This window comes from Bubalus bubalis, chromosome 17 (assembly GCF_019923935.1).
Source record: "Bubalus bubalis isolate 160015118507 breed Murrah chromosome 17, NDDB_SH_1, whole genome shotgun sequence".
In the NCBI taxonomy this organism is placed as follows: Eukaryota; Metazoa; Chordata; class Mammalia; order Artiodactyla; family Bovidae; genus Bubalus; species Bubalus bubalis.
Window position 1 is genome coordinate 29,819,371 of NC_059173.1, and position 72,089 is coordinate 29,891,459.

Genomic DNA, 72,089 nt, shown 5'->3' on the forward strand with positions numbered 1-72,089 from the left:
CACTGACTTGATGGACGTGAGTCTGAGTGAACTCCGGAAGCTGGTGATGGACAGGGAGGCCTGGCACGCTGCAATTCATGGGGTCGCCAAGAGTTGGACACGACTGAGCGACTGAACTGAACTGAACTGAAGAACTTCCCTCAGGGGATCTTCCCAACCCAGAGATCAAACCCGCATCTCTTATGTCTCTCACATTGGCAGATGGGTTCTCTACCACTAGCGCCACCCAGAAAGCCTCATCATTAACAAGAATAATAGCAAAAACATCCCTTGTGTCTTGCTTGAAAACAAATTCTCAAAGCACATATTGAGAGATTCTCTTTCAACACGTGGGAGTCTATTGAATCCTCATTACCTGTGTCTAAATCAATGGGTTATCCTGTCAGCTAATGACAAGAAATAATATGACAGAACATGTATTGTGACATTTCACCTCCCTGTGTAATTATTTCAAGTTAGTGGAGGACAAACACAAATACGCAATGGCACTGTTATGCACAGTAACCCATTGTGTTAAAGTGGCAGGAACCTCCACCTGTGTGTAAACATGGTGCTGTCCTTTAGAAATCACAGGAAGAATAGAGTGAGAAGAGGGGGTTCTGACTCTTTAAAATCCAGAAATATGGGGAAAAGAGAGAGGAAGAGAGAAGAGGAGAAAGGAGGGAGAGAGAGAGAAAAGCATTTGACAAAAGCAGAGAATTTGAAGAGGCTCATTTTCATAATGTGAAATGCAGCATTTATTTTTCTCTAGTGGGCAATAAAAAAACACTGAATGTAAGGATTAACTCAAATTGATTTGAAAGCACCGATCTCTTTATGAAAGAGCTTTCAAAGGAAAAACATGACATGTTCTGGCACTAGGAAGGTGGTGCCAGGAAGCATATTCAGCAAATTCACATTCCAAGTAGGAAATATTCATTAGATCTAAATATCAAGTTGTTTGCAGAACACGTTCCTGCACAAACTTGTTCCTAAAGCTGCCGAATATTATTTCCGTTTGGTCTTACAGATTGCTTAGACTATTGTCTTCCAGGTTTCGTTCCTCAGTATGTGAAAATACACAGTGCAATGAAACTTGATAAATTGTCCTTTATGAATAAGACATACAGGAATAATATGAACAGGAAAAACTTAACAATTTATCTAATCACGAACTCCAGTGTACTGTGAGAAAAATGAATAAGACTTCTGTTGGTGTAACCAAAAAGAGACATTGAAATATTATATTAAAGTTGCATTTTATGAAAGAAGAGGAATGAAAAACTTATTTTTGGAAAATGTCTACCATAGTGAAAATTTAATCTGATTACTTGTTTGAAGAAAGAGAAAAAATTTTCTAAATAGTCAATGAGTCAATCTTGTAGAGGAAATATTTATGAATCTCACTATTATAAAATGTGAGGAAATGTCATCTATACTTTGGCTAAATGGTTTATAAATAGTTATGTCTTACAATAAAAGTAAATTGCTAAAGAGTCAAAAATATTTGCTACCCTCATAACCACATCTTTCTAAAGTGTTATGCATGGAAAAACACATACCTCAAAATCAAGATATCAGAATTATGCCTCCTACTTTGTCATACCCAAAGGCATGATTATCTAATACCATAGAAACCACACCTTGTTTATGCATTGCTGCTACTCCCTGGAGACAGATTTCTACTCTGGTTCCTCCTCCTATGGTTATAAGATAAGAACCAGATGTTATGATTCCTAAGGAAAGAAAAGTGACAGATTTGAGCAGTGTGTGAATTAGATGACCTGCCTTACAGGCAAATAAGTATCAAATTACATAAAATAATAAATAATTATTTAATAATGAAATAAATCAAGAGTAGCACATCATACGTAAGTAACTGAGAGGCCCACTGATAGTGCTATAATGCTAAATTAAAAGCATACTTAACATGGTTAAAAAGTGGTTCTTTCTCCTAGTCTTGGAAGAGACCCCAAACTACAGGGTGGACAATTCATGTAGGTTTACACACGTTAACAACCTCACCATCAAGTGGGCCTCAGGGTTGGTGAGTGAGTCAATAATCTGAGGGCCTAGAGTCTCACATGGTCCAAAATGTGCCCTAAACTTGGCCTTCTCAATATGTTGTAATCACAGTTACCCTCACTCCATCCCTCACTTTCTTTTCTTCCAACTGGGAGCAGTATAAATGGTAGAGCAGTGATTCAGTAACTGATGCACATAAAGGAAAAAAAAAAAAAAAAGTACTTCTTGACTACCTACTATGTGCCAGATTCTATTCTGAGTGCATTGTACTAATCAGTGGGAAAAGCAAAGGCCTCTGCCTTGATGGAGTTTATAATTTGGAGGAAGCCTACAATGATCAATGAATAAATGAGTCAATGATAACTGTTACAGGGAAAAAAGCAAAAGGAGTCAGCAGTAAGGACAGGAGTGCTTGGGATGTGGCACTGTTTGTAATTCCAATAGTATATTTGGGATAATCCTCTCTAAGCGATCGTCTAGAAGTAGGTGACACTTAGGGTCTGTGATTGTTCACATGGATTAACTGGTGGGCAAGCATTTCAGGCAGGGAAACAGCCAGCAGCAAAGCCCTAAGAAGTCATGCTATAGCATTTGGCTTTTACTGTGAGGGAAAAAGGAAATTGTTGCAGGGTTTTGAGCAACAGAAGGGCAGGGTTTGATCTGCATGTTTAAATTATCACTCTGGCTTCTGTAATGAGACTCCAAGGAGCAAAAGCAGAAACAAAGTCACAAACAGAAAACTGCTAAGTGAATTAAATGAAAACTGATGTCTTCAACCCTGGTGGTAGACATGGAGAGAGTGAGAAATGGCTAGGTTCCAAGAAAGGGGGAGTCATGGGACCAAACTATAAGCATTGTGTTCTTTGGGTACCATAGAGAGGACTCATATATAATGTGGACTCTTGAGTCACTGGGCAATTCCATTTTCTTGGTTTATTCCATGAATAAAGTTGGAAAAATCAGCGCTGACTTAATGTGTGTCTGTCCTAACTTTAACCATTAAACTTTCTGAATCAGATCAAAATTATTTTTCATCAGAATATGGAATAGTTCTTCATTTCAACAACTGTCCCAGGAGCCACTGTGTGGCAAGATAGTGCTACCCACAGCATAGAAGGACACATAAAAAGTAGTCCCTGTATGTTTCAGCAGAGAAAAAGAAACTTAAACAATCAAGGACAAGAGAGAGAGGTCATGATAATGCTAGAAGTAGAGGAGGGTCAAAAAAGGGTGGTTAGTGTTGCAGGGTAGAGGCAGAAGGTAGTTTAACAGAGATATTTGTTTAGGACACCCTTGAAAAGAATATTGAAAGATGAATAATATTCATCACAATTATCAGTGTATTTTGAACAGGAGGGAAATATGAATAAAATAGACACAAAATCCACAAAAGTACTTTAGGACATGTATAAGAGGTGTGGTATGAAAGAAGTGTGGAGTCTCTCACGTCTCAGCCCTCTAACTGCCCTTTTGCTTCAAATTACCTTTGCAAGGATGGTAAAGAATCCACCTGCAATGTGGGGTACCTGAGTTTGATCCCTGGGTTGGGAAGATGCCCTGGAGGAGGACATGGCAACCCACTCTAGTATTGTAGCCTGGAGAATTCCATGTACAGAAGAGTCTGGCAGGGTACACACAGTCCACGGGGTTGCAGAGCCAGACACGACTGACTGATTTTCACTTCACTTCAAATCACTTCTCTTCTATAGCAAATAAACTTGGGAAAGACAGGTAGGACTCCTTCCAGAGCAAAAGGCAGGTTTGTGTTCAGGCATGAGAGATTAGAGTTTTCTGGGCAAGCATGTTTATTTTCCAATATAGAAGGTGAAAGTTCACAAGTTCAGGTTCTTAAGCTGTGCTTCAAGGCCATTGTGTGTAGCATCCACTGAGACCCCTCCAAGTGCCCCCATGATGGAGGGGGGATGCGGGGGAAAGGGCAGGGGTCCCAGATGCAGAGCTTCCAGCTATCTTCTCCCAGTGAGCCAGAGGTGTCCTTGCTACTGTCAATAATGACACATGATAATAGGCACTGAGTGTCCCTAACTAGAGAATCTCACCCGAGCCCCAATGCGTAGAATCTGTCATGTATACATGACAGCAAAAGAAGGTACAAGGAATTGTTATGTAAAACTGGCAGAGTGGAGGGTTGGGAGATAAGGAAGGAAGGAAGGAGGGTTCACATAAGCTACTTTAGTTCTCAGTTCCTCTAGGAGACTAGCTGATACAACAAGACCCAAACCCCTATCATAAATCACACCACCCAGCATGGCTTGGGGCTCACGGGTAAGCAAACATATTTTTTTTAAGTAGTGCATTCCAAGAGCTTAGAGATTACCTCCCAGAAACTGAGAACAGAAGCCAGACCTCTGGACAAGGTTAAATTCTTCACTATACACCCTAAGCCAGTGGTCTCATGTTTTCTGCCAACATCTGTGAAAGTGTGGCAGGCTAACCTATTAGCTTGCAATTAAGGGAAAATCTGACTTTCTGGTTCTTGACAGGAAAATGAAGAGGGATTTACTGAACAATGTATCTAGAAAAGGAGGAAAGCAGGGGTCACAGCACGGACTCCTTTTATGTTTGGTTAAGAGGCTGAACTTTATTCTTTAGCGGGTTCAGTTTATACATCTGTAGAGACAGCAGTCCACATCACAATTTTTTTTTTCCTTAAGCATCATTCAACATCCCCTTTATAGAGATAAAAACTGCAAGTTGTTAGAATAATTCAAATTTGGGAGTTTTCAGAAAGTGTTCTGGAAATCTAGAGGGTGAAGGCATTGAAGATGTTGGCAATAAGCAGACTGAATTAGTTATCCAGACTCAATCAACTGGATCAGTGAGTCTTGAGGGAAAGCTAGTGGCAGGGACAAAAGACAGGTCCAGAAGAATAGTAAATAAAGAACAGATGTCTGAGGTGTAGAGGAGGAAGATTGGGAATGACAGAACAATATGGTGAAAGATCGGAATACTAGAGTTTAACACTTCATAATTTGAAAAATGAACTAATAGCAATATCCAGGATCCACTATAAGTGCGGGTCAGTCATGTCATAGTCATGAATGACTATGACAACATTTTAGACCATAAAAGTATTGTATAGGTGTACCTCCATGTTATTTGTGCTTCACAGATACTGCACTGTTCATGAATTGAAGGTGTGTAGTGACCCTGCCTTGAGCAAGTCTACCAGGGCCATGTTTCCAACAGCAATTGCTCGCTTTATATCTCTGTGGCACATTTTGATAATTCCCACAATATTTCAAACCTTCCAGCAGCAAAAGATTACACCTTGCTAAGGCCTCTGGTGATGGTTAGCATTTCTTTAGCAATAAGGTATTTTTAAAATTAAGGTGTGTATGTTGTTTTTTATTTTTTTATTTAAATTTATTTATTTTAATTGGAGGACATAATACTATTGCACACTTAATAGACTATAGTGTATTGTAAATAGATACTTTTTTTAAATTTTATTTTATTTTTAAACTTTACATAATTGTATTAGTTTTGCAAAATATCAAAATGAATCCGCCACAGGTATACATGTGTTCCCCATCCTGAACCCTCCTCCCTCCTCCCTCCCCATACCCTCCCTCTGGGTCGTCCCAGTGCACCAGCCCCAAGCATCCAGTATCGTGCATCGAACCTGGACTGGCAACTCGTTTCATACATGATATTTTACATGTTTCAATGCCATTCTCCCAAATCTTCCCACCCTCTCCCTCTCCCACAGAGTCCATAAAACTGTTTTATACATCAGCGTCTCTTTTGCTGTCTCGTATTCAGGGTTATTGTTACCATCTTTCTAAATTCCATATATATGCGTTAGTATACTGTATTGGTGTTTTTCTTTCTGGCTTACTTCACTCTGTATAATAGGCTCCAGTTTCATCCACCTCATTAGAACTGATTCAAATGTATTCTTTTTAATGGCTAAGTAATACTCCATTGTGTATATGTACCACGGCTTTCTTATCCATTCATCTGCTGATGGACATCTAGGTTGCTTCCATGTCCTGGCTATTATAAACAGTGCTGCGATGAACATTGGGGTACACATGTCTCTTTCCCTTCTGGTTTCCTCAGTGTGTATGCCCAGCAGTGGGATTGCTGGATCATAAGGCAGGTCTATTTCCAGTTTTTTAAGGAATCTCCACACTGTTCTCCATAGTGGCTGTACTAGTTTGCATTCCCACCAACACTGTAAGAGGGTTCCCTTTTCTCCACACCCTCTCCAGCATTTATTACTTGTAGACTTTTGGATCGCAGCCATTCTGACTGGTGTGAAATGGTACCTCATAGTGGTTTTGATTTGTATTTCTCTGATAATGAGTGATGTTGAGCATCTTTTCATGTGTTTGTTAGTCATCTGTATGTCTTCTTTGGAGAAATGTCTATTTAGTTCTTTGGCCCATTTTTTGATTGGGTCATTTATTTTTCCGGAGTTGAGCTGTAGGAGTTGCTTGTATATTCTCGAGATTAGTTGTTTGTCAGTTGCTTCATTTGCTATTATCTTCTCCCATTCTGAAGGCTGTCTTTTCACCTTGCTAATAGTTTCCTTTGATGTGCAGAAGCTTTTAAGGTTAATTAGGTCCCATTTGTTTATTTTTGCTTTTATTTCCAATATGCTGGGAGGTGGGTCATAGAGGATCCTGCTGTGATGTATGTCAGAGAGTGTTTTGCCTATGTTCTCCTCTAGGAGTTTTATAGTTACTGGTCTTACGTTGAGATCTTTAATCCATTTTGAGTTTAGTTTTGTGTATGGTGTTAGAAAGTGTTCTAGTTTCATTCTTTTACAAGTGGTTGACCAGATTTCCCAGCACCACTTGTTAAAGAAATTGTCTTTAATCCATTGTATATTCTTGCCTCCTTTGTCAAAGATAAGGTGTCCATAGGTGCGTGGATTTATCTCTGGGCTTTCTATTTTGTTCCATTGATCTATATTTCTGTCTTTGTGCCAGTACCATACTGTCTTGATGACTGTGGCTTTGTAGTAGAGCCTGAAGTAAGGTAGGTTGATTCCTCCAGTTCCATTCTTCTTTCTCAAGATCACTTTGGCTATTCGAGGTTTTTTGTATTTCCATACAAATTGTGAAATTATTTGTTCTAGCTTTGTGAAGAATACCGTTGGTAGCTTGATAGGGATTGCATTGAATCTATAGATTGCTTTGGGTAGTATACTCATTTTCACTATATTGATTCTTCCAATCCATGAACATGGTATATTTCTCCATCTGTTGGTGTCCTCTTTGATTTCTTTCACCAGTGTTTTATAATTTTCTGTATATAGGTCTTTAGTTTCTTTAGGTAGATATATTCCTAAGTATTTTATTCTTTCCATTGCAATGGTGAATGGAATTGTTTCCTTAATTTCTCTTTCTGTTTTCTCATTATTAGTGTATAGGAATGCAAGGGATTTCTGTGTGTTGATTTTATATCCTGCAACTTTACTATAGTCATTGATTAGTTCTAGTAATTTTCTGGTGGAGTCTTTAGGGTTTTCTATGTAGAGGATCATGTCATCTGCAAATAGTGAGAGCTTTACTTCTTCTTTTCCAATTTGGATTCCTTTTATTTCTTTTTCTGCTCTGATTGCTGTGGCCAAAACTTCGAAAACTATGTTGAATAGTAATGGTGAAAGTGGGCACCCTTGTCTTGTTCCTGACTTTAGAGGAAATGCTTTCAATTTTTCACCATTGAGGATAATGTTTGCTGTGGGTTTGTCATACATAGCTTTTATTATGTTGAGGTATGTTCCTTCTATTCCTGCTTTCTGGAGAGTTTTGATCACAAATGGATGTTGAATTTTGTCAAAGGCTTCCTCTGCATCTATTGAGATAATCATATGGTTTTTATTTTTCAATTTGTTAATGTGGTGTATTACAGTGATTGATTTGAGGATATTGAAGAATCCTTGCATCCCTGGGATAAAGCCCACTTGGTCATGGTGTATGATCTAGCAATCAGAATCCAACAACACATTAAGAAGATCATAAATAGATACTTTTATTGAAGTATGCTTAGCTTACAATATTGTGTTGTTCTCAGTTGTACAGCAAAGTGATAAAGTTACACATATATACATGTTTTCAGATTCTTTTCCATTCTAGATTATTGCAAGACATTGAAAGTAGTTCCCTATGTTATAAAGTAGATCCTTGTTTATGTCATATCCAGTTGTATATATCTGTTAATCCTAAACTCCTAATTTATACACTGGGTTGCCAAAAACAATTATTACTTGCTTTATTATATTTGCTTTATTGTGATGGAATGAAACTTGCAATATCTCTGAGGTATGCCTGTAAATTTGAAACTAAAATTAATCGTATAAAAAACATTAAAGTCACTGAAATGGATGCAAGGCATCACAAGAAAGGAAAACAAGATACTCTAGAAGCTAAAATCCTAGATGAATGTAGAGGGTGTAGTCTGTAAATGATCACCAAAAGGACTCAAAGAGTCATGTCTGTGACAAAAACCTGAGCTAAGGAAGTGTGACTGTTGTTGAAATTCTCAATGGAGAGCTAAAGAACACCTCTGTCGTCTGAAGACTCAACACCCTGGGTTTGGGTGGACTTGGAAGGAAAGTTCTGGAAACTCGATGAGCTCCAGGTCTCAAAACATAGAAAGGAGTGAGTGTGGAGGGGTTATTGAGCATTCTCTAAAGAAACCAGACAGGAATGTTTGCTCATGATGAACCTGGCAGAAAAAGTACAACCATTCATGTTTTAATGGTTGATTGCATGTGTGGACATGGCTGGGCCATGAGGGTGGGAGTCAGGGATAAGTGCCTGGATATGAGGTTAAGCATCATTCTGGATGTACCTTGGAGGTGTTTTGGGATAAGATGAACATTTGAATTGATGTGAGTCAGCCCTCCCTAAAAGTTGTGGCCCCCATCTCACCCACTGAAGGCCTGGGTAGAACAAATGCTCAGGAGGGGAGAAGTCACTCTCTGACCGTGTCCCACCTTTGGACTTGGACATGGACTGGAGCTTCACCACCAGCTCTCCTGGGCTCCAGCTCACCTACTGCACATGGCAGAGCTTCTCAGCTGCCATAACCATGTGCATCAGCTCCTTAAAATAAATCATTTATTAACAGATCATATATATTTATATATACTATATCTTACTGGTTCTGTTTCTCTGGAGAACGAAGCCCTAATACACAGGGGGTGATGCTCTCAATGGGACAGACAGTGGAAGAGACCCTGGAAAAACCAGTGGCATGGTGTGATGAGTGTGAGGTCCCAAGAATGAGACACGATCTGGGATAGCTTCCTGACAAAGCTTGAGGTCTCAACTAGAGTTGAAGGCCTGAGACAATATTATCAGAGTTTAATCTTTGCCAAAGTTTGCACTGGGATGGTATGAAAACTTCTAATTAGGAGTTGCTGAAAGGATAAGCTGGCTTCCTACACACTGTCTCCTGGTAAGATTGACATTCACACTCTTGTTTGAGTTACACATCAACAATATAAATTATAATGACTTTGGGTAAGAAGACCAAATACCTCCAGAGGTGATTGGGCGAGAAATATATTCTTTAAAATGGAAAAAGTGCTTGTAGTGAGTAGTAACTAAAGCATAACAATGTCACACACCCTGTAATGGATATAGACGATAATATTGTCCAATAAGTAGGACTAATGTGTGAAATGTCACGGCAACCTTATTGCAGTATATACTGATAAATGTATCAATTGTATTACAGTATATAAATGTGTCAAAGTAGCATACGATACACCTTAAACTTATACAATATCTTATGTTGTTTAGTCAATAAAACAGACTATAAAATTTAACTGAAATCACTGCAATTAGATGTACCTATATAGTTTCCCTTAAAAGTCTAAATCATAGAAGGAATTCAGGAACAGGATAATAACCACCTGAAATAATGAGAATAAACAGAGATGAAAGACACTGAGTGGGGAAACAGAGATTCCGATGAAAGACTGTTTTCTTAAATTGGCCATTACCAAGGAAACTGACACTGCATCTTTTCAAGTCTTCATATTTCCTTCTACTTCTACTTAAATTTGAGAATCATAGTGTGATCCTTTGAATCCTGGGGTGGTGCTACTCACACATTCAAAGTTGTGATTTCCAAGAAGATCCAGGTTCAACACCAACAGCTGAACATGAAGCTACTAGAAAAATGTCATCACTTCATTTTCAGTTAACAAATTTCTCTCAGAACATGACAGTTCTCATACATTGAGAGGTTAAAGAACACTCTCCCAAGAAGTAGAAAGAGCGGAGGAAGTTTTAAGAGCTGACATTTAATGGAATTCTTCACTTTTCTTGGGCCATAAAGCTCTGTGAATCCTGTGATCTCCTTATCAGGATAAAGCATAAAAATGCCTAGGAGGATAAAAGAATTCAAGTGTACTGAAATTCACTTACCAAAATATTGCTTTAAAATATTGATGTTCTGATATGCATTCTTCCTCAGTAAGACATTACAAAATAAAATATATAAAAGGATCTAATAACCATCATAATTTTAAAAAATATATGTTTTATTTATTTTTTGTTTATTTACTTGTTGCCTTTTGCTGGTTCTTCATTGTTGCATGCGGGCTTTCACTAGTTGCGGTGAATGGGTGCTCCTCTTTAGTGGCAGTGTGCAGTCTTCTCTCTGCAGTGACTTCTCTTGTTGCAGAGCATGGGCCCAAAGATGCGTGTAGGCTTCGGTAGTTGCAGGATTGAGCTCTAGACCTCAGGCTCAGTAGTTAATGGTTCAGGAGCCTAGGAATAGGACAGCCATCCTGTAAAGTGGCCAAGAGATTCCATTTGAATATACATTCTAGACTCTTGGGTGAAATTATCATATATGTACAGTAGGAGCAATTATTTTATTACAGTGTTCTTAGTAAAGTGTAAAACGGTAAGCAGCCTAGTCGTAGTGGTGGTTTAGTTGCTAAGTCATGTCTGACTCTTTGTGACCTCATGGATTGAGGCCACCAGGCTCCTTTTTCCAGGGAATTTCCCGGGTAAGAATATTTGAGTGACTTGCCATTTCCTTCTCCAGGGAATCTTCCAGACCCAGGGACTGAAACTATGTCTCTTGCATTACAGGCAGATTCTTTTAAACACTGAGCCACCAGTGAAGCCCAAGTAACCAAATGGCTTATAAATTAAAAAGAGCTTTTATATAAGATGGGATTTGCTACTAAGAGGAAACATTACAGAGAGTTAAATGGTATATACTTTGCCATGGTAGTTTTATGGGTATCACTACCAATGGTCATAGGACACTATCTACAAAGGTATCTACAAAGGTATCAACATTAGTAGCAGTAGTCATGGGCCACAGGGAAATTTCTAAGACATATATTGAGTGGAGAGGGCAGCAAGCACAGGAAAGTATGATTCATTCTTTAAAAAAAAAACCTGCAGTCAAAATAATGCTAATCATTTCTCATGGAATACACATGGAAATCAAGATGGAGGATCAATTTCACTATCATTATTTGGAATTCTTTATCAGGTAGATTCCCTATCTCTTCCTCTTTTGTTTGGTTTGGTGGGCATTTATCCTGTTCTTTTACCTGCTGGGTATTCCTCTGTCTCTTCATCTTGTTTAAATTGCTGAGTTTGGGGTGTCCTTTCTGTACTCTGGAAGTTTGTGGATATATGGAATTTAGAAAGATGGTAACAATGACCCTGTATACGAGACAGCAAAAGAGACACTGATGTATAGAACAGTCTTTTGGACTCTGTGGGAGAGGGAGAGGGTGGGATGATTTGGGAGAATGGCATTGAAATATGTATAATATCATATATGAAACGAGTCGCCAGTCCAGGTTCGATGCATGATACTGGATGCTTGGGGCTGGTGCACTGGGATGACCCAGAGGGATGGTATGGGGAGGAAGGAGGGAGGAGGGTTCAGGATGGGGAACACATGTATACCTGTGGCAGATTCATTTTGATATATGGCAAAACCAATACAATATTGTAAAGTTAAATAAAATAAAATTTAAAAATAAATAAATAAAAAATAAACCCTACAGGTGTAATGAAAAAGAAGTTTTAGCACATACATAAATGAACTTGCAATAAAACTTTATTTATTAAAAAAAAAAAAAAGATGGAGGATACAGAAGGAACATACAGACAGACTTCAGACATAAAGTGGGTTTGGTTCCAGATACTGCAATAAACCAAATATCAAATAAAACAAGTCACAGGAATTTTTTGATTTCCCAGTGGAAATTAAAGTTACGTTTACACTAAACTGTTTTCTGTTAGATATGCAATAGCATATGTCTAAAAAGTACTTTATAGGAAAAGGAGTACGTCAAGGCTGTATATTGTCACCCTGCTTATTTAACTTATATGCAGAGTACATCATGAGAAAAACTGGGCTGTAAGAAGCACATGCTGAAATCAAGATAGCTGGGAGAAATACCAATAACCTCAGATATGCAGATGACACCACCCTTATGGCAGAAAGTGAAGAGGAACTAAAAAGCCTCTTAATGAAAGTGAAAGAGGAGAGTGAAAAAGTTGGCTTAAAGCTCAACATTCAGAAAATGAAGATCATGGCATCTGGTCCCATCACTTCATGGGAAATAGATGAGGAAACAGTGGAAACAGTGTCAGACTTTATTATGGGGGGCTCCAAAATCACTGCAGATGGTGATTACAGCCATGAAATTAAAAGACGCTTACTCCTTGGAAGGAAAGTTATGACCAAATTAGATAGCATATTCAAAAGCAGAGACATTACTTTGCCAACAAAGGTCTGTCTAGTCAAGGCTATGGTTTTTCCAGTGGTCATGTATGGATGTGAAAGTTGGACTGTGAAGAAAGTTGAGCTCTGAAGAATTGATGCTTTTGAACTGTGGTGTTGGAGCAGACTCTTGAGAGTCCCTTGGACTGCACGGAGATCCAACCCGTTGGTCCTGGTGTTCGTTGGAAGGACTGATGCTAAAGCTGAAACTCCAATACTTTGGCCATCTCATGCGAAGAGTTGACTCCTTGGAAAAGACTCTGATGCTAGGAGGGATTGGGGGCAGGAGGAGAAGGGGACGACAGAGGATGAGATGGCTGGATGGCATCACTGACTCGATGCACATGAGTTTGGGTGAACTCCGGGAGTTGGTGATGGACAGGGAGGCCTAGGGTGCTGCAGTTCATGGGGTCACAAAGAGTCGGACACAACTGAGCGACTGAACTGAACTGAACTGAACTGAAAAAGTACTTTAATTTAAAAGTGCTTTATTACTAAAAAATGCTAACCACCATCTGAGCCTTAAGTGAGTCATAACCATATTGCTGGTGGAGAGTCTTGCCATGATGTTCGATGGCTGCTGACTGATCAGGGTGTGGTTGCTGAAGGTTGAGGTGGCACTTTCTTAAAATAAGACAGTAATGAAGTTTGCTGCATCAATTGACTTCTCCTGTCACTGATTTCTCTGTAGCTTGCTATGATATTTGATCATATTTAACCCACAGAAGAACCTTTGAAAATTGGATTCAAGCCTCTCAAACCCTTCCACTGCTTTATCAACAAAGTTTATGTCATATTTTAAATCCTTTGTTGTCATTTCAACAATCTTCACAGCATCTTCATCAGCATTAGATTCCATCTCAAGAAACCATTTTGTTTGCTCGCCCATAAGAAGCAACTCCACATCTGTTTAAGTTTTATCACAAGACTGCAGCAATTCAGTCACGTCTTCAGGCTTCACTTCTAATGCTGGTTATCTTGCTGTTTCCACCACAACTGCAATTATTTCCTCCACTGAAGTATGAACCTAAAAGTTAGACATGAGGCCTGGAATCAACTTCTTCCAAACTCTTGAAAATGTTGATATTTTGACCTGTTCCAATGAATCACAAAGACATCTAGAATGGTGAATCCTTTCCAGAATGTCCTCAACTAACTTTGCCCAGATCCATCAGAGGAATCACAGTCTATGGCAGCTATAGCCTCAATAAATGTACTTTTTAAAAATAATAAGACTTGAAAGTTGAAATCGCTTCTTAAACCATGAACTGCAGAATGGATGCTGTGTTATCAGGCATGAAAATGACATTCATCTCATTGTTCATCTCCATCCGAGCTCTCCGGTAGCCAGGTGCATTGTCAATGAGCAGTAATATTTTGAAGGGAATCTTCTTTTTCCTGAGCAGAGTGGGGCTTAAAATATTCAGTAAATTGTGTTGTAAACAGTTGTGCTGTCATCCAGGCTTTGTTGGTCCATTTATAGAGCACAGGCAGAGTATATTTAAAATAATTCTTTAGGGCCCTAGGATTTTGAGAATGGTAAATGAGCACTGGCTTCAACTTAAAGTCATCAGATGCATTAGTTCCTAACAAGAGAGTCAGCCTGTCCTTTGAAGATTCAAAACCAGGTCTTGACTTCTCTCTGGCTATGAAAGCCCTAGATGGCATCTTCTTCCAATATAAGGCTGTTGTTCAGTGTAGCCACCCTCCTCAGTTATCTTAGCTAGATCTTCTGGGTAACTTGCAGTTTCTACAACAGCTCTTGGTGTTTTCCCTTGCACTTTGATGCTATTGAGATGGCATCTTTCTTTCTTTTTTTGATTTTATTTATTTATTTTTTAATTTTATTTTATTTTTAAACTTTACATAACTGTATTAGTTTTTTTGATTTTAAACTCAGTTTATTGAAAGTCCTCCTTGGCTATAGATTAAAAATTAGAATTATATGGAAAAGTAATTGGAATACTTCTTTCAAATGATACTACATACATAATTTCTTCAGTTGAGATATTTTTAAGTTGAGCTCAAATATATCCTAATATTCCATGGCAAAATATTTTATATTTCTGATATAAAAAAATTAGTTCCCAGTGAACATGATATAGTTCTCCTTGTCTTTTCTCTTTATTTTTAAAGTTTATTTTTAATTAGAGGGTAATTGCTTTACAATGTTGTGTTGGTTTCTGCCATACATCAAGCAGAATCAGTCATAGGTATACACATGTCCCCTTGTACCTCCCTCCAACCCCTTCCCATCCCTCTAGGTCGCCACAGAGCACCAGACTGAGCTCTCTGCGCTATACAGCAACTTCCCATTAGTTCCTATTTCACACATGGTAGTGTGTACATTTCAGTGCTACTACCCCAATTTGTCCCACCCTCTCTTTCCCCCACTCTTTCACCGACTTCTAAAGCCCACAGAAAACAGTCTCAACATCTAAAAGTAACTGGTTTTACATTCTCCAAAGGGGAATTTATACATTTTTCTAATGTTTCTTCCACCAAAGTTTCTGGATAACATTAGTAGAAGAAAAGAGTGTGCTACGGATAAGTAATGGGCTTCCCTGGTGGCTCAGTCTGTAAAGAATCTGCCTGCAATATACAGGAGAGCTGGTTTCAATCCCTAGTCAGGATGATCCCCTGGAGAAGGAAATGGCAACCCACCCCAGTATTCTTGCCTGGGAAATTCCATGGACAGGGGAGCCTGGAGGGCTACAGTCCATGGTGTTCAAAGAGTCAGAGAAGACTTAGCAAGTAAACCACTACCATGGTTAAATAATGTGGGACAGGACTGAGTTGTTCTTCCTAAGCAGATATATTTACTGCTTAGGAAGTAAATATAGATATAGATATAGATATAGATATTATATAATGTATAATATACTTATTATATATTAGAATCTCTAGAAGATGCTATTGCATCGTGTCTCCAAAGTGTGTAGAATGCAGTATCCCAGCAAATTGCATCACTTTAGAGCACTTTTTACTAAAGGTTCCTCAAGGACTAGTTTTCTGAGAAATACATCTGTGGGAGAAAATGAGCTGGTACAGGCAAGTAGAAAGAGAAATGGTGAGCTCTACGAGCAAACATGGGCTGAGTGAGAGGTCCTTTAGCTTAGACAATCCCAGGATCAGTGTGTTACTGGGGTGTCTGGCAGTGAGCAGAGAGCACCCTGTATCCCAGCAGGGCCTTTCATCAGGACAGCAAGAAATGTGGCTGCAGGACAGTTTCATTACTTGAGAACACACCAGCTTAAATGAATTAATATAAGAACACTGGTGATTTGTTCAGTATGTCTGTTCAGTTGGAGCCTTCCCTCTCAATGATCCTACTCTACCCAACATTTTGGTTTTAATGAGTACATTCTCAAAAAATCTTCAGGAAAGTAGGGATGACTGACGTGTTTTGAGACTGGGAAAGTGTTTTCTATAAATCATGAGATAGTAAATATTTTACCTCTGTGGGTCATAGTCTTTGCCAAGAGTACTCAACTTTGCTGAGTTTCTCTTTTAGTGTGAAAGCAGCCATAGATGATATATATTAGAAAATGAATATGGTTATGTTACAATGAAAGGTCCTTTATTTTTTTTTTAATTTAATTTTATTTTTAAACTTTACATAATTGTATTAGTTTTGCCAAATATCGAAATGAAAGGTCCTTTAAAAGTCAGGTCAGGTCAGGCGGGGAGCTGAATTTAGTCTGCATATTTGATGACCTTAATGGTTGTCAGAAGTGGAGCAAAAATATTCAACAGTCTGGTATAATTGGCTAGATTTGTGAAAGTAGAATTTAATAACTATAGTATATTGTATTTTCAAGTCAACAACTCAACTTCAACTTCATAAATATTAGAAGGAAGATACATAATTTATCAATACATGCTTGAATTGTTGAAAGTTCAATGTTACTCCCTTTAATGTATCAGTACTTTCCAAGAAAGACAGGGCTATACCTCTAGCAGTGCCCAGAGGAACTCCAAATAAAACTTTGCCTGACTTCACTCTGTATAATCGGCTCCAGTTTCATCCACCGCATTAGAACTGATTCAAATGTATTCTTTTTAATGGATGCTTGGGGCTAGTGCACTGGGACAACCCAGAGGGATGGTATGCGGAGGGAGGAGGGAGGAGGGTTCAGGATGGGGAACACATGTATACCTGTGGCGGATTCATTTTGATGTTTGGCAAGACTAATGCAGTTTTGTAAAGTTTAAAAATAAAATAAAATCTAAAAAAAAAAAAAAAAAAAAACCACTTTGCCTGAGTCAAACCACACTTGGAGTTTTGCATCACAGGCTAGAAACTTTCATTTGTGAGGTGACTTGCAGACAGGAGCAAGCCTCATGTAGTAAGATAATTGGGACAATGTTGTAAGAGAAATAGATTCCAAAAAAGGAGTTACTTAACCTGGCGAACAGAAGACTTCAGTGATGTAGTATAGCTGTCTTCAGACAAATAGTTCTTACATGAAAGAAGGATTAGACTTTCCCTCAGCTGTTCCTGAAGACACAGGTGTAAAAGTAAGGCAAAGCTTAGTTTTTACACAAGGAATATGTTTTTGACAAATGTAGCTGCTCTCCACAAATAAATTACAAATAAGCCACATTGGCAGTAATTGATTCTCCCTGTGGAAGAAACCTTCTCATCATGAAGGGGTTTCTCTGACCACTTGTTGAAACATTATGAAGAGGTTTATTTGAGCAAGTGTGCACTCAAGTTTCTATTTAATATTCTCTGACTTTATAAACTGGTGGAAATTTAATTTAACTTTAATTAACTTTAAGGTTAAATTAACTTTAATTAACTTTAAATTAACTTTAAATAACTTTCTTAATCATGGAAATAGTTATTATTTTAAACTAGATTTTAATTTCTAGACTGACTTGTGTTTTAGTCGCTCAGTCATGTCCACTTCTCTGCAACCCCATGGACTGTAGCCGCCAGCTTCCTCTGTCCATGGAATTCTCCAGGAAAGAATACTGGAGTGGGTAGCCATTCCCTTCTCCAGGGGATCTTCCCAACCCAGGGATTGAACCCAGGTCTCCTGCATTGCAGGCAGACTCCTTACCATTTGAGCCACCAGGGAAGCCCTAAAGGCAGAGACTCTGTGGACTCTAGCCTGCCAGGCTCCTCAGTCCATGGAATTATGCTACTGATCCTATATTGGGAATTAATCTATGACAACAGAGGCAAAAATATACAATGGGGAAAAGATAGCCTCTTCAATAAATGATGTTGGGAAAACTAGATAGTGACATGAAAAGAATCAACCTGGACCACTTTATCACACTGTACATGAAAATAAATTAAAAAACAGATTTAAGCCTTAAATGTAAGACCTCAAACCATAAAACTCCTAGAAAAAGATATAGGCAGTGTGTCCTTTGATAGTAATCTTAGCAATTTTTTTGGTATATATCTACATGTGCAAGGGAAATGAAAGCAAAAGTAAACAAATGAGACTATGTCAAATGAAAAAGCTTTTGCAGGTGAAGGAATTAACAAGAAAATGAAAAGACTATCTCCTGAATGGGAAAAGATATTTTCAAAAATATATCTAAGATGTTAATACTCAAAATATAGAAAGAACTCAATATCTTTAAGTTATTAGTTTGAGTGTACTCAATATCTAAAAATCAAAGAATCTTATTTAAAAAATGGCATACGATCTAAATAAATATTTCTCCAAAGACATGTGTATGGTCAACATACACATTAAAAGATGCTCAATAATACTAATCATCAGAGAAATGAAAATCAGAACCACAATGAGAGATCACTTCAGATCTGCCAGAATGGCTATCACCATAAACATCACAAGGAACAGATGTTGATGAGTATGTGGAGAAAAGGGAAACTTTGTACACTGTTGGTGGGGATGTACATGTGGCAGCCACTAAGGAGAAAGGCATGGAGTTTCCTCAAAAATTAGTCATAAAACCACCATATGACCTAGCAATTCCAGTCCTAGTTATTCATTGAAAAAAAAACAAACCACTAATTGAAAAAGATGCATGCACCCCAGCATTCACAGCAGCACTATTTATAATAGTCAAGACATGAAAACAACCTGTGTCCATCAACATATGAATGGATAAAGATGTTGTGTATATACACAGTGGAATACTAGCCACAAAAGAATGAAATTCCACCATTTGAAATAACATGGATGGACTGAGAGGGTCCATGTGAAGTGAAATAAGCCAGACAGAGGAAGATAAATACTCAAAGATTTCACTTATGTGTGGAATCTAGAAAGATAAAACAAATGAACAAACATTAAAAAATTGAAACATTATAGATACAGAGAACAAACAAGTGGTTGTCATAGAGAATGGGATTGTGAGGAACAAAGAAATAGCTGAAGGAGATTAAAAGGTACAAGCTTCCAGTTGTAAAATACATGAATCTTGAGTATGAAATATACAGTATGGGGAATATAGCCAATAGTTCCATATGGTGACATATAATAATGACATTGTTAGGATTAGTTTGAAATGTATAGATATATGGTGTCACTATGATGGGTAACAGAAACTTACATAGTGTTATAGGTCAATTCTACTTCAAAAGCAAGGAAACTAATGAGCAAACTTACAGGAAAAGAGATCAGATTTGTGGTCTCCAGAGGCAGGCAGTGAAGGTGGTCTCAAGGTACAAACTTCCAGTTATAAGATAAATAAGTATTAAGGGTGTTAATGTGCAACATAAATATAATTAACACTGCTGTATATTGTACATGAAAGTTGCTATGAGAGTAAATCCTAAGAGTTAACACAAGAAAATTGTTTTTTTATTTTTTAAACTTTTATCTATATGAGATGATAGATGTTCACTAAATTTATCGTGTGAATCATGTCGTGATGTATATAAATCAAATCATTATGCTGTATACTTAAACTTATAAGATGTTATGTGGCAATTATAATTCAATAAAGCTAAAAGAAAAAACAAGCAAAATATGAAAAAAGATTTGGTTGTACTTTAAATCATGGCATCTGGTCCCATCACTTGATGGCAAATAGAAGGGCGAAAAGTGGAAACATTGCCAGATTTTCTTTTGTTGGGCTCTGAAATCACTGCAGATGGTGACTGCAGGCATGAAATTAAAAGACGCTTTCTCCTTGGAAGAAAAGCTATGACAAACCTAGACAGTGCATCCAAAATCGAAGACATCAGTTTGCCAGCAAATGTCCATATAATCAAAGCTACAATTTTTCCAGTAGTCATGTATAGATATGAGAGTTGGACCATAGAGAAGCCTGAGAGTCAAAGAATTGATTCTTTCGAATTGTGATACTGAGGAAGACTCTTGAAAGTCTCCTAGATTGCAAAGAGATCAAAGCATGTAAAATATCATGTATGAAACGAGTTGCCAGTCCAGGTTCGATGCACGATACTGGATGCTTGGGGCTGGTGCACTGGGACGACCCAGAGGGCTGGTATGGGGAGGGAGGAGGGAGGAGGGTTCAGGATGGGGAACACATGTATACCTGTGGTGGATTCATTTTGATATTTGGCAAAACTAATACAATATTGTAAAGTTTAAAAAAAAAAAAACAGTCAATCCTAAAGGAAATCAGTCTTGAATATTGGAAGGACTGATGCTGAAGCTCCAATACTTTGGTCACCTGCTGCAAAGAGCCGACTCATTGGAAAAGACTGATGCTAGGAAAGGTTGAAGGCAAAAGGAGAAGGGGGCAACAAAGGATGAGATGGTTAGATAGTATAATCAACTCAATAGACATGAATCAGAGCAAACTCTGGGAAATAGTGAAGGACAGGGGAGCTGAGCGTGCTTCAGTCCATGGGGTCACAAAGAATCGGACATGACTTAGCAACTGAACAACAACACACAGAGCAGACTTTTAAAAAGAGTAACACTGAGATATATACACTGCTGCTGCTGCTGCTAAATCGCTTCAGTCCTGTCCGACTCTGTGCGACCCCATAGACAGCAGTCCACTAGGCTCCTCCATCCCAGGGATTCTCCAGGCAAGAACGTTGGAGTGGGTTGCCATTTCCTTCTCCAATGCATGAAAATGAAAAGTGAAAGTGAAGTCGTTCAGTCGTGTCTGACTCTTCGCGACCCCATGGACTGTGGCCTACCAGGCTCCTCCATCCATGGGATTTTCCAGGCAAGAGTACTGGAGTGGGTTGCCGTTGCCTTCTCTGATATACACTACCATGTATAAAATAGATAGCAGGTGGGATGCTATATAACACAGGGAGCTCTGCTCAGTGCTCTTTGATGAGCTAGGGATGGTGTGGGGACATTAACAAGATGGTGCCAGTCAGGCTCTCTTGCTCTACACTTTCATGCCCTCTCACCCCATGTTCTGTAAACAATGACTTTGCACATCATAAGGTTTATGTAAGAGCTGAGATTATTTATAGTAATGTGCATGCCCATCACAAAGTACTCATTTGGTCACAGGCTACTTTGTGTGGTATCCCTGTATGAGTTTTATCATGAAAGCCTTGACTGCTGCTGCCTTGGGGCTATGTTGGAGTGACATCATGATTATGTTATATGAGGTTATGTTATGGCTATGTTATGGCTAGATTATGATTTTGTTATGGTTGCTGCTCTGGCTGCTGTGTCAGCCAGGAGAGAGGCTGTGTTATGGCTCCCATGCCAGCCAGGAGAGAATAAACACGTCTGTAGTTTTTACGGCTCCTCACATTTTCTTCCAGCCTCTTAGCCCACGTCTTGCCTACCATCATTTCAGCAAACAGTGCTCATAGTGAGATACAGAGAGACAATTGGCACTATGAGCAGGATCAGCAATACAGATGGGTTAGGGTTAGATGGGATGGAGAGGTGGGAGGGAGGCTCAAGAGGGATGAGATATACGTATATATATATATCTGATTCATATTGTGATACAGCAGAAACTAAACAAACTTGTAAAGTAGTTATCCTCCAAATAAAAACATTTTTTAAGATATTAGAATTGAAATTTTTTCACAGAAAAGCAGAGATCTAGAAAAAAGCTGTAAAATAGGAGAAACATGTTATCTTAAAAGGAAAAGGAAAATAAAAGATTTATTTTGAAGCTGAATTTTTTTTTTCTTTTTTTCTGGAGCATAACTGGGAAACTGTCTCATTGGAAGACATTTACAAGGTAATGGGTTTTTTTTTTTTTTTTTTTTCCCTTCTCTAAGAGTCAGTCTACAAGAAGATGTCACAATGAATTTGTGTATTTCTCAGCTATTTCCATTAAACATCCTTCTGGTATATAAATGGAATAGAAGGAATTGTATCCTTTGTCTTCTCTCCACAATCTCTTTTTTTTTTCTTTTACTGAAGCAACAGAATTGGACAGTGGTGATGAGGTTGCGAAATGGCATTTCTCTTGGTGTTCAAGGTAAATTTCAGGGGATTCATAGAATTAGACACATATAATGTAGTTGCATTATCTTTTAGTCTATTTTCTCTATACAATCACTGAGAAATAAAGTTGTTTAAAACAACACTGGAAATGTTTTGAATAATGCAAGGAAACCATCAAAACAGGAGTGGTCCTCACATGGATGCTGTCAGCTCTGACTGCTTAGTCCACGACTGCTTAGTCCACTTTTGGATTATAACCTACTGCTTAGGGTCTTATCACTGACTCGATGGACATGAGTTTGAGCAAACTCCAGGAGATAGTGAAGGACAGGAAAGCCTGGCATGATGCAGTTCATGGGGTCACAAAGAGTTAGACACAACTTAGTGACTGAACAGCAACAATTATCAACTTACATTTAGACTTTATGATCTGTCTGCACTGTATGCATTTTATTTAAGGGATACTTTACACATTTAAGTATTTGTGTATCCTTTATAGATATAATAAAAATGTTCTCAATAGCATTTTTATTTCTAAATTAGGGTCTGAAAAGTATATCTCAGTATAACTAAAATTAACTGAAGACTCTATCTTTTGATAATATTATGTAGTAATGTTAATTAATTTCCATCTTCCTAGTGCAAACTGTTTGTGGAGAATATTGTCTAGTACATGTGTGTCAAGGTAAGTTTGCATCAAAGTGTTCCATCGGACAAAGACAATTAGGAATAGTAATACAATTCTTTGTTGAATATTTACAATGATCTCAGATTTCAAGAGGGCTTATAGGAAAAAATAAAGAAAAACACATTTAACATTGCTTTTCTGACAATTTTTGGCTTATTTAGGGTAAATATAATTTAAAATGCTCTGTTTAGAAAAAAATACCTACAAATTCTAAAGGGTTTTTATTTTTGTTTTATTTTTTTCCTGTGAGGAATGGAGTTTACTGAGATACTCTGCATGAGTCAGAGTCAGTAATGTTAGCTGTTGTAATAAGCAACCTTGAAGTGACGGTGGCTTAGCAAGTCAAGTGTTTATTTCATGTTAGTATAAAGTCCACAGTGGGATGAGCTTCGCCCAGTGTCTCCTCAGGGAGCTGTCCTCTGAGAGGGGTGTTGGGTACTTGGTATCCTTGCATCCTTCCTTCTTCTCCATCTCAGAGTCCTTATCCTTCTAGGTGAGCTGACTAGAGAGACAACATGAGTGACCATGGAGGATGCTTTAGGCTGGGCCTGGAGATGCAGGGGGTGCTACTTTTCCCCTTGTAAAACATGGGCCCAGAGTTACTATACATTTCCACTAAGATACAAGGAAGTCTAGGGGGTGTGGAATATTGTGAGTTAAAAAGTTGAAGGGAACTGGATATGTGTGTGTGTGTGTGTACACATGTGTGTGTATGTGTTTGTGCATATGTGTGTCTATATGTGTGTGCATGTGTGTAACAATTTCCAGGTTTTAAAGCCTTCTTAGTAAAATGTCTCTAACATATATAATAGCATTTCTTGACAATCATAGTAGTTTTGATAAAAGCAATTAAATGATTTTGGAAGAAAAATTAATTTATACTGAGTATATATACATATATAACATAATTTATACTGGAGTCACAAAGACATGACAAAGCACACACAAACACACATACATATAATTTAAATTGATATTTAGGATATTTTCTGTGGTTTTATGTACAAAGTTACTTACTATTTGGATATCATACATATTGGCTCAGCAGTAAAGAATATGCCTGCAATAGAGGAGATCTGGGTTTGATCCCTGGGTCGGAACGATCTCCTGGAGGAGGGCATGGCAACCCATTCCAGTATTCTTGCATGGAGAATCCCATGGACAGAGAAGCTTTGCAGGCTACAGCACATAGGGTCACACAGAGTAGGACATGACTGAAATGACTAAGCAGAAACATGTATGACTCCATCCATTCTAAGAATGAAGTAAGTGCACATACTCATAAATAACATACCCACAAAGCAAATTGAGGTAAAAATTACTTCTCAATTCTGGCCAGAATCACCAAAAGAAAAAAAAATCAAGAGTTTTTTTCAGTAAACACACATAATCTCTTCACTATTGGGATATATTTTTAAAATGACTTGTTTTCTGTTATGATCATAATCAGAAGCCTGTAACTACTAAGTAGAAAAATAATAATGATCAAAGTCAGGAAGTGACCTGTGACTCCAGTGTAGTCCCCAGACCGATGCTCCTTGTAACGCCGTTAAAATCCTTTTACGGCGATCCCCAGCCTCTCGGGGATTTTATACCCAACTTTACTGACCTTGGAGTCTATATAGAGTCATCACTGTAGAGGAAAAGCCACCATTTAGCCAAACACACACACACACACACACTGCCCTTCATGGTCTCTGACCCAGTTTAGCCTCCTGTGCTCTGCATCTCTCCCTCCTTAAGGAGTTTGCTAATTCAGTTCTGCTCCTTCTCACTCCCCTAGTTCTTTTTTCAGCACTGCTTTCCCACACGTGCAGGTATTTCATGTGGGCCTTCCGCTCTGTACCTCCAGGCCATCACCCAGTGTCTTCTTTGCACCACAGTCACATCACTTGCAAGGCATCTTGATTTTACTTTTTCCCCATGCAATTTTGACTTTTCCTTTTCAGTTGCTCTTTAACTGTACTTTCATCCTCCTTCCTCCCCTCACTGAAACACACTTCTCCAGGTTGACTTAGTCTCCCTCTGGGTTCTACCCCAGGTTTTCTATCTGTCCTCATAGTCTGGGACAATTCTGTCTATGGAACAGCTCCCTCATCCCATCTCTATTCCAGAGACAAGAGCCTGTGGTTAAACAGAATATCAGATAATGCCTGTTGGGCTCCTCCACATCACCATGAATTTCTCAGGACCAGAGCAGATGTTGCGTTTCACCCCCAGAGCTCAGGCCTCCTCTGACCTCTGGCTCTTTCAAAGATGTCTCTATTCTCTCACTCACCAAGGCACAAGCCTTTGATCATTTATGACATTTTGGGCCATGACCACACAATTGAAAAATCCACAGGGCCTTTCGATTCCACTTAAACCACAATGTTTTACACATCTTTATAAATTGCTTTCTCGCCTGCAAGGCTTTCTGCTCTAATCCACTGGAAACATCAATGCCCAGTTGTTATTTTTTTAGTCACCACGTCTCTTCTTAAGGACACTCAGTCACTTCATTGAGTGTCTGGAACCACATAAAGTTTCTCCAAGGTGGTCTCTGTCTCCTTTTCCAGCCTCATACCCCACTGGTCTCCAGTGAATATCCATTAATCCAGTTAAACTCCACTACTAGTGTGCCCCCGTCACTTTCCTCTGAGACATTACTCACGCTCCATCCATCCCCAGGAATGCCTTCTATCACCTTCTCCCTTTCAGACATCACATCAATTCTACTAAGGCCTGGTCACAAGCAGTTCAAATTTCACCTCCTACCAAGTTGTCTCTTCTAATCCTTTCAACCATTTAAAAACCCCTATATAATGGCAGTTCGCCTATTCTGACTCATATTTCAGATAAAATGCTCCAACTACATATATTATAAGCTTCTTGAGTAACTATTATTCTATTTGCATCTGTGGTATTAGGTAAAGACTGAACACAGTAGTTTTTCAGGAAATATTTGCTGAAATCTAAAAACCTTTCAAATTTTCATTCAAATCTGATTTCAAATCTGGAATTTAGGTAATATAGAAGCTTAAATAGCTTCAGAAACTTTGGAAAACAAAACTGATTTAAGTAATTAATCAAGCACTAAAAAGTTTCTCAATAAGTTTAAATCACATGAAAAATGGGTAAGAATTAAAGAGGAAATCTAATGAACAAAATGAATTGAAAAATTCCATAAAAACTATTAAGTATCTAAAAGGCAGAAGATGTGGATAAAAAAGTTTCGAAGTAAGAAAAATATCTTTTCTTTTTAAATGTTACTAGAAATGTGATGCCTTTGATAGTTTTTTAGTATTGCTGAGAGATATTAAAACCATAAAATATGTAAGTATCCTTTTTCTGCTTTGATGTTTTTCCTTTTATAAGCCTTTAATAGATTTGCTGCCAAGAAAACCTGTGATGTTTAGGGTCAGGGGTTTATTTATAATCTTATAAACAACTAATCTTGGATGAATCCCCAAATTAGCATTCACCACTGAGTTTCCAGTGACTAGAATAAAGATATCACATCTGATTCAAAAGTTTGGGAAGTACCAAAGGGTTGAAAAATTTTGATAATAATAATCATGCTGCTGCTGCTGCTAAGTTGCTTCAGTTGTGTCTGACTCTGTGCCACCCCATAGACGGCAGCCCACCAGGCTCCCCGATCCCTGGGATTCTCCAGGCAAGAACACTGGAGTGGGTTGCCATTTCCTTATCCAATGCATGGAAGTGAAAAGTGAAAGTGAAGTCGCTCAGTTGTGTCTGATTCTTAGCGACCCCATGGACTGCAGCCTACCAGGCTCCTCCGTCCATGGGATTTTCCAGGCAAGAGTACTGGAGTGGGGTGCCATTAAGGAAAACAATTAGTGGTAGAGTGTAAAATGATTCTTTCAATAAATGTCAGCCTATTTGAACACAGATTTTTTATTTTCCTTAAAAACATTTGGGTTTGAACAATCCATCATAGTGTCAGCAAGACCCTGCCTTAGAACAGACGTTTGCATGATCCAAACATCACTCATAACTGAGTCCTATCACGTCATTGCTTAGAAGTGAAAGCAACCCAACTACAACGTTGACAGTGTTTAAAATTTTAAGGCAAAAATAAATGTTCTGAATAATACAATAGAATCTGCTATAAAAACAATTCTTTACGCTACATAGAAAAAACCCCACCAGGTTTAAGATCTTCTATGTAAAAATAAAACTTAGATTTTTCATGATTATAGATAAGTATAGCAAAGAAAGTGAAAGTGTTAGTCACTCGGTCATGTCCCACTCTTTGTGACCTCTTGAACTGCAGTCCTCCAGACTGCTGGGTCCATGGGATTTCCCACCAAGAATACTGGAGTGGGTTGCCATTTCCTCCACCAGGGGATCTTCCCAACTCAGGGATTGAACACCCATCTCCTGCACTAAGGCAGATTCTTCCTTACCATCTGAGCCACCAGGGAAGTCCAAGTATAACCACACCTATTTGAAAAATATTAAGAATGCAGCATTCTGTGGAAGCTGACAAATTTCTTGTTCCCAGACCACTTGAGTTGGTCTGGGAGCAGAGTGTCAAAGATACTAAATTTATGTCTCTAACATTCAAGAGAGCAAGTAAATCCCAGTAGGATTTAGCTTTTGACTCACCTACTTCTTACCCTAAATTATTCAAGGTGTTTCACCTCATTTCATTTCTTTTGCATGCTTGTATGCATGCATGCATACTCGGTCATGTCCAACTCTATGTGACCGCATGGAGTGCAGCCTGCCAGACTCCTCTCTCCATGGGATTTTCCAGGCAAGAACACTGGAGTGGGTTGCCATTTCCTACTCCGGGGGATCTTCTCAACCTAGGAATTGAACCTGCATCTCTTGCATCTCCTGCATTGGCAGGTGGATTCTTCACTACTGAACCATAATGCATAACCTGTTTTGAGATTTTCTGAAGGTATTTCAAACCAAATATTATGTACATTTTTTCAAGACATTTCATTTTTCTTGATTTTTACATTTATGAACATTTTAACCTTTAAACATTTCCCCAGAACCTTCCTTCTCCTCCACTGAGAAACAAAAGCATAGACTATTTCCTATTATGGGCTTTGCCCTCTGCTACCAGGTCCAGAGGACTGGCAGGATACACGTGATGCATATTTACAGCACAAATTTGGAATTACACTTTTAAAAATATTTAGTTATTGAAGTATAGTTGATTTACAATGTTGTGTTAGCTTCTGTTGTGCAGCAAAGTGATTGTTATAAATATATATACTCATATATTTATTTATATATATTTATTATATATTTATAAGTATATATATATATATACTCTTTTTTATATCCTCTTCCATTGTATGTTATTATAAGATATTGACTATGTTCCCTGTGCTATACAGTAGGTCCTTGTTGTTTATATATTTATATATAGTAGTATGTATCTAACCCTAAATTCCTTATTTTTCCATCCCACCACACCCCACTATCCCCTTTGGTTAAAAAATGATACAGGTAACCTTATTTACAAAACATAAATAGATTCACAGACATAGAAAACATTTAAAGCCTTTTCTCCAATAGTAATTTTTGAAGGTCTCCAACACTTTTTTTTTCTTTGACAGACTGGATAAATCAAAGCCAAAAAAAAAAGTATTTAATTGCTGCTTCTTGCTCCTACTCTATAAAACCCAGTGAATAATTCAGGATTCAGAAACTGTATGAAATACATAGAGAATTGAAGATCAGAACATTTCAAAAGTAATGATCCAACAAACACTTCTTTCTCAGGGCTGAAATAGCTCATTTATAAATTGCCTGTTTTTTAAAGACTGGCTAAACCAAGAACTTGATCTATCAGTTTTGAAACCTGCCCCAAGCCACAAACACAAAAGAAGAGAATCTCAGCCCAGGAATGAGGTCCGCTTCGCACCTGGCAGGGCGCCTAGTGGGAGCTTCAAAGAGTGAAGGGAGCTGCTTTCAGGCTGCAGGGAGGATGAGCCAACTCAATAAAGCCATTTTTTAAGCTTAAAAAAAAACCCAAAAACTTTCACTGGAGCTCTAAAGACTTCCATGGTTCTCTCAGGTGCTGAAGCCTGGGAAAACTTTTTAATTGACTTTAATTAAAACCTTGCTTGCTCTATGAGCTACACGAGGGGTAAAAAAAAAAGAACACAGGACATTTTCCTTCCTTCCCCACTCTTCATCTTCCCTCAATGTTATTTTTTGGTGCTAAGATTGTATACCTTACTTAACAAAGATCATTGCTTTTCAGGTAAAACTGAGATACTTGCTGAGTTCTCACTGAAGAAGAATCTGGAATTCTTAAAATAAAAGCTGAACAGCAAACAAATGACAGGTAGGAAAAGAAAGCAAATTCTTCTATGAATTCATCAAAGAAATACTCAGATACAAATAAGTTATGTATCTTTAGCACAGAGGAAAGCTTATACTCTTGACCAGTCTAGGCCATTACAATTTTTTATAGGAGACCTTGGAGATCTGTACCCTACAATCCAGTACATTGGCCAAATGGTAAGATATGTAGCAGGCATCCTAAAATATACCATTTTATGAAATAATGCAAACTATACCCACAGAAGGGGCTTGCCAGGTGGCTCAGTGGTATAGAATCCTCCTGCCAGTGTAGGAGCCACACGAGATGTAGGTTTGATCCCTGGGTTGGGAAAATCCCCTGGAGAAGGAAATGGCAGCCCTCTCCAGTGTTCTTGTCTGAAAAATCCCATGGACAGAGAAGCCTGGTAGGCTACAGTCCATGGGGTCACAATGAATCAGACACGATTGAGTGACTGAGCATGCATGCACATACCCTCATAAAAATAATAACTGTGCTAGAATGACCAAAGTTGTAAAAAAAAAAAAAAAACTGGACAATGCCATAATTAAACACCAGAAGCAGAAAAGGAATCAGAAATTGAAAACATAAGAATAAAACTCTATATTTTCCACTGATAATTACAAAACCTTGTGATCATCCAATTTCCACTATTCATGAAAATCTGTTATATTTTTCAATTTTCACTGAAACTTTTCCAATGTTAGTGTATATGTGCATGCTCCTTCACTCAGCCTACAGCCCAAACAATCTTTTTTCCTTGTATCCCAGTAAATCTGATATCTAACATATCACCAAGTGTCACTGATTTGTCCTCATCCTCCAAGTGATGGGCTTAACCTGCCCTTTCCTTAATACATGGCTCCATACCTGTTGTTGATGCCCACCCTACTGTACTTCTATGATTTTCAACCTAACTCTGATTTCTTCCCCTTTTCTTTACTATAAACACTTCCAAGCTTTCGATTTTTCTGTCTGTTTGCTTATCCTCTATTCCCTTAACAACCTCTGTACTATCTTCTTATCAATCTAAACGCCATCCTCCTTCAAGAACCAATGGTCTGAATTTCCAATGAGGGTGTCAGTGCCATAGACTACCACACTGCTCTTTCTTGAACTTCCCCTTTGCTTTCATAACTGTGTGCTAGAGAGATCTCCCTGAATATTTCCTGAGCAAATCAAACTTAACGTGTCTGAAAACATATCTAGAAGGATATCCTCTTAACCAGAAATTCCTTCCCGCTTGTCATGTTTATAATTGGTATCCATATATCCTGTCAAGCCTTGAGGCTCTACATCACGCCCCTCCATGCCCTTGTTCATGCTGTTTCTTGATCCTCCCAGTCAGAAGTAAGCCACTGAATTCCTAAGAATTGTTTAAAATATTTTTGTGACACTTATGAAGGTTTGATTTACTACGCTTTTGGGCTCCATCTTACCTTGTCTTACTGTGCTAAATACACTTGAAATTCAATACCATGCCTTCCTAACATAGAGCTTCCCCACTACAATGTGTCCAGATGATGTCTGTTTTCTGAGTAAATGAATCTGATCATTGTTAGTTCAGTTTACTAAAAAAGCCACTCACAGAAAGCACCATTCATTTGAGTTCATCTATATACACAGCCTTTTCTAAATTATTTACAACCCTGCTGACCCCACAGTACTCACATTCCACAAGATTCCAGGTAAGAAGGAGAAGGTTTAATGATAACAGATTTGCTGACCTAGGTTGAGGCTGTGAATCAGTACTGTTGGACACATAATTGATTTTAAAGACAAGACCCTCAGGATATTAATCCTTGCTGATTCCTCCGAATGGTGAACACTCATATTTCAACACAACCCCTACCCATCAGAATTCCTCACGTCTGATCTCTGGCTCTTTCTCCTGTTCCTTTTACCTGGTGAGGATGACATATGCTTTGTCTGAAAGGCAAATAAAAAACTAAGTCAAGATCTTTGAAAGTAATTAAGAACATAATTAGATGGCAGGATGATGGTGAAAGGATAGACTCCTTCGTCTCCTTGTGTGTGAGAGACATGCAAAGGCTCAACTGGGAATTCAGGGAAGAGTGAAATCTTGATAGAACTGACATGACTTGAAGGAGCAATTATTTACATTACTAAAGTGGAAAGGCAGATGTAAGTTCACAAAGCCCTTCAACAATACCAGAATTCTGTGGCCATGTGCTGAACCTGGAATGTAACACCTTAGTAAAACAAATATCACCCCTTATTTTCAGATTATAAATTACCTCCATTAAAAACTTTTTAAACGAGACTGTCTTACCATTCCCCAATTATTTCCCAAATATTAGAGCCACTAATATAAAGGACAGTGTATTTACACTATGAAGTATTAAATTTGATCTTCCATAAGCCGTAAATATGTGCTTTCTATGTCTGTATGTGATATCCTTACATACAGGGAGATAACAGATATAATATTTAGAGGAAGACAAAACAGTGGAGACGTTGTTTCCATGGCAACAACTTAGAGATACAGAAACTTAATAAGCTAATTTTAAATTCAAAGGAAGTATATATGCTTTTAGTAGCTAAATAATCAAACAGAATTCTTTCTCTGTAAAGTATTCTTTGAAATAAATAAGGGAAATCTTGCTGTCAAGGTCACATTTAGTGACCTATCCCAGAAATGTCTGAATTCATACCTAGAAAAATTAAAGTAAAATGCTTCTAAATCTGCCTCCTTCTCATTAGATGGTCTGCAGCACAACAATTTCATCTTTAATAGGAGTAGATAGTTTCACTTTCATTCGGATTTCAAAATTCATGCATTTTTAATTTATAATTTTAAAACACAAATTAATATTTTGTTCAATACATGCACCAGGCATTGAATTAGAAAATGATGAAGATACAGAGATGATTGCTTTCAATCTAGTAAGGAAGGAAAGACAAAGATGACAAATAATGTAGTAGAACTCCAAGGGCATCAGGAGTGTAAGAATATTCCAAGAAAGGTGTAAGATTAAAGGAATTCCTTTGGACTGATGATAAGTGCTCATGGGGGGCAGTTGTAGTTAATCTGGACCGTAACAAATGTGATGGATTAGGACAGGCAGAGATTCAGTAATTATCTTTTGAGGGTGGTCTTATAGTCAAGACAAAAAACAAAAGGAAAGGCATAGTACATTTGCAAAAATTGGGTCAAGTGAGAGTAAGCAATAAAAAGTAATACAGATGAGAACTAAGACTGTAAAATTGTAGACATTCATAAATCTTAAGTTGATTTATATTACATTGAATCTAATTGAACAAATTCAAATGAGCTAATGGTTAGGCATATTCATGAAGGTCTTGAAAGTCAAACTGTAGACTTTAGAATGTATTCTGCTAGGAGGCAATTTGTTCATTCAATGCATATTTATTAACCGCTAAATACAAATTAAGTATTTCATGAGATGCTAGAAATTCACAGATAAACATGACAGATTTTGAGCACTGGGATGTCATTGCCTGGTTATCCTGGCCCAGGGTTAGTGAAGGGGGCTTATTTAAAAACTGCTTGACATGATTTTAAAGGATCAGTGCAATTTAGACAAAGAGGAGCTGACATAGATTTCCAAGAAAAGGTGACTTGTGGACTAAAGGCACAGAGGCTAGAGCACGTTAAAGTGGTCCTGGTTCTCCTGGAACTTTCCCAACTCTAGAGCTGAATAATCTGAGTTCTGGTAATCCCCAGTTCCTAGACATATTGGGATAGTTAATTGGGAAGAGGTAGATGAAAGAAAGACTGTAAGTTTAACTAGACAGAATATAAAGTTCTGCAAGGAGTAGCAGAAAATAATACTGTAAATTAGGCACATGCTAGGCCATAGAGAGTTTAGATTCAAGGCTAAAAATTCAGAGCCCAAGGGACACTGGTGTGTTCTAGACAGAGAAGAGGCATGGTTATAACTACTCATGAGATAAAACTTCCATTGGTAAAAAGGTTATGGACACATTCTCTTGGCAAGAAATAATGACAGTGAGCAGACTGATGATAAAAAGCACAGAAAGGATAGAAGAGAACCACTAAGGGAATAAAATACATGGAATTCAGTGATTGTTACAGAGATGGAGAATGGAAGTTGATGATGTTCATTTGTTCATAAAATACTCAGTGCCTAATGATGATAAAGACTCTTCTAGGAGGTGAGGACACAGCAAGGGGCAAAACAAACATGTAGCTCTCATCCTACTGGGGATGTTGTCTCAAGTTCCCACTGGGGGTGCAAGAAGGGAAACTAGCTGTTGGATAAGATAATGAGCTCATTTTGGTGTATTAGTTGTCATATCTGCGGAGTGGCAGGAAAAAAAATCCTGCATTAGTCACTCATACTTCATAAAGATCAGTCTTTATATAGCAAATAAGATAGATTTCAAGGGATAAAGCCAGGAAATAAATAGAGAAAAGTTAGACCCTGTTCATGAATGCAAGACTAAGGCCTATAGAGATTTAAGAGGAAAGTAAAGATGGGCCAAGTAGGGGAGACCCCACAAAAACTGTTTGGACCCAGTGACTTGGAGACCACATGATAGAGGTGATAGTGATGGAGCTTTGAGGATGAGGAGACAGAATTTTGACACATTATTGCAGAGATTCTAGGGGTCATCCATTGGATGCTCTGATGCAGATATCCAGCAGAGAAAGAAAAATACCAGGAAATGTTTACTTCCTGACCACAAGGTGACCTTAGTGATGTACCCAAATCCATCAAAGTGAATTCCAACCATTGCTGGAAAGAGAATAGAGGGAAAGAAGAGAAATAAGGAAATTTAGGGACTTGTTTATATACATATGTAACAGAAATTTTAAAATTTTAGAGGCTATCGAAGAGACAGTAGAAGGAGGTAATTTGTGAATAAAACAAAATGGAAGGTCAGTTAGAAATGGAAAATTTCTCCACTTCATGGAAGCCTTAGGAAGCATTGCAATGTGAATTTCATGATAATATTACTATGTATCAGTTATGACACCAAGAATTACATTTTAATAGGAGCAGTTATTTTACTTAGAATGGTAAATTAACTTATCTCTGTCCTTCCTTTCTTATATCTACTTAATCATCAAGTTTTTAAAATACACCTTTCAAATAGAGTAAATTTCACCAAATATGATTGGATACATGCATTCTAATACAAATATACCATGAATGTAAATTTTAATTTAAAATGGTTTCAATATTTTAGCTTTTGCAAAGCAAATTCTAATTCTGAAACTATCATCAAGAAATTCAGAAAACTAGTTTTCATAAATAAAGCTTTTAAATATGAATTTTAAACTACCTTAAACATTGTTGTACTCAAAACAAGACAGGGTGACTGAAAGTTTAATCAAAGCTAATTGTGAACTTGGGTTTACATCAAATAAAATTTGGCAGAAATACAGTCTTTTACTTATAAGATTGGATACCATTTTTATTTCAAAACTTATAAAAATTCTTTTCTATTAAACTGCTACTGCTACTGCTAAATCACTTCAGTCGTGTCCAACTCTGTGCGACCCCATAGACGGCAGCCCACCAGGCTCCCCTGTCCCTGAGATTCTCCAGGCAAGAACACTGGAGTGGGTTGCCATTTCCTTCTCCAATGCATGAAAGTGAAAAGTGAAAGTGAAGTCGCTCAGTCATATCCGACTCCTAGAGACCCCATGGACTGTAGCCTACCAGGCTCCTCAGTCCATGGGATTTTCCAGGCAAGAGTACTGGAGTGGGTTGCCATTGCCTTCTCCTTCTATTAAACTAGCCTAGTTCAATTAAAAGTGAAGCATTTCTCACTAAAAATCCAAGAATATGAGTTTCTAATTTTTTTTAAGCTTTTAAATACTTTCCATCCATACCAAATTAAAAATGACACTTTTCTTAAAATCTTATTGACCATAAATTTGACATCAAAAGAACTTACCAACATGATGTTTCCTGAAAAATAGCTAAAAACACAATAGCTTCAATCAGAGTTGCAATATTCTTCTGACTGGTCTTTCTCATTCCAATTTATAGTCCGTATGTCACTTCAATTTCTAAAAATAGGGCTTGGAAGGAGGAGGAACCACTGTTTATGGGGACTGAGTTTCCATTTGGGAGGATGGAAAAGTTTTGGAGGTGGATGGTGTTGATGGTTGTACAGCATTGTTAATGGACTTAATGCCACTGAAGTGTATACTTACTAATGGACAAAATGGTAAAAATAAATACATGAAATAAAGAAAGAAAAGGAAAATAAGGTTTAAAAAGAGTTCTCGAGTAATATTACCAAAACCTGTTGCTTTTCCTTTTCCGGATCTCTGAAGATGTTTGCTTTGGCAGCATCAAGCTCTTGGTGGCCTCCCCCAGGTAACAGCCCTTCTTGCCTCTTCACTAAATGTTATTCTCCATCTTCTTGGACACACATATACACACACACATACTGTCTTCCCAGCCTCTGCCATCCCCTACATGGAAGCTGTGGTGGTCTTCTCCTGGCCTTACTCCTTCTCAGGTGGAGGCAGCTTCCCCTGTTGTGTCCCCACAACCCTCTGGTCAAAGGTCGACCACGCAATACTCCCCTTTCTTAAGAAATCAGTGAATTATGCACCTATTTCACCAGACTATTTTTTCTGTCTTGAATGTTCAATGCCTAGCCTATTGCCCATTAAATAGCAAAGAAAAGTGAAAGTGTTGGTCACTCAGACGTGTCCCATTCTTTGGGACCCCATGGACATATAACCCGCCAGACTCCTCTGTCCATGAAATTCTCCAGGCAAGAATACCAGAGTGGGTTGCCATGCCCTCCTCCAGGGGATGTTCCCAACTCAGGGACCGAACCCTGGTCTCCTGCATTGCAGTAGATTCTGTACTATCTGAGCCACCATGGAAGCCCTGGTATATAGTAAGTGCTCGACAAATGCTCACTGAGTCAGTGTACCCAGTGTTTCCTTTCCTGCCCTATACTTGCTCTCACACTCTGCTCTGGTATGTGCATCTCCACCTAAGGGACTCAAAGCACATCTGATACAGTTGATGACCTCCTCATGTGATCACTCCTTTGGGCTTATCAGTTCAATTTTTCATTGTGATATTCAGGTACATGCTTTGTGTTTTGCCACCTCAACAAGCTGAAATCCTTGGAAAGCCAGTACTTGTTTTATCTTTTTCACATGTAGCTTCAAACTGCACCTTACATGTATTTGATCCCCACTTGGAAAATATCTATCAGGTACAAAAATATTCAAACACAAGCAACGTGGCTTTAAAACCTTCCATAATCTAAATCTGCTTATTTACCTTGTACATTTAGGGAAATGGTTATCTGTAAGGTTGCATTGCAGCCATGAAATTAAAAGATGCTTACTCCTTGGGAAGAAAGTTATGACCAACCTAGACAGCATATTCAAAAGCAGAGACGTTACTTTGCCGACAAAGGTCCATCTAGTCAAGGCTATGGTTTTTCCAGTGGTCATACATGGATGTGAGAGTTGGACTGTGAAGAGGGCTGAGCACCGAAGAATGAATGCTTTTGAACTGTGATGTTGGAGAAGACTCTTGAGAGTCCCTTGGACTGCAAGGAGACCCAACCAGTCCATTCTAAAGGAGATCAGTCCTGGGTGTTCTTTGGAAAGAATGATGCTAAAGCTGAAACTCCAGTACTTTGGCCACCTCATGCAAAGAGTTGACTCATTGGAAAAGACCCTGATGCTGGGAGGGATTGGGGGCAGGAGGAGAAGGGGACGACAGAGGATGAGATGGCTGGATGGCATCACCGACTTGATGGACTTGAGTTTGTGTGAACTCCGGGAGTTGGTGATGGCAGGGAGGCCTGGCGTGCTGCGATTCATGGGGTCACAAAGAGTCGGATACGACTGAGCAACTGAGCTGAAGGTTGCATTTTAGGCTTTTTGTATCTCAGACTCACAGAAAGTGTGCTCAGGGACTCTAATATTCCCCGATGAAACCAGTGACCTTTATAATAGTCTTGTGTTAGCCTTGCTTTTTACTCTTTTTTACACCTTTAGATGTCTCTGTTGTACTGAAGTAGAGGGAAAATGCTCCAGTAAAATTTTAGCATCTGTATCAAATTTCCTGTTACATATTTATTTATTTAGCCAGTAAATCAGTTACTCATATGTTCGACAGACACAAGCATCTACTATGTGCCAAGCGCTACTGTCGTCAGGAAAGAATGAGATTCAGCAGCAAACAAAATTCAGTTCCTGCTATGACAGTGCTTGCACTGCAGAGAGCAGACAGGAGACAGACCAAATTTATACCAGCTCCATGCCTGTTTGCTCAGTGCAAAATATATATATATGTCTATATATAATATATATGCAATATATGCATATATTATATATTATATATTACATATGCATATATAATATATATTATATATTATATATAATATATATATAGACATGTAGGGTGATGAGCAATGCTAAGAAGTAAAAGAAAGTAAGGAAAAGGAAACATAAATGGATGACATCACAGCTCTATTAAAATTGTTCCATGAAACCAATGTTTGCACAGAGCTGAGCAGGTGAGGAGGTAAAGTCTGTGCAGACCTGGATGAGGGGCTGGATGACTGAGAAGGCCAAAAACGTGAGGGGACCTGGGTCATCCATGGAAACTAGGGGTGGAGGCAATGGGATGGAGGGAGCAGGGGGAGCTGAGGAAGAGGAGAACAGAGGGGGATATCTATGGAAAAGGCAGTGGTAGGGTCCCACTGGGCCCCCAGGACCCACAGTGAGAACTGGAACTTGAATCTGAGTGAGAAAGAATGCCGCTGGGCTATACTGGACAAACAGTGACATAATTTGATCTAAATAACCCCGGGCTTCAGGTGCCAAATAAGTTGCAAGAGTTTAGCCTAGAAGAGAGTGGTTGGTGCCAGATTCTTCATTCACATGCAAAAGCAGAGAGGGGGAAAAGTCAGAGCTGAAAGGAACTGATGAAGAAGATATGGATTCAATAGAAAGAGATGGGCCAAGGTTTATGGACTGAGAAAATGGAGACATGAACTTCAGAACTTATGGAAAGAAACTATTTGTAGGAATTTTTAATATTTATTAATTAAGTAATTATTATTATTATTTTTTATTTTGGCTGCACTGGGCTTTGCTGTGGGTGATCGGCTTCTCTTGTTGTGGAGCACAGGCTCCGTAGCTTATAGGCTCAGTAGTTGCCGCTCCAAGGCATAGCTAGCTGCCCCACAGCATGTAGGAGCTTAGTCTCTTGACCAGGGATCAAATCCATGTCCCCTGCACTGGAAGCAGATTCTTAATCACTGGATCACCAGGGAAATCCCTGTAGGAGATTTTTAAATGTTGGAAATGTTAAATTTGCAAAAGCTACTGAACTGCCAAAGGAGAATGTTCTAGACAGCAGTGGATAGGAAAAGTTTCTCCATATCCCCTTTTTTCTTTCCAGAATTAAACTCATGTATCCTACTACAGGGGCTTCCCTGGTGGCTCAGATGGTAAAGAATCTGCCTGCAGTGCGGGAGACCTGGGTTCTATCCCTGGGTTGGGAAGATCCCCTGGATGAGAGCATGGCAACCCACTCCAATATTCTTGCCTGGAGAATCCCATGGAGAGAGGAGTCTGGGGGGATACAGTCCACAGGTGGCAAAGAGTTGGACACGACTGAGCAACAGAGCATAGCACAGCACATCTTACTACAGAATTATCGACATGCTGTTGATGGAGCTGAAGGTGCTTCAATAAAATTGGATGACAGTTTATTTGGATGATGGTTATAAGAATATTTTATACAAAATTGTGTTTAGAAGTAAAACATCATGATCTATTCTAACTGAGGCATTTTCTATCTGAGACTGGTTGTTTAAGTTTTTGAGGCTAAAGCTTTTCTGAGAGCCAAAATATCTACTAAAAACCTCTTTATGAACTGGAAAGGCAGATTAATCCCCTTCTGAGATATGAGAATTTATGCTGTGCTCCTGATGTCCAGATGTAAGATTGACACACTTTGCTTGTCAACAAGGATTACTGTCATTTCACTTGGTATTTATACTAGGACTTGCTCTGCGGGCCACCCTCATGAGGAAACCCTTAATGCCACATGTCTACAGCTCAGATGGTGGACACTTTCTGGAAACTCAGATGGCACCAGGCCCTGGGCATCCTGCCTAATCCCCTTGGTTCCAGGCGAAGAGAGTATTTTGTAGAAACTTCTCATAAGGGCTGTGACTTCTCAAACTTGTTTCTTGGAGGGCCTTTGTTATCATTGGAGAACATTTTGAACTTGAGGGACCCATTTCCTTCTAGCCACACATTACTGGGGTGGGTCTTCCATCAACAGCGTTGCTGTTGACGTTATGTCTGAGGCTGCATGTTCCAAAGGACCAGGCTACTGTAGCATTCTTTCTTCCACCTTCTGTGTTTGCAGATGTTACCCCTCCACTTGACACCAAGCAATTATGCTGTTCTCGTGGTCTCATTCACATTTCTCACGTGAATGGCCCGGTTAGTGGAGCTGTTTTCAATGACACAGGGTAGTCCACTGGAGTCCCCTCACCAGACCAGCTGACTACTTGAATTGCCATAGCAGCCATCAAAATACCAACATGTCTGAAAGCCAGAGGGAATTAACAGGAACTCAACAGCAAAAACATAAATAAATAAAAATAAAAGCATGCTCTGTCTCTTCTAGTTTTCTTACACTTGGACACAAAGAAAAGGAGGATATGACTTATTGGTCAACAGAATCACTCCCTGGAGAGACACAGATTCTTATCTGAGAAGAATTGCTTGCCATAGGTTGATTTGTCTCTCCCCCCCAACTCCCTCCCGCACAATGATAGGTTGATGTCTTAACCCCCATACATGTGAAAGTGACTTTATTTGGAATTAGGGTCTCTGCATATGTAATCAAGTTAAGATAAGGTCATATTGAATCAGTTCAGTTCAGTTGCTTAGTCGTGTCCGACTCTTTGCCACCCCATGAACTGCAGCACGCCAGGCCTCCCTGTCCAGCACCAACTCCCGGAGTTTACCCAAACCTATGTCCATTGAGTTGGTGATGCCATCCAACCATCTCATCCTCTGTTGTCCCCTTCTCCTCCCACCCTCAATCCTTCCCAGCATCAGGGTCTTTTCCAATGAGTCAGCTCTTCATATCAGGTGGCCGAAGTTTTGGAGTTTCAGCTTCAACATCAGTCCTTCCAATGAACACCCAGGACTAATATCCTTTAGGATGGACTGGTTGGATCTCTTTGCAGTCCAAAGGACTCTCAAGAGTCTTTTCCAACACCACAGTTCAAAAGCATCAATTCTTCGGTGCTCAGCTTTTGTTATAGTCCAACTCTCACATCCATACATGACCACTGGAAAAGCCATAGCCTTGACTAGATGGACCTTTGTTGACAAAGTAATGTTGCTGCTTTTTAATATGCTGACTAGGTTGGTCATAACTTTCCTTCCAAGGAGTAAGCGTCTTTTAATTTCAAGGCTGCAATCACCATCTGCAGTGATTTTGGAGCCCAGAAAAATAAATCAGCCACTGTTTCCACTGTCTCCCCATCTATTTGCCATGAAAGATGGGACCTGGATGCCATGATCTTCGTTTTCTGAATGTTGAGCTTTAAGCCAACTTTTTCACTCTCATCTTTCACTTTCATCAAGAGGCTCTTTAGTTCTTCTTCACTTTCTGCCATAACGGTGGTGTCATCTGCATATCTGAGGTTATTGAATCAGAGCGGGCCATAAATTTCTCGAGTAGTGTCTTGTATGATGGTTGCGTGGACGTGAGGGCTGATACTGCAGGGGTTCAGATACAGTCCCCCAGAAGGCCCAAGCCCTACAGGCAACTCCCAGAAGCCAGGAGAGACCCAAGCAGCAGTTCCTCCCCCGGCCTCCAGGAGGCGCAGCACCTGGATCATCAGCTTTCAGAGCTGCTGCTACTGCTGCTGCCAAGTCACTTCAGTCGTGTCCGACTCAGAGGAGTTAGGGTAAACGCCTGTTGTTTGCCATTTTGTATGCGTGCTTGGTTATTCAGACCTAGAAAACGAAATACAAAAGAGAAAGTCCTATCTCTTTTCACTTGAAAACAAAGAAAAGGATAAAGAGCAGAGTGAACCGGATGCACAGGAAGAAGCAAAAAAAAAAAAAAAAAAAAAAAAAAGAGCCCGTGTAGCCGCTGGTATAGAGAGGGACTCAGAGATGGGTGAGGAGGTGGGAATGGAGGTGGAGGAGGCATCCAGGTCCAATTCCGGTTGCAGGAGATGCATTTGACAGCTAAATGGCAGTTGGCAAGGCTGTCTTCCTTCCACATCCAAGTGCTCATCTGAAATTCCATGCAGGTCTCACTGTATCTCTCATCCTGCTCCACCGCTAACTTACTTGTCACTGTTTCCCAGAAAACTATTAGCTCAGTGAGAAAGGGATCTCAATCATTCTGACTTCATATACCTTCCTAGTAAGCGCTCATAAATGTCTAATAGCTTCACCAGAGTTAATGCAAAAATGTCAGGACACACTTGAACTTTCAAGTATATCTGCCTGTTCCGACAAGCTTTTCCGAACAGGAAAGGCACTGACTGAAAGCTGAGTACATGTCTGTCTGTAAAGCACCGTGATGTGTCTGGTTCACACTGGAACTGAAGGTCCCTGTTTCCCAACGGACCAGACCCAGCCATTCCCAATTCCATGGCCCATCTCTGCCCTCACACCTTGTCTGTTCCCACAGCACCACAGCTCCACCCGAGCTCAGGGCACAGTTGCAGCCCAGCTCAGTGTCCACTATAGGCTCCTCACGGGTCTTCCTGCCTTAGTTGTAACCAACTACAGTTCATCCTTCCAGTCTGCTTCCAGATGATTCTAAAACACAAGTATGTAAAGTTTGATGAGGCTCATCCCTCTTGGCAATAGGACCTGAATCCTCTGAAGTTGCACTCGAGGCCCTGCAGTATCCGACTCTTGTCCTCTGAGGTCTGATGTCTTGTCCTTACCTTCCATCCCCCCTGCCCTTCTCTGCTCCACCCGGATTCCTTCCTCCAGTTCCCAAACACGCCACATTCTTTCAACTCTGGAATCGCAGGCATGCTACGTCCTTGGCCTGGAACCCTCCACACTGCAACCCCAGAGCCCCTAAAACACACCACCCCACCTGACTCTTTCTTCAAATATAGACTCAGAATCTACCCCATGGAATATTTCAATAATAGCTTTCTTCATTCTTAGATTCAGCTTGACTTTACTACTATGTGACCCTGTATCACCTTTATTGGCATCCTGATATTTGGTCATATCATTCATCCACTACACTGTAAAAGGCTTATTGTCAAAACTCCATATAGCATCTGACTATGTTACCTGCAGCGTCTGATATCCAGTCGGAGGCCCAGAGCAGGCACTCATTAAATATTTGTTAATTGAATGAGCTACTTCACTGGGATTTTTATCTATAGACAACAAGACAGGTTTATATATCCTGGTATAAGACAGATGATACATAGACAAATGTTGAGAATTTGTGTTTTGTTTGTTTGTTTTTGTGAAACAGGAAGCAAAGTAACACTTCTGTGTATGAGTTTGCTTCCAAGAGTAAAAACAGCAGAGGAGGAGACAGAAGGAGGGGGATCTTCTAAAAGTCTAATCTAATTTTAAAAGTCTAATCCAGCTTCAGGGTTTCTTGTCTTTGTCTGTGGTCTAGGAAATGGATTGAGTCTAAAGAAGGACCCTTAAGTGTTTCAGAGTAGACATAAATCCAAATAAAGAAAAGAGAGAACAGCTTCTATGAGGATAGAAAGGTCCATTTTCACAGTGGCATTTCTCCAAACACTATATTTTAGTAATTAATTGAGGAATAAGCTATGGCCTTGCAGTGTTGTAGAACAAAATGAGTGAGCATTCACAAGAGAATTTTATCTGAAAATTTAAATTACCCTGCTGTTCCCACAGTCTACACCATTGTATCTCAACTTCTGTAGAATTGCAATAATAGCACCTAATCTTCTAGATAGTTTACACTTAAATAATTTCACTAATCTTACTACTTAGGCTGTGGACAAGGAGGATAAGTATTAATATTATCTTGATTTTTGAGTTTGACCTCTAAGATAATATACATGTATAAGAGCTGAGATTTATTAAGTCTCTGCATACACTGTCTCATTTAATAATCAGGATAATCCAGTGAGTCTGTACTATTATCCCATTTTGATGAAAACAACTCAGATTTAGAAAAATTTAATATTATGTCCAAAATGACACAACTAGTAAAAGGAAATGTTGGAATTCAGACCTAGTCTCATATTTGAACTTGTTGCTGTTTTCCACAATAGCTGAGAATTCCCTAACAGGTTGATTTTGTTGTTTTTGTTTTTCAAATCACCTCATCACCACATAATTAAAATAAAAATAATCTTTTGCATGACAATTTTAGCTGAAATAATTTTCCTCTTTTTCAATATTTTGTATTAAAAGCCCTCATCTCACTTCGATCCTCCCTTTCTTCTCTGCCCATCTTCTCTTGTAAGATTACAAGAAAAATGTATTCATAGGTTGCTAGGTTGGTTCTAATAACAGTAGATAAACCCAAGGTCTATTTTTATAACCAAATTATAGTACCAGTGTTCATACTCCTTTTCTTTCTTTAAAGACATTTTGTGTTTGCCAAATGGATAACCATCTTCTCATCCAAGAGGTGAGTCTTGGAGACAAGGATTATTACTGTTGTCACTGCAGCTAGTAAGATTATCCTCCTTTAGACTGTTTGGAAAGTGAGGACCTATTGGTCTCTTATCTGCCTAAGAAGGAGTGCCAAATTGTTGAGTTCCTAAGATTTTGATTTCCAAAGTTAAATCTGAAAGAACTTGGTATGTGTTTTTGTGCTGCCTTATTTCCTAAACAAGATTCAATTCAGTTCAGTTCAGTCACTCAGTCGTGTCTGACTCTGCGACCCCAAGAATCGCAGCACACCAGGCATCCCTGTCCACCACCAACTCCTGGAGTACACACAAACTCACGACCATCGAGTCGGTGATGCCATCCGCCATCTCATCCTCTGCTGTCCCCTTCTCCTCCTGCCCCCAATCCCTCCTAGCATCAGGGTCTTTTCAAATGAGTCAACTCTTCACATGAGGTGGCCAAAGTATTGGGGCTTCACCCTCAGCGTCAGTCCTTCCAGTGAACACCCAGGACTGGTCTCCTCTGGAATGCACTGGTTGGATCTCCTTGCAGTTCAAGGGACTCGCGAGAGTCTTCTCCAGCACAACAGTTCAAAAGTTTCAATTCTTTGGCACTCAGCTTTCTTCACAGTCCAACTCTCACATCCATACATGACCACTGGAAAAACCATAGCCTTGACTAGACGGACCTTTGTTGGCAAAGTAATGTCTCTGCTTTGGAATATGCTATATAGGTTGGTCATAACTTTCCTTCCAAGGAGTAAGCATCTTTTAATTTCATGGCTGCAGTCACCATCTGCAGTAATTTTGGAGCCCCCCAAAATAAAGTCTGACACTGTTTCCACTGTTTCCCATGAAGTGATGGGACCAGATGCCATGATCTTGGTTTTCTGAATGTTGAGCTTTAAGCCAACTTTTTCACCCTCTTCTTTCACTTTCATCAAGAGGCTTTTTAGTTCCCCTTCACTTAATTGTTCTTAAATGTTCTATTTGGGACAATTTTGATTAAATAGAAAAGAATCTAAAATAGACTCTATGTGTCTATAGATATATATAACTGGATAAGGAAATGGCAACCCATTCCAGTATTCTTGCCTGGAGAATACCATGGACAGAGGAACCTGGCAGGCTACAATCCATCGGGTCGCAAGAGTAGGACATAGCTTAGCGACTAAACCACCACCACCACCATATATATAACTGAATAACTTTGCTGTATACTTGAAACCAATACAACATTGTAAATGAACTATACTTTATTTAAAAAAAAAACAACACTGAGTATCTATTTGTGTCCCTTTTTTCAAACCAAGTAGCAAGTCTGATTAAAGTTAAACTAGAGAATAAAAAAGTCCATTATCATCATATTATGTGACCCAAAAATGAAACCCATAAGCATCAAACTGATGTTTGGGTTTAGTTCATCATGGGTTTAGTTCAGTCTGCAGATCATAGGGAGATTTTAGCGTTGCCATTTTTACAGCTGTGTTAACTCAATGCTAAGACCATGGAAACCCTAGAGTGACTCTTGTGTTTACATAGTAGCCAGACCTTTCCATGCTGTCTCAAGTACTGCAGTCACACAGACTTGACAGTCCAATAGCAAACCGTCACTGAGTGGCATTTAGACTCAGTCAACCAGTATCACATGCGAAACATCCTGAATCCCAATACAGGAAACTTACTTTTCTGGAAAAGAGAAATCAAAACCAACTATGAGAAGGAAGCTAACTTTTTGCTTGCTGTCCTTAAGTCTTTTTTATGATAAAAAATAACACAAGGTTTCCCCTCTTAACAAAGTATTAAACGTAGAGTAGAGTATTGTGAACTACAAGTGGTATGTGCAGATTTCTAGAATTTATCCATCTTGCTTGACTGCTATTTTTTTCCCCATTGAACTACCGTCCCCTGGCTCTGGCAACTTTCATTCCACTTTCTACTTCTGAGTTGACTACTTTAAAGATGCCATAAAGGTGGAATCAAGAGTAGGTGTCCTTCTGTGAAAGGCTTATTTTCCTTAATGTCTTCAAGGTGCATTCATATTATGTCACATGATATGATTTTCTACTTTTTGAAGGATGACTATTATTCCTTTGTCTGGATATACCAAATTGCTTTGTTCATCTGACATTTAGGTTATTTCTGCTTCATGATTGAGTGAATAATGTGGCGATCACATAGATCAATACAGACGTGAAAATGTCTCCTTGAGATCCTGTTTTCTACTCTTTTGGATAAACTCCCAAAAGTGGGATTGCTGGATTATACAATCATTGTATTTTTAGTTTTTTGAAGAACTTGATATTTTTTTCTGTAACAGCCAACATTGCACAAGCATTCCAATTTTCCAACTCCTTGTCAATGCTTGTTATTTTGATTTTTTTTTTCTTAATGGACATCCTAACAGGTGTGAGGTGATATCTTATTATGGTTTTGATTTGCATTTTCCTGATAATCAGTGATATTGGTCATTTTTTTATAAATATTTTATTTATATGTCTTCTTGCAAGAAATGTCTCTTCAAGCCCCTTTTCCATTTTTAATTGAGTTATTTCACATTACAGTTAACCATCTTTTCATTTCATCTTAAGTGACTTTATCATTTCATTTAATGCTGATCTAGAACCAGTGAACTTTCTCAGTTTGTGTTTATCTGGGAAAATCTGTATCTCATCTTATACTTGAAGAACATCTTTAATTCTTGATCATATACATAGTTAAAGCCTCTATGGTAATTTAAAAGAATAAGTTTATCCTTTCACTATTAACACATTGTCACAGTGATGTTCTTCTCTTTTTTACAGTTTTCCTTAGTAATGATATACAATGGTGTTCTTTTTCCTAACATATTGGCTCTTTCAAATACATTTATTACTGTAGTGGTTATATCCTTATAGATAAATCAAAACATCACTTATTTTTATATATGATATATCAGATTAAATAAACAACTAAACATTGCTCTCCCGTTTAAGGTCTCTTCTCATGGCACATCTTTTGTCCAAGTCTTCATAGAGAACACAACTAAAGGAACTTTTGCATGTTTAAGTAGCCTTTAGGATGGTATGTGCTTAGTAGCTTAGTTGTGTCTGACTCTTTGTGACCCTATGGAGTGTCGCCCCCTAAGCTCTTTTGTCCATGGGGATTATCCTAGGCAAGAATACTGGAGTGGGTTCCCATGCCCTCCTCTGGGGGATCTTCCCAACCCAAGAATCGAACTGGGGTCTCCTGCACTGCAGGTGGATTCTTTACCAGCTGAGCTACTAGGATAGAATATTCAGATAAAAATACAGAAGATATATTCATACCAAAAATATCTGTTGTTTATCTGACATTCAAAATGAACTTGGCGTCCTTCATTTTTCTTGCTAAATAGGTCAGATCTGCTTTGGAAAGCTCCTGAGACTTAGCTCATCCGTTGGGAATTAAGAAGAGCACAAAAAACAACTTGACTCTTTATTATCGAGGATATGAGTTACTCCCACTAGACCCAAATCTGAGGATAAAGTAAGATTTATAATGAAACAGGCACCATTATAAATTCACAACGTGCCAGACAATGCTTAGCTTTTAATAAGAATTTCAGCACCTAATCCTTCCAACTACCTTACAACTCTACCTTGAAAGTAGGAAAATTACAGTTTAGAGGTTAACTTGCCAAAAGCTACACCTGCCACTAGGATTCTGAACCAGGCTGACATTACCCAGAGCCTGTGGGCTTACTCCCAGTGTGATCTTGGAAGGTAAAGTGCAAGGTCCCTGTGACATAGTCTGCAGTGACTTGTTTCATGAACTGAGATACAAAACTGTGATAACTATATACCATGGGCCAAGGTTAATGGAAATATGATATTTATGGCACTTTCTTTCAATCATCAATTAATGAGTACCTCTGTGTCAGACACTGTTCCATGTACAAAGTTTAAAATGGTAAACAACACCTACAAAATCCCTCCTCTTTTCATTATGTAACAAAATGCATAATATTCTGAGAGAAACCTCTGCAGCAATTGTGGATCAAAGATATTAATAATATAAATTCCTTGTAATGGGTGAACATTTTTATTATCTCTGAACTTGCAGCTGTTCAGATGACAGGAAAATTGTAAATCTGTACATCTTAAAAGTTATCACAGAAAGGATAATAAGATGACTTTCCTGGGTTTGGCTGTTCACATATACAAAAAATGGGGAAATTTCCACTTACACATAACAAGAGTTTCATAATCTGTGATGGCCTATTTCATGAGCTGAGATACACCAATATTTATGTATGTAAATGAAACAAAACTTTTTATTCAAGTTTATTTGAGATGCCATGCTAATAAATTAGAAAGTAGGTCTTATTTTTGTTACTCAGCTAACTCTCATACTCTCTAATCTATGAAAGAATTATTTCTGAACGTTTGAATTTTATTGGTTGTTGTTCAGTCCCTAAGTCTTGTCTAACTCTTTGTGACCTCATGGAGTGTAGCATGCCAGGATCCTCTGTCCTCCACTATCTCCCAGATTTTGCTAAAATTCATGTCCATTGAGTTGGGGATGCTATCTAACCATCTTACTCTCTGCTACCCTTTCTCCTTTTGCTTTCAATCTTTCCCAGCATAAGGGTCTTTTCAATGAGTTGGCTCTTCAGATATGGTAGCCAAAGTATTGGAGCTTCAGCTTTAGCAATAATCCTTCAAATGAATATTTAAGGTTGATTTTCTTTCAGACTGACTGGTTTGATCTCCTTGCTGTCCAAGGAACTCTCAAGAGTCTTCTGAGGCATTATAATTCAAAAACATCAATTCGCCAATGCTCAGCCTTCTTTATGGTCCAACTCTCACATCCATACATGACTACTGGAAAATACATAGCTTTGACATTTTTCAGCAAAGTGATGTCTCTGCTTTTTTTTTTTATAAGCTTGATAAACTGTCTAGATTTGTCATAACTTTCCTTCCAAAGAGCAAGCATCATTGAATTTCATGGTTGCAGTCACAGTCTGAATTAATTTTAGTTAGTTAGTTAGTTCAGTCGCTCAGTCACGTCCAACTCTGCAACCCCATGAATTGCAGCACGCCAGGCCTCCCTGTACATCACCAACTCCTGGAGTTCACCCAAACTCTTGTCCATTGAGTCGGTGATGCCATCCAGCCATCTCATCCTCTGTGGCCCCCTTCTCCTCCTGCCCCCAATGCCTCCCAGCATCAGAGTTTTTTCCAATGTGTCAACTCTTCGCATGAGGTGGCCAAAGTATTGGAGCTTCAGCCTCAGCATCAGTCCTTCCAATGAACACCCACGACTGGTCTCCTCTGGAATGGACTGGTTGGATCTCCTTGCAGTCCAAGGGACTCTCAAGAGTCTTCTCCAACACCACAGTTCAAAAGCATCAATTCTTCAGCACTCAGCTTTCTCCACATTCCAACTTTCACATCCATACATGACCACTGGAAAAACCATAGCCTTGACTAGACAGACCTTTATTGGCAAAGTAATGTCTCTGCTTTTTAATATGCTATCTAGGTTGGTCATAACTTTCCTTCCAAGGAGTAAGCATCTTTTAATTTCATGGCTGCAGTCACCATCTGCAGTGATTTTGGAGCCCCCCAAAATAAAGTTTGACACTGTTTCCACTGTTTCCCCATCTATTTCCCATGAAGTGACGGGACCAGATGCGATGATCTTCGGTTTCTGAATGTTGAGTTTCAGCCAACTTTTTCACTCTCCTCTTTCACTTTCATCAAGAGGCTTTTTAGTTCCTCTTCACTTTATGTCATAAGGGAGGTGTCATCTTCATATCTGAGGTTATTGATATTTCTCCTGGCAATCTTGATTCCAGCTTGTGCCTCTTCCACCCCAGCATTTCTCATGATGTACTCTGCATAGAAGTTAAATAAGCAGGGTGACAATATACAGCCTTGAAGTACTCCTTTTCCTGTTTGGAACCAGTCTGTTGTTCCATGTCCAGTTCTAACTGCTGTTTCCTGACCTGCATACAAATTTCTCAAGAGGCAGGTCAGGTGGTCTGGTATTCCCATCTCTTTCAGAATTTTCCACAGTTTATTGTGATCAACACAGTCAAAGGCTTTGGCATAGTCAAGAAAGCAAAAATAGATGTTTTTCTGGAACTCTCTTGCTTTTTCCATGATCCAGCAGATGTTGGCAATTTGATCTCTGGTTCCTCTGCCTTTTCTAAGTCCAGCTTGAACATCAGGAAGTTCACAGTTCACATATTGCTGAAGCCTGGCTTGGAGAATTTCTTGGAGCATTTCTTTATTAGCGTGTAAAATGAGTGCAATTGTGAGATAGTTTGAGCATTCTTTGGCATTGCCTTTCTTTGGGATTGGAATGAAAACTGACCTTTTCCAGTCCTGTGGCCACTGCTGAGTTTTCCAAATTTGCTGGCATATTGAGTGCAGCACTTTCACAGCATCAACTTTCAGTATTTGAAATAGCTCAACTGGAATTCCATAACTTCCACTAGCTTTGTTCGTAGTGATGCTTTCTAAGGCCCACTTGACTTCACATTCCAGGATGTCTGGCTCTAAGTGGGTGATCACACCATCGTGATTATCTGGGTCATGAAGTTCTTTTTTTTACAGTTAGTTCTTCTGTGTATTCTTGCTACCTCTTCTTAATATCTTCTGCTTCTGTTAGGTCCAAATTACTGAAGATTAAAAAGAAACCTAGGGGCTTTGAAACTCCTAGCATCTATCTGGATGTTAGCAAGGTTGAAAGTGTGGTACCGGGAGGATGAGGCGAGAGGCTGCCCATGGCATCAGCTTACAGAATAGGCAGAAGGATGCAGCTGGCAGCAGGAGGCACTTGACTCACATCGACAACAAGCTGCTGAGAAAGGGGGCCGAGGGGCAGGGGAGGAGGGCAAAAAAAGATGTTTCCTCTTTCTCCCTCTCGCCGCCCCTTCCACATCCCCTGATCACAGTCGTGGAGCGTGTATTCTTATTTGCATGTAGATAAAAGCATATCACCCACATTCATTCATTTCTCTATTTTAAAAAAGTGCCCAGATTGCTCAGAGATAGCTAAAGTGAGAGATGAAAAAAAAAATGGCCTTTATCGAGCCCATCTTTGCATGAAATGTTCCCTTGGTATCTCTAATTTTCTTGAAGAGATCTCTAGTCTTTCCCATTCTGTTGTTTTCCTCTATTTCTTTGCATTGATTGCTGAGGAAGTTTTTCTTATCTCTCCTTGCTATGGAAAAACCATAGCCTTGACTAGATGGACCTTTGTTTGGAGCCCCCCAAATAAAACGTGTCACTGCTTTCACTTTTCCCCTTCTACTTGCCATTAAGTGATGGGATCAGATGCTATGATCTTAGTTTTTTTTTTCATGTTGAGTTTCAGCCAGCTTTTTCACTCACCTCATTAGGAGGCTCTCTAGCTCCATTTCCCTTTCTGCCATTAAAATGGTATCACCTGCATACCTGAGGTTGTTGATATTTCTTTCCACAATCTTGATTCCAGCTTGGAGCTCCTTCAGCCAGGCATTTAGCATAAAGTACTCTGCATAGAAGTTAAATAAGCAGGGTGACAACATACAGCCTTGTCGTACTCCTTTCCCAATTTTGAACCAGTCTGTTGTCCCATCTCTGGTTCTAACTGTTGTTTCTTTACCCACATACAATTTTCTCAGAAGACAGAGAAGGTGGACTAGTACTCCCATCTCTTTAAGAATTTTCCACATTTGCTGTGATCCACACAGTCAAACGCTTTAGTGTAGCTGAAGCAGAAGTAGATGTTTTCTTGGATTCCCTTGCTTTCTCCATGATCCAACAGATGTTGGAGATTTAATCTCTGTGTCCTCTGCCTTTTCTAAATCCAGCTTGCACATCTGGAAGTTCTTGGTTCACATACTGCTGAAGCCTAGCTTGAAGGATTTTGAACGTAACCTTGTTAGCAAGTGAAATGGTTGCAATTGTATAGCAGTTTGAATATTTTTTGGCATTGCCCTTTTTTAGGATTGGAATGAAAACTGACCTTTTCAGTCCTGTGGCCACTACAGAGTTTTCCAAATTTGCTGACATGTCAAGCGCAGCACTTTAACAGCATCATCTTTTAGGATTTGACATATCTCAGCTGGAATTCTGTCACCTCCCTAGCTTTGTTTGTAGTAATGCTTCTTAAGGCCCACTTGACTTCACACTCCAGGACAACCAGGTCCAGGTGAGTGAACATACCATTGTGGTTACCTTGAACATTAAGAACTTTTTGTATAGTTCTTGTGTGTTTTCCTGCCACCTCTTCTTAATCTCTTGTGTTTCTGTTAGGTTCTTACCATTTCTGTCCTTTATCATGCCCCTTGATATCTCCAGTTTTCTTAAGGAGATCTCTAGTCTTTCCCATCTTATTGTTTTCCTCTATTTCTTTGCATTGTTCATTTAAGAAGCCTTTTTAAAATCTCTCCTCGCTATTCTTCTAGAATTCTGCATTCACTTGGGTATATCTTTCCCTTTCTCCCATGCCTTTCACTTCTCTTCTTTCCTCAGCTATTTGTAAAACCTTTTCAGAAATCCACATTGCTTTCTTGCATTTCTTTTTTTTTTTTTTTTTTTTGTAATGGTTTTGGTCACTGCCTCCTGTACAGTGTTACATATCTTCTTCAGGCACTCTGTCTATCAGACCTAGTCACTTGAATCTAGTTGTCACCTCCACTGTATAATCATAAGGGATTTGATTTAGGTCATACCTGAGTGACCTAGTTGTTTTACCTAATTTCTTTCATTAAAGCCTGAATTTTGCAATAAGGGGCGCACATGATCTGAGCCACAGATCTTGGGCTGGGTGTTAATTCCTCTTTGCATCTATAAGTAGGATGGATATACCATTCATTGTCCAAATTAGGTGTGGTGTAAAAATTAGGGCACCACAGATCCTGAAAGGAAGAGCTATGAATTATTAAGCCTGGGTAACAACAGAGCAGGGATTGTCACAAACAAGCCACATTTGTAGTCCATTCATTTCCCGCTCAGAAATGTCAAAGGTTAACTAGAGGTTTTGTAATCTAATTAGCACTAGTGACTTTTGTCCTTAGTGGGAAAACAAGAGGGCGTGGTACCCTGGACCTTCTATCATGATTTGCCACAATAGGTTTATGGTGCTATTGGTTGTAAGCAGAGCTAAAAATACAACAAAAGTGAAAATTCTTTCTTGTGGTAATAATCATGTGTCTATCTCCTTCTCTGGAGATAGAAACAAAATGCACTTGCTGTTTAAAACAAGGTAAAGAAGATGAAAATCAGTCACTACTGAATAGTTCACAATGAAATATGTAAAACTTGTCATTTGTTACTACTGCTGACCTCAGTCTTTTTATCTGCACCTTTATTTGTGCAATGGCTTCAAGGCCTTGAAATTCCTTAGTAGATATTTTTCCATATTACCCCTCACAGCACCTTATCACTAGGCTATTCTTTTCACTTTTTCTTGCTGAAGTTTAATGTTGTCAACTTGATTCCATTTTCCTTGTGTTTATGTGCAAATAGGTTGTTAGAGTCTAACGACATTTAACATTAGGGCCACATGTCCTGACTGCCTTGAACACACTGAAAAACTGCCTTGAAAATAATGTAACCTCTTTTGCTTAATGTCTATCTCTGGGGTTGCCTTTCTTCTCCTTTGGTTGGAGTTCTATAGAAAATTCCTTATGTACCAATCTGCAATCCTGTGTACGTACCCTAAAGTAAGAGTCAGCTTTAAGATTCAAAGATCTATTACATGTAAGAATGCCCGCAGGCTTATTTGCAAGTACAGTTGTTCTTTAAAAATATGTTGTATTTAATAAACATGTTCTATTCTCCCCAGCAAAGCGATAAAACCAAGAGGAAGAGAGAATGATTTCCAGATAGGTTAAAATTTTTATCTACTTTTCATTTATTAAAAGACTTTTACATTAGGGTATTGGGAAGAAGAGGATAAAGCAAAAGTCATATAAAAGAGAAGAACATTTTAAAATCAAATTCACAGTAGAGTAAATTAGTTGGAATTTAACTTTCTATGTTTTTTCTTCTAAACACTCACTTCACAACCGTTTGTTGATTCTGTACTCATACATATATAAAGGCCAGTGCACTTCTCACATTTTTCCCCTCTGAGTAGTAGTACTATGCAAATTTTCCTAAACATTTCAACAGTCATATTGCAAATCTGATTCACAAAGCATATTGATCAGGTTGCACTTTGGAAAAAGACACACATAGGAAAAACAAACCATATTTAAATACAATCTCTTTCCAAGACACTTAAAGAGTTTTAGGACTTTAGAAAAATCAATGAAACTTCACAGTATTTCAGTAAGGTGAGTAGACATCGTTATTATTGTTATGTCAGGGAGAAATAAAGATGGAAGTTTAAGGAGAGGTACAGATCAGTAAAATAAGGTGGAGAATAAAAATATTGCTGAGAGCCAGGAACCAAAGCCACAGCTACACAACTTATACAATATGAAAAATTCTAGTGGAAATATAAAAAGTAACAGAATAATCCAGCATGCAGAATTATATGTCACATAATAATTTTCAGGTTTTCCACTAAAGCAACTGTGCTTCTCTTCCCACATATGAGAAAGATATTAATCCATTTAAACCTTAGAAATGGACCAGAAGTATTCAAATCACTTTTGAAAATAGATATAATTTTTCTCTGTAGCATCAAAAGTACAGCTTTGAAAATTACTTCTCTGTGACTAACGGTGTGAAGAGGGAATGCAAACATTAAATGGTTCATTTTGTCAGTAGCTTGAAAACAGGAAATTCTGTGGGCAGGCAATTCCCTAGGGGCAGGGTTGGTTTAAGGAGTCACCACTGGAGTACCCAGCTTGCTTGGCACCTGTTCCTGAAACTAATCTGTTTGAAAGCTGATTGGCCATTATGTTGCAGCCCCACGCCATCAAATAACAACTGAATACTGGTGTCAGCCAAGTCTCATTTTTCAAATTTATTTAAACACAAAAAAAGGTAACCCATTTCTCCCACTCAACCGCCAACTTCTGGCAATCAACAGTCTGTTCTTTTTTCTATGAGCTTGGTATTTATTAATTTGCTTGTTTACAGATTCCACATACAAGGGTGATTGATATACAATATTTGTCTTCTTCTGACTTATTTCAATTAGTAAAAGTTGCTGTAAATAGTGAGATTTCATTCATGCTATGGCTGGATATTATTCCATTATGCATGTATATAATATATACATATTTGTACACATATTCTACACATATATATACATGTATATGTGTGTTATGTATACATATACACACATATATATTTGTGTTATATATGTGTATATGTGTTATATATACATATACATATACACACATATATATTTGTGTTATGAATACATATATATACATATATATACATACATATATATATACATATATATATATACACATTTATATATCACAATTCCTTTCTGCATTCATCCATCAATGGACACTTCAGTTTTTCCATATCTTGGCTATTGTAAATAATGTTGCAATAAACATGGTGGTACAGATATCTTTTTGAGTTAGTGTTTTCATTACCTCCAGATAAATACCCAGAAGTAGAATTTTTGGATTGTGTGAAAGTTCTATTTTTAAACTTTTGAGGAACCTCCTTACTGCTGTTCACAGTGACTGCACTAATTTACATTCCCACTGTCAGTGTATGAGGGTTGCATTTTCTCTATATCCTCTCTGTGGTTGTTATTTTTTTTTTTTTTCTTTTTGATAAAAGTCCTTTTGGCAGATGTGAGGTGATAATTCATTGTGGTTTTTACTTGCATTTCTCTGATGATTAGTGATGTAGAACATCTTTTCATGCACTGTTGACCATCTGTATGTGTTCTTTGGAAAAATGTCCATTCAGATATTCTGCCCATTTTTAAAACAGTTTTTTTTCAGTTGAGTTATTTGTGTATTTTGGAAATTAACCCCTTATCAGATACATAATTTGCAAAATTTTTTCTCTCATTCAGTGGGTTGCCTTTTTCATTTATTAATGCTTTCTTTGGCTGTGCAGAAGCTTTTTAGTTTGATGTTTATTTTTGCTTGTTTTGCTTTCAGTATTGGTGTCAAATTAAAACAAAAACAAAAACAAAACAAAACTCACCAAGACCTGTGTCAAAGAGCTTACCCCCTATATTTTCTTCTAAGTGTATCATGATTTCAGGTCTTACTTTCAAGTTTTTAACCCATTTTGAGTTAATATCTGTGTATTGCATAAGACAGTCGTCCAGTTTTATTCTTTTGCATGTGGCTATCCAGCTTTCTCAACACCATTTATTGAACAGACTTTCTCTGTTGCACAGTCTTGACTCTTTTTTCTTAAATTAGTTGACCATGTGTGTGAAGGTTTATTTCTGGGCTCTCTAACCTATTCCATTGCTCTATGTATCTGTTTTTATGCCATACCATACTGTTCTAATCACTATAGCTTTGTGAATGAAGTATTTTGAAATCAGAGAGCATGATACTTTCAGCTTTGATCTTTCTCAAGATTACTTTGGCTGTTTGAGATATTTTATAGTTCCATACAAATTTTAGCATTGTTTGTTTTATTAATATTTCTGTGAAAAATTCTATTGGAATTTTGTTAGAGATTGCATCAAATCTGTACATTGTTTTTGGTAGTATTGACATTTTAGCAATATTATTTCTTCAAATCCATGAGCATGAAAATATATCTTTTTATTTATTTGTGTCTTTTTCATTTTTTCTTTAATATATTTTAGTTTTCAAAGTACATGTCTTTCATCCCCTTGGTTAAATTTATTCTTAGATATTTTATTATTTTTAATGCAAATGTAAGAGGAGTTTTCTTCACTTCTCTTTCTAAAAGTTTATTATTAGCAGCATCTCTTTTATTCAAAGCAATATAAAAATCTCTTCCAATCAAATTATTTAGAGAGATTTTTCCAATAATATCACTTTATATTTTTAATAAAAATCAAAATAGTATGTACTAGTAAGCATAATTCAATCACAAAAGTTTTACATAGTCTTATTTTTTAAACTATTTAAAATTTTCAAAATATATACATTATTTTTTCTTGCAGAGAACTGGGACAAAGTGAGTAATAAAATACTTTTAGCCATAAAATATATATTACATTAAAACAGAAGTCCATTAAGGAAGCAGAATGTAAATATCACTTAAAATAAAAGCAAAGGACCAAGTAAATTTTCCAGCTGTTGAGGAAGAGCTTACAATGTACTTTTTTTTTTTAATTTTATTTTATTTTTAAACTTTACATAATTGTATACAATGTACTTTTAAAATAAGTGTTGGTGAGTATGAAATCATTATGATTCTTAGGTCATAGTATACATTTATAAAAGAGTTTTAACAGATTTATATTAAAATCTCAATTTTTATAATACAGTGGAAAGCATATCTTTGTATTTTAAAAATCTAATCATATATTTTAGAGGTCAGCATAAAGGGTGCAAAAGGAAACATATCAACATATTCTCAAAATTCTATGAGGCCGTGCTCAAACAAAAACAAAGTTTGAATACCACTACTAGAAGTAGTGTCTGACTTAGTACAGCTATATAAATGATGCAAATAATATGAATCCTGAAAGTAGATTTGCTGCTACTGCTGCTAAGTCACTTCAGTCATGTCTGACTCTGTGCGACCCCATAGACGCCAGCCCACCAGGCTCCCCTGTCCCTGGGATTCTCCAGGCAACACTGGGGTGGGTTGCCATTTCCTTCTCCAATGCATGAAAGTAAAAAGTGAAAGTGAAGACGCTCAGTCATATCCGACTTTTAGCGACCGCATGGACTGCAGCCTACCAGGCTCCTCCGTCCATGAGATTTTCCAGGCAAAAGTACTGGAGTGGGGTGCCATTGCCTTCTCCGAAAGTAGATCTAGGACTGAATATTGAGTTTTTTTTTCTGTTATCAATGAATATAATGAGATAATTTCCTGTCTTTCCAGGTGTTCTGTGTTTTGCAGACAAAGGCTGAGAAAATCCAGGAGACATGTATAAAAGCCTAAGCTCCCAATTCACAGAGATAATCTTGAAGTTTTCTTCTTCAGTTCTTATATGGGAAATTTACCAAACATTGTAATTAATGTGCTTCACAGCTGAATAAATTCTTTCCCAAGACATTCAATTTACACATTGAAGATCAATTTCCTCAGCAATCCAATATTTTAACCTTTAGTCATGAACATGAGAAATGTGTACAAGGTATAAGCTTTGATGATACAAAGGAATGCTGGTACAGCAAGTATTTAGCTTCCTCAAAAGATTTCTCTTAAATTAGATAATTTAAAATAATGTGTAAAATTTATAAAAAGTGAATTACTAACTTTGAGTTATATGTATAAATTATTTGAAAATGTGGTATTTTAAGCATAATTCAATTCTTAACATAATTTTTATTTATAAATATTATAAAAAGTTCCTCTGAAACATTTTATGAGTTAGCACCTTAATATCATCTATCTTCCCACAGCTAATCTTTTCATCCACCCACCCATTCTATATAAAGGGAATCACAAGATGGATAATATCACTTCTCTACTGAAAACATGTTAATAGTTTCTAATAAACCCCAGGTCCTTGACTGAGACCTGAAGAACCTGCATGGTCTGGTTTACCTTAGCTCTTCAACTTCCCCTGTTCCAGGCGGCAGGCTTGCTTTTTTTTCCGCACAGATAACAAACGTGCCAGAATCCTGAACACCTTCTGCTACACTAAATCAGTCTCCCTCATCACTGCCTACACTTGCTCCTTACCTTGCTACCTCCAGCTTTATAGCTTTATCTCTAATTTAATCTCAAGAACGCTTTCCTAGGAAGGTCTCTTTGAGAATCTCTTTTGTGATGCTATTGTTTCCTCTGTCATTTTAAGCCAAGACACACATTCAGTTGCTCATTTGTATTTATCTGTGTCTCTTAATGGACCAGATCAACCTGCTTCTTATCTCTTGTATATGCAGAGTCTCAGCATTATATTTGACGGTATGTGGTAAGTGAGCACTGGTGAGTGAATAGAAACACCTTGTGAATTACTGAGCCCCACAACCGTGGATTTCCCTGGTGACTCAGATGGTAAAGCGTCTGCCTACAATGCGGGAGACCTGGGTTCGATCCCTGGGTCAGGAAGATCCCTTGGAGAAGGAAATGGCAACCCACTCCAGTACTCTTGCCTGGAGAGTCCCATGGATGGAGGAGCCTGGTGGGCTACAGTCCATGGGGTAGCAAAGAGTCGGAGACGACTGAGCGACTTCCCTTTCACTTTCACAGGCATGGAAAGTGTACACTACCTAGACTAGAATACACATATAATACCCTCAGGCACACAGAATCATTAATGTCAGACAACTAACTGAAAGACTGAATATGAAACATGATAACCAAAATATGTAAAAATTAACCTTTGACAGGAGACTTTTTCTATATTTACACTTATATAAACATTTATATTGATGTATGGCAAAACCAGTACAATATTGTAATTAGCCTCCAATTAAAATAAATAAATTTAAATTAAAAAAAAATAGGCATCAAATCTTCGTTGATCATATGTACTTACCACAGGAATTCTTAGCAGTCTTTAATATCTTCACTATTACCCATACAAACCAAGTTATGCTTGAGGCACATGTATGTTTTTCTGTGTGTGTGTGTGTGTGTATACTTCCCAGGTGGCACTAGTGGTAAAGAATCTGCCTGCCAATGCCAGGAGACATAAGAGACTCAGGTTTGATCCCTGGGTTGGGAAGATCCCCTGGAGGAGAGCATGGAAACCCACTCCAGTATTCTTGCCTGGAGAATCCATGGACAGAGGAGCCTGGTGGGCTATGGTTCATAGGGTCACAAAGAGTCAGACACAACTGAAGCGACTTAGCACAGCACTTGTGTGTGTGTGTGTGTGTATACAAATATATATATACACACATTTCACCAATTACCACCCATCATCCTGGTCAGGTTAGTTTTCTTCCAGCACTCCATAAAAGACTTTTCTTTTTTCCTTAGAGACTTTTTTTTTCAGTTTTATTTCCTATAGATCCAAAATCCAAAGTTTTGGCAAGACTGGGATTAATGGCATTAACACTTTTTGGTACCCCATTTTCCACATTATGTTTAAATACAGAAAACTTTAAATGCAAAAATCTAAAGAAATATAAACCATTTAAATCTTTCTCCACAATTAAACCATTCTCCACAATTAACTCCCTTAAAATTTGCAAATGAGCAAAAGTGAACTAATTTCGAAAGTATTTTTCTACAAATTTTTAAAAGAAGAAAATGATAGTTGACAAACCAAGGTGTTTAATACAAGAATAATTCTTTTTTCTCAAAGATTTCCAAATTAGAGGGATACAAATAGATCTTGAAACTAATAGCTACTGTGCACACAAATTCTTTCATGCATGATTAAATAAAAGATCAAGAAAATCAGTAATTCTTTCATTAGAACAAAGTATATTCAAAAATATAGCAAGGGAAGATGATTATCCACAAAACGCTTCTTAAAAGTTATCAAAAAAATAAAAATAAAACTAGTTGAAGCATAAAAGGTCAAACTATTTAGACTTGACTCACAACTATATTCTCTTTATTCTTCTGACCACCTTAAGATCAAAAAACATTATTTTAAGTACTTTTCTAAGCTAGAGAAATTTATAAAAACCCAACCATGACACTCTTGTATCCTTTGTTCTTTAAAGATATATTTTAATAAAAGAATTATCTATATTTTATATAATGTTAACATTTAATTTTTGAGTGAGACTAGTTAATATAATTTGCTAATTTATATTTAAATGATAATATAAAACTAAAGGTCTTATAAATGCATCTTTTTAGTGTTTGGATAAATTTGATGTCATTAATTCTGTTTTTTAAATTATTATATTAATTCTAGTATTTTTCAGTCATATGAAATTAGTACAAAATTCCACTGGATTTGTTTTTTCTCTTCCACACTTTCCCAGGCTCCTCTAGATCTGCCTGACTTGCCTGTCCTTAGGAGTTGGGAGTTCAGTGTAAGCCCATTATGATCACAATGTGGAAGGAGGGTGGGGGGCTTCCTGAGGGCAGAGGGTTTTGTCATTACTGGCCCCCAGCATACTGAGCACTTTCTGGCACCAAAATGCACTCAAGAAACTTATGAACAAATAAATGGAATTGACAGTAAATTATCTTGCATATCTCCAAAGTATTTCAAGCCTCTTTTGTTAACTTTCCCAAATATATCACAAATTCCTCTTCAGACATGCCAACACTTAACAAGTTTGGATCTGCGTGCCTGGGCCTTTTTCCTCCAAGCTCTGGTCCTGCCAATTGAGCACTAATTCCAGATGAATGGAATTCTCTGGGTCAACGTGCCCTGCTGACCCGCTAGGCTTCACAAGTATGAATAGTTGAAAGAGTAGCACTTTGTTTACACTTAATATTCTTTAAAGCAGTGGAATAAACATCAGTGATACTCACATTTTAATACAAATAAAGATATAAACGAGAAAATAAATCTTAAGGGATGCATTTTGCCCTTTTGCCATTAATCACAGAATTTTGTGATTAATGTCAAAAGTTTTTACACAATATTGAAGTGGTTTGATTTTAATAAAGTACTTTACTTTTGCACCTGTAATTTACAGAATACTCTTTACATGAACCCTTTCTCAGGACCACTGACCCTGCCTCTCAGCTCCAAGGTAAGCCCTCCTTTTCCGGCTGCAGGGAGTGTCTGCAGAGGTCAGGGCCGATGACCACCCTGCCCTTCTGGCCCCTTTCCCCTCAGAAGCCTGTAATTACTAGCTTACTCTCCTTACCCCACTTCATCACACTCTTCCTGCTAATTCCTTGCACCTACATCTGTACATCTTCTGTGCACGGATGATTTTTTTCTTCTCAGTTTATGATTTTACATTTTTAAAACAGAATTAGTGGGTTTTTGAAAATTTGATCTCCTTGTAATAAAAAGGAGGAAAAGATGAAAATGAGTAACAGACTACAAAATGATTTTCATGCATGTAGATAACAATAAGGTGATTTTCATTCAAATTATTGGGCTGGCCAAACTACTTGTTAGGGATTTACTGGAACATCCTGCAGAAACCTGAATGAATATTTTGGCCAACCCAACATCTTTTTTTATTTTTTTTAAAGTTCTTTTAATAGATAAACTTCATTGTTCTACCTCCAACACTATATTTTAGCACATTCTTTCTGGTCTCTGAACCTTGGTGCTACAAAAAGTTTACTTTGAGGAAAATTAAATAAGAAAGGTTCCTAATGAACCAGCCCAATCACCTCAGCAGCTTTTATTTTTTAACTTTTTTTTTTCCCCCTAGCTTTGTTACAGAAGCCAAAAAAAGTGTTTGAAGCAAGGAATTCCATGACCTTATATTGTATAACAACCTTATCATTACATTGTGCTTTTAGTTTGCACTCTTGGACAATATGCTATCAAAAAGGACTGATTTAACTTCTAAGGTGCATAATGATAAAGCACCTTAGAAATTCTTAGAGCAAGAACACATAATATTCTTTTTCCACTTGGGGAGAAAATTGCATGTATGATTTCTTTTCAATATTTGAAATATTTTCATTCCATATCTACAAAATATGAGCACTAGTTTTGCAAATGCTTGCTTCAAAATCCTCATTCATTATTTACTTAAAGATAGCTCTAAATATAAAAAAATTTTAGGGACCATGATTAATCAGGGCAAGAGTTCACACAAGTATTTACTTGATTCTTCTCTCTCTCTCTCTCTATCTTTTTCTTTCTCTCTTTCTCATCAAAGCCAGGGCATGTCAGGTTTGACATGGCAGTTGTCCAGAGGGATTTGCTCCCAATTATTTTGATCTAATGCTCTTTGTCTCTGTGATGACAAAGAAATAGCATGTTTTTCATCAAAGGCAGGAAATGCATTATTCTTTCTTTGATCTCTAAAGGGGAATTCTTGAGTAGAAAGGTGAGAGGATAGCCCTTAAGACTTTTAAATGCTCTAATCTGAAAATAAATAAACTAATCTTATGTGAAAAGTTAGACACTTCTAAAAGCCCAACTCCAAAATAATAGGCCCTGATTTTATATTAACCTTTAAATCACAATGACTCCTCCTCTTTTGAACAACTCTGTATCTCTGAGTCCCAAATTGAGGATAGTTTAATCATTTGGAAGCCTGATGCCATATTTTTAGCTAGAAAATAAATAAATAAGACCCTGAAACACAATTTTGTATCTTAAAGAGTTATCTATATGGTCAAGTCCTTTCTCCTCATCTTTGCTCATAGTATGTTTGAACAACCCTGACTGAACCAACATCATCTGTATCTTCTCTCCTTCTCTTTTTCAAGTCCCCTTCAGTTCTGAACATCATACTTACTTCTCCAGTTGGCTCACTGGAGGCCTGGTATCCAGTTATCTTATTTTCCTTTCTCAATATGTGTGTATATGTGTGTGTTTGAAAGGATATCTGTGTGTCTCTCCCTCTTTTGAGACATGTGAATATTAACAAGAATTCATTTATTTAGTGCACTCTCCTCCTCTCAACTCAATTTCATCACTACATAAAAATTAGGTATGATCTGGGGATTTCCCTGGCAGTCTAGTGGTTAGGACTCCAAGCTCCCAATGCAGGGAGCATGGGTTGAGTCCCTGGTTGGGGAACTACAATTCCACATGATGCACAGTGTGGCCAAAAAGCAAAAATTAGGTACAACTTTCACTCTATACTTCAAAGAGATGTTCAGAAAACCACACAAAATAATAATTTTATCAAATGATGTTTGATTCTTTATTTCATACACAAAACATTAATTTGAGGTAGATAACTATGCCTCAACATATTAGCTAAAGCTATAAAGCTTCTAGAAGAAAACCTAGGAGAATATTTTCATGACTTTGATTTGACACAGATTTCTTAGAACACACCAAAATAAAATATAAAGGACAAATTCAAGAGACTGAACTTCATCTAGGTTTAGACTTCTACATATTTTAAAAAATCATTAGAAAATAAATAGGCAAGATCAACTCATGAAGTGTTAATAAAAAACATATATTTGACAAAGGACTTGTGCCCAAAAGACATAAATAATTTTTTCAACTTAAAAATAAAAATTGAACAATATAATGAAAATGGACAAAATATGTGAACAGAAGATAAGTAAATGGAAAATAGACATTAACCCTGTGTATGAGACAGCAAAAGAGACACTGATGTATAGAACAGTCTTATGGACTCTGTGGGAGAGGGAGAGGGTGGGAAGATTTGGGAGAATGGCATTGAAACATGTGAAATATCATGTATGAAACGAGATGCCAGTCCAGGTTCGATGCACGATACTGGATGCTTGGGGCTGGTGCACTGGGACGACCCAGAGGGATGGAATGGGGAGGGAGGAGGGAGGAGGGTTCAGGATGGGGAACACATGTATACCTGTGGCGGATTCATTTTGATATTTGGCAAATCTAATACAGTTATGTAAAGTTTAAAAATAAAATTAAATTAAAAAAAAAAAAAAAAAAAAAAAAAAAAAAAACAACGTGCTGAACATTACTGGCCCATAGGAAAATGAGACATGCCTTCATACCATCTATTTAAAAGACTGATTAAACAGTGGTACAGATATGAAGCAACTGGATTCTCATATGTTGCTTGTTTGAGATCAGTAAAACCCAAAAGTTCCATTCAAAAATGTAAACCTGCCCAAAGAACTGAAAATGTAAGTCCACAAAACATTGTAATATGTTCATGGCATTTTTATTTATAATAGTCCAAAGGAAAAATGACCCAAATGTTCAACATCAGGAGATTAATATGATATTGAACAAAATGATAAAGGCCAAAAATAGATTCTGTGTTAAAGTAGAAGTTTTGCCAGGGGTGACACAGGAGAAGGACAAGAGGGCACTGGGTGGAACAAAGGGAGACCTCAGAGCACAATGCATATCTGGCAACCTTTCTGCTTGCCCCTGGGAGCTCTGGAGTCAAGACTGACCACTGGTGCCTCTGTTTAGAGAAGAAACATCTGGACCCTTGTGCCACCAACTTGTGCAGTAATTGCCTGGGCGCTACTTCCCAGCTGGTGCTAGTAGTAAAGAACCCTCCTGGCAACGTAGGAGACATAAATGATGCAGGTTCAATCGCTGGGTCAGGAAGATCCCCTGGAGGAGGGCATGGTAACCACTCCAGTATTTTTGCCTGGAGAATTCTATGGACAGTGGAACCTGGCAGGCTACAGTATATGGAGTCGCAAAGAGTTGGACACAACTGAAGCGACTGAGCACATACATTCTCCATGAAGGGCTTGTCCTGAAGCTACTGGCACCTGATGTAGCACAAAGGCTATTGCCAAAAATGATGTGGCCTTGGCTCAAAAGTTGAGGCAGACCCTGCAGAAGGGCCACAGCGAGAGGTCTCCTTGAGCACACTCCTGGCACCAACAAGGAGTATTTCCTGGAGGAGCATTTGCATAGGCCAGCTCCATACGACCACCCTGTGAGGTTTGAATTGTGCACATTTCAAAACTAACCTATAGTATAAGATGCGATGATGGCAGTTGTCTTTAGGGAACAGAAAGACATGAGTTAGTGGTTATGAAGGGTTATAAGAGTGCTTTCTGTGGGGCTAGCCATGTCCTATTTCTTAACCAAAGTGCAGGTTACCTAGATACTTTTATTTTATGATATTTCATCACTTACAGTGTGTAGACTTTTGGTATATATTTTGTTTGCACTGGGATAACCCAAAGGGATGGTATGGGGAGGGAGGTGGGAGGGGGGTTCAGGATGGGGAACACATGTACACCCATGGCGGATGCATGTTGATGTATGGCAAAACCAATACAATATTGTAAAGTAAAAAAAAATAATAATAATAAAAAATAAATAATAAAAAAATAAATAAAGAAAAGTAATTTCAATAATTTGAGTAACGAGTGCATAAGATGGATGACATTTTGGGGAATGAGTGAAAAGTGGAAAAATTTAGAATATACACACACATGCATATATATATGCATGTGTGTATATATATATATACATATATATATATGTGTACATATATATATATTAAAAGCATAACACCCAGCAAACAGCTTCTATAGTGCTGTATTGAAAGAAAAGGGCTTCTCTGGTGGCACAGTGGATAAGAATCTGCCAATGAAGGGGACATGGGTTGGATCCCTGGTCCAGAAAGATTCCACATGCTAGGGTGCTACAACTACTGAAGCCTGTGTGTCTAGAGTCTGGGCTTCACTACAGAGAAGCTCCCACAATGAGAAGCTGTGCACCACAACTAGAGAGGACCCCCTACTCTCTACAACTAGAGAAAATCCTGCATGCAGCAATGAAGACCGACACAGCCAAAAATTAACAAATGAATAAATAAAAATAAAAAACAACTTAAAAAAGATAAGACACATATGAAAGTACAAGTGATTATAATATCAAGATACTTATTATTGAAGGATCAGAAGTCTAATGAACTGTTTCAGCAAAATCTGATAAAATGTGTAATTTAATGGACTTTGAAAACTAAAAATAACCCATAAATCTAACGTAAATTCTTGCAATGTATTCACTTTTCCTGAAGCAATTTCGTTCTTCTTCTTCAAATTTCTACTTTCAAAATTGATATATGACAAGTTATTAATTGTTCAGTTCAGTTCAGTTCAGTTCAGTTGCTCAGCCATGTCCAATTCTTTGCAACCCCATGAATTGCAGCACGCCAGGCCTCCCTGTCCATTACCAACTCCCGGAGTTCACCCAGACTCACGTCCATCAAGTCAGTGATGCCATCCAGCCATCTCATCCTCTGTCGTCCCCTTCTCCTCCTGCCCCCAATCCCTCCCAGCATCAGAGTCCTTTCCAATGAGTCAACTCTTCACATGAGGCCAAAATACTGGTGTTTCAGCTTTAGCATCATTCCTTCCAAAGAAATCCCAGGGCTGATCTCCTTCAGAATGGACTGGTTGGATCTCCTTGCAGTCCAAGGGACTCTCAAGAGTCTTCTCCAACACCACAGTTCAAAGGCATCAATTCTTCGGCACTCAGCCTTCTTCACAGTCCAACTCTCACATCCATACATGACCACAGGAAAAAGCATACCCTTGACTAGACGGACCTTTGTTGGCAAAGTAATGTCTCTGCTTTTGAATATGCTATCTAGGTTGGTCATAACTTTCCTTCCAAGGAGTAAGTATTTTTTAATTTCATGGCTGCAGTCACCATCTTCAGTGGTTTTGGAGCCCCCAAAAATAATCTGACACTGTTTCCACTGTTTCCCCATCTATTTCCCATGAAATGATGGGACCAGATGCGATGATCTTCATTTTCTGAATGTTGAGCTTTAAGCCAACTTTTTCACTCTCCACTTTCACTTTCATCAAGAGGCTTTTGAGTTCCTCTTCACTTTCTGCCATAAGAGTGGTGTCATCTGCATATCTGAGGTTACTGATATTTCTCCCAGCAATCTTGATTCCAGCTTGTATATAGTTAATATTTATTGAATTAAATCCATCAAAGTAGGCAGACACTAGAAATTTCATTTGTTATTATTTCTTCCATCACTGGGAACCATAATAGGCAAAAATTCTTGCTTGTCTTATTTTCAACACATATACAATACTTAGGCAAATATATGTGTTGATAAAGCTACCATATATTAGGCTCTATTCCAGTTCCAAGGAATAAAAAGATGAACACAGCTCTTACATAAGGAAATAAAATAGCAGTTAGGAAAATACCCTCTTGTAATCAACCATATTATAATATACAAGTAGTAAAAAAAGAGGTGGAAGCATGAAGAACAAAGGTATTACATTTCTGCCTTTAATGTTAAGGGACAGTCTCTGCTACTAAAACCTCAAGAAGTTTTCCATAATGTATAAATAAGAGTTTGTCCAGAAAACAAGGAAAGGATGGATGTGTTCAGTAGGAGGAAAACATAACTAAAGACAGAGAAGGGTGAAGGAGAAGTCTTGTGATACTCTCATAATGGTTGGAGAGTGTAAATGGGTGTAATTTAGCCCAGGATCTAGAGGAGGAAGAGCAAAGCAGACTGGTGGACAGAAGCTGGAAAATGAAGTTGGGGAATGTACAATGGTGCATTAGGATGAATTAGGAGGAGACCAGGACAGTAACATAAAGCCAGGCTTTGTGGACAGAAAATGGGGCTTCAGAGAAGGGAAGCTTATAAAGGCAGAGAAGTCAGTCAAGAGACAGGGAGAGGATTATTCAGACATTAAAAAAAAAATGGTAACATTTGCAGCAACATGGATGGATGTAGAGATGATCACACCAAGTGAAGTAAGCCAGGAAGAGAAAGACAAATGCCATATTGATATCATATATATGTAGAATCTTTATAAATGATACAAATAAGCTTATTTACAGAACAGAAGTAGACTCACAGACATAGAAAGAAAACTTATGATTACCAAAGGGAAAAAAGAGTAGGAGGGATAAATTAGAAATTTTGGATTAACAGATATGCACCACTATACATAAGATAGGTAAACAACAAGGGCCTACGGTATAGTACAGGGAACTATATTCAGTGTCTTGTAATAACCTATAATGGAAAAGTTTCTGAAAAAGAATAAATATAAATATATATAAACTAAATCTATAACAACTAAATCTATATATATATGTCTATATATAACTAAATCCTTATATATATAACTAAATATATATGTGTGTGTGTGTGTATATATATATATATATATATATCAGAGAAGGCAATGGCACCCCACTCCAGTACTCTTGCCGGAAAAATCCCATGGACAGAGGAGCCTGGTGGGCTGCAGTCCATGGGGTCGCTAAGAGTCGGACATGACTGAGCAACTTCCCTTTCACTTTTCACTTTCATGCATTGGAGAAGGAAATGGCAATCCACTCCAGTATGCTTGCCTGGAGAATCCCAGGGACGGTGGAGCCTGGTGGGCTGCCATCTATGGGGTTGCATAGAGTCAGACATGACTGAAGCCACTTAGCAGCAGCAGCAGCAGCAGCATATATATATAAACCAAATCACACTTGCTGTACACCTGAAACATTGTAAACCAGCTACATCTCAACTTTTAAAGAGAGAGAGAGAGACAAGGATAGAAAAGCAGATAGAGAAGTAGAGGGGATTGCTGGTGTATTAATTCAGAAATCCAGGGAATTGGAGGCTTCAAGAAGATGATGGCCACCTGGGTGAGAAGTTTTGCAGAGTCAGGCAGGATGAACTCCAAGGAGGAAATCTTGGCTCCCACAGATCTCAGGGATGGTCCCAGAGAGGGAAGGCAAACCAGAATGCATGGGACCAGGAAAAAGGAGAGAGGAGGGGCAGCTGGACGCTTGTGCTGTTGATTGATTCTAAAATTAATGTATTTTGCATTTGAGAGTGGGAAGAAATGGATGAAGCATCATTTGAAAAGACAAAGAGAAGGAAATCATTTGTTTTTAAAAACTAGAAAGGCAAAAGCACAGTTGTAAGCTGAGTGGAATAAGCCTATAGGGAAGGAATAATTGAAGATTGAAGAACCGAGGGCAGGGGACTATTGGAGAGACACATTCTTTTTATTCCCTGACTCTGAGCTTGGATGCACAGAAAGAAGAATGAGCATGTAGGTGATTGAACTTAGAAGAAGAGGGACTGATTTAACAAGTGAACTTGGTCAAGGACTGTGAGGGTCCCTGCAGCAGAGAAGGCTACACTCAAATTCTGTAGAAACAGCTCAGTTCTAGAGTCACAGGAATAAGATATCCTGTGAAGTTTCCCTGGTAGCTCAGTCATAAAGAATCCACCTGCAATACAGGAGACGTGGGTTCGATCCCTGGGTCAGGAATTTGCCCTGGAGAAGGAAATGCAACCTACTGCAGTATTCTTGCCTGGGAAAGCCCATGGACAGAGGAGCCTGGTGGGCTACAGTCCATGGGGTTGCAAAAGGGTTGGATATGATTTAGCAACTAAACAATAACAATAAACAAAACCATTTGGTGCTGAAATTTGACTGGTGGTCCAAGTTGGAACCTTGCCTCAAAAGCCCCTACACTGACTGCTGCTGCTGCTGCTAAGTCGATTCAGTCGTGTCCGACTCTGTGCAACCCCATAGACGGCAGCCCGGAGGCTCCCCCATCCCTGGGATTCTCCAGGCAGGAACACTGGAGTGGGTTGCCATTTCCTTCTCCAATGCATGAAAGTGAAAAGTGAAAGTGAAGTCGCTGAGTTGTGTCCAACTCTTAGCGACCCCATGAACTGCGGCCCACCAGGCTCCTCCGTCCATGGGATTTTCCACCTACACTGACTGGACAAGTATATATCCCACTTCTAACCATTTCCTCTCCCTGTCTGTCCCTCCCCCCACCCACAGGACAGATAAAAGACACTCTGTGTCTAGTGCTGCCTGAGAGCAGTGCACCCAGGACCCTGGCTCTTTCAGGAGAGAAGTCCTGACACCTAAACCCCATCACCCTGTACCATCCTTTCCTTTTTCCTGGACCATCTAGGTCTAACAATGTTGATGGTGAGTCAGGCTTAATATATTAACACTTATGATAAAAACAAGAAGAATATGATCATCACAACAACCACCTGCAAAGTTGGGACCTTAAGGCACAGAGAGAGAAGCACGTTGACTTGAACCACATTTCACAGGCAGTTCATGCTGCTGAGCGGTTCAAACCCAGGCAGCGAGAGCTCTGAAAACACCAGCCCCTCCCTTAATCCCAGCAAGAATGGGTTGAGAGACTAGCCTGAGAATACAGCATTCATGTTTTCAGATATTATTCTCTGTGCAAAGTTGAACTAAAGGATTTGGAGACTTAGGCCTGAGTTTTCAAAGACCTCCAGTGGGTTTGTGTTTTGAGCATTTGCAACTAAATAGTTCATGATTAATTCCAAAACAATCCAAACTGTTCTCCAAAGGAAATTAAGTGAACTGGAGCTGTGCTGGACACTTTCAAATACTACTGAGCTCTTTTCACCTCCATCAGAAATCCCTCCATTGTACACAGGATTTTCTGCCTTAAACTATCTAAATATGAAGTAACACATATGAGTGCAAACAAATTTATCATTTAAGTTAGTCTCTGTAAATTTCAAGCATCCAGGGAAAGTCAAAAGTTTACTTAATTTTTAATGTATTTTCAAATGCTGTGAAAAACATGAAATAATGCTATTGTAGTAACATGGATGGGCCTAGAGATTATCAGACTAAGTGAAGTAAGTCAGACAGAAAAAGACAAATATCATCTGATATTGCTTATATGTGGAATCTAAAAAAAAAAATAATACAAAGGAACTTATCTACAAAACAGAAACAGGCACACAGAATTAGAAAACAAAATTGCAGTTACCAAAAGAGGAGAAGGAGGGGGGAGGGATAAATTAGGAGTTTGGATGAATATATATATGCTACTATATATAAAATAGATAAAAAACAAGGACATACTGTTCAGCACAGGGAACTACATTTAGCATCTTGTAATAAGCTATAATGGAGAAGAATTTGGAAAAGAATGCATATATAAGAAAGATACATGTGTGTATATAACTGAATGATTTTGCTCTACATCTGAAATGAGCACAACATTGTAAATCAATTGTTTAAAAAAACACATCAACAAAATGTGTATATTTTATCACTGTAAAAGTTTAGCAATCTCAAATCAAAGGAGGGTAGATAAAAATGAAATCTCTCTTATCAAGAAGAAACTCTCCATAAATATATATATATATATAAATAATCACAAGTTTTCACTGTAATGTACAGAGAAATGGCTGTACTATACATGCTCTATGAAAGGGTCCTGTTAGTATTTCATTGATGACACATCTAGGAGTGGTCAGTAAAGGAATCATACTTCATGCAAAATTATATACAATGACTTGCATCATCGAATAATTTGTAATAATAGCTAAATCCTAAGAGTTTGCTTCTTTTTTGTAAGTTAATTGGCTATTGGTTGACTAAATAAGATACATCCTGGGTTCTCTAGAATTTGAGGTAGGAGGGCTTGGAGATAAGAGAAACTTCAGACAAAATAAAGAGTGGATAACTTGATGGAGTAGCTCCTGTTCCAGAAGGCACATAATAGATCGGCTGCCTTCCAAGTCTCTGGGGGTCCACATTGCATCTGCAGCGGAAGTTTAATGTCAAGTTCTGTTTAGATCAATGACTTTCAAACTGAAAGCATCAGGCTCACCTGGGAAATTTATTTAAAATTCAACTTCTTCTCCAATATCCTAAAAGTTTCTATATCAACAAAACTAAAGTAGGACACAGAAATCTGTGTTTACATCACTTCTGGTGATTTTGTTACTAATGGTTCAGGCACCGCCCTTTGAAAAGTGTGTAAAGTTTTGATCATCTACTCAGGATAAGAAAATATCAGAGTTTAAAACTCTAAGTTT

General features: G+C 38.3%; 1 long non-coding RNA gene across 1 annotated transcript; it reads left to right on the plus strand.

The window, feature by feature from the left end:
• The first annotated feature begins 21,400 nt into the window (after nt 1–21,400).
• On the plus strand, nt 21,401–57,820 carry LOC123329957. Its single transcript, XR_006545598.2, has 3 exons — nt 21,401–21,879; nt 29,009–29,092; nt 57,649–57,820. It is a non-coding gene; the product is annotated as an uncharacterized LOC123329957 (long non-coding RNA).
• The last annotated feature ends 14,269 nt before the right edge of the window (nt 57,821–72,089 follow it).